Source organism: Capricornis sumatraensis, chromosome X (assembly GCF_032405125.1).
Source record: "Capricornis sumatraensis isolate serow.1 chromosome X, serow.2, whole genome shotgun sequence".
NCBI classification, from domain to species: domain Eukaryota; kingdom Metazoa; phylum Chordata; class Mammalia; order Artiodactyla; family Bovidae; genus Capricornis; species Capricornis sumatraensis.
Genome location: NC_091092.1, coordinates 36413217 through 36474164, shown reverse-complemented (window position 1 = coordinate 36474164; position 60948 = coordinate 36413217). Strand labels below are relative to the sequence as shown.

Below are 60948 nucleotides of genomic sequence, written 5' to 3'. Positions count from 1 at the left end.
ATGTGATTTTTCTTATGGAAATGTTTTTCTTAAGCTATGCTAATGAACTAAGTATTTGCCTTAGAATCTGCCTTTCTTGGCTCAACAAACCAGTATGTTTTACTCATGGAAATGTTCTGTTAAGCTATGTTAATGAAACTATGTATTTGCTTGGAAATCGGCCTTTCTTCAAGATTCATGTCAATTGTTTTATGGCCCAGGATGACTCACCTTGTGTCAATGATATCTCAAAATGAATGTTGTGGGTAAGGGGCCTGGTGTAACTCTCTCAATTTTGAGCATTTCCTTTCTCTAATTTGCAACTTGCTAACCATATATAGCAACTCCTTACTATAAACCAGCAGCAGGGCACTCTTTCTGCCCCCTTCTGATGTCTATGTTAGAAGCTTTCTCTATCTCTTTTATGCTTCAATAGAACTTTATTACACAAAAGTTCTGAACAATCAAGGCTTATCACTGGCCCTGAATTAAATTTAAGTACTATTCAAATATTATTACTTACATAGAATCATCACTAATTCTTCTGAATTGTTCCTTCTTTATCACTTTAGCAAGATAACATTTTAAAATATTGTGATGAGATTGCAATTTAGTTTCTTACTCCTGAATTATTACCATTGAAAGAAAATGAAGATATGTTTGCCAGCTAAATGCAACATTGGCAGACACTATCTTGTAAGTTATAGTGACAGCCTAGTCATGTTTCCTTGGGTGGCTCTAAATTTGGATAGCTTATCATTTTCCATGGTATATCCTGTAACCAGATCAACAATTCTTCAAGAACTTTTATGCACTATGCCTCCTTATATCCCTTTTGATTTGTTACCTTTTCTCCACTCCCATTCCCTTTTTCCAAACAATTTTGTCCTGAATTATACAAATAGCCTTCTATATACTCTCTCTTTCTCCTAAGTAATCCTCCTCTTTCTTCAGTTCAGTTCAGTTGCTCAGTCGTGTCTGACTCTGCAACCCCATGAATCACAGCACGCCAGGCCTCCCTGCCCATCACCAACTCCCGGAGTTCACTCAAACTCATGTCCGTTGAGTTGGTGATGCCATCCAGTCATCTCATCCTCTGTCGTCCCCTTTTCCTCCTGCCCCCAATCCCTCCCAGCATCAGGGTCTTTTCCAATGAGTCAACTTTTCGCGTGAGGTAGCCAAAGTATTGGAGTTTCAGCTTCAACACCAGTCATTCCAATGAACACCCAGAGCTGATCTCCTTCAGAATGGACTGGTTGGATTTCCTTGCAGTCCAAGGGACTCTCAAGAGTCTTCTCCAACACCACACTTCAAAAGCATCAACACTTCGGCGCTCAGCTTTCTTCACAGTCCAACTCTTGCGTCCATACATGACCACTGGAAAAACCATAACTTTGACTAGACAGACCTTTGTTGGCAAAGCAATGTCTCTGCTTTACAATATACTATCTAGATTGGTCATAACTTTCCTTCCAAGGAGTAAGCGTCTTTTAATTTCATGGCTGCAATCACCATCTACAGTGATTTTGGAGCCCCCCAAAATAAAGTCTGACACTGTTTCCACTGTTTCCCCATCTATTTGCCATGAAATGATGGGACCAGATGCCATGATCTTAGTTTTCTAAATGTTGAGCTCTAAGCCAACTTTTTCACTCTCTTTCACTTTCATCAAGAGGCTTTTTAGTTCCTCTTCAGTTTCTGCCATAAGGGTGGTGTCATCTGCATATCTGAGGTTATTGATACTTTTTACCAACTAATAATTATCATATGAATAAAAGTATGCATTCAGGATTTATAGACTGGCATATGTAAACGTGATACACTGGTCAACCATACAGTAAATATTAGAAACACTATAGCCAGCTGAAAAATTCCTGAATTTTGCATAATTGCAAATTAAATTTTCACCCTTGAAATTAGAAAGAATTTATATAAAAAACTGATATAAAGTTTAAGAAATATTGAGGAAATTGTCATTATCAAGCAGACTACTGGGAGTGTAGTAAAGTAATTTTTGGCATATTCATATAAAAATTAAAATTCTATTGGAGTATAGTTATTTACAATGTTATGTAAGTTTCAGTAGTACAGTAAATTAAGTTAGTTACACATTATACATATATCCACTCTATTTTAGATTCTTTTCCCATATAGGTCATTACAGAGTATTGAGTTCCCTGTGCTATATAGAAGGTCCTATTATTAATCTATTTTATATAATATATGTTAATAAGGTATAATATAAAATATATATAATATGTCATAGTAGTTATCTATTTTATATATAGTAGTTTGCATATGGCAGTTCCAATCTCCTTATTTATCCCTTGCCCACTCCTTTCTTCCTTAGTAACCTCAAGTTTTTTTTCTACATGTGTGACTCTCTGTAATTAATTTCATTTGTACTTTTTTTGCTTAGATTCCACATATAAGAGATATCATATGATTTTGTCTTTCTCTTTATGACTTATTTCATTCAGTATGACAGTCTCCAGGTCCATCCATGTCACTGCAAGTGGCATTATTTTATTCCTTTTATGGCTGAGTAATATTCCTTTGAACATATGTACTCCATCTTCTTTATCCATTCCTCTGTAGATATTTAGGTTCTTGGCTATTGTGAATAGTGCCACACTGAACACTGGCGTGCATGTTTATTCAAATTATGGTTTTCTCCAGATATATGCCCAAGAATGGGATTGCTTGAACATATAGCAGTTCTATATTTAGGTTTTTTTTAGTGAAAGTGAAAGTCGCTCAGTTGTGTCTGACTCTTTGTGAACTCATGGACTATAAAGTCCAATGAATTCTCCAGGCCAGAATACTGGAGTGGGTATTCTTTCCCTTCTCCAGGGAATCTTCCCAACCCAGTGATTGAACTCAGGTCTCATGCATTGCAGGCAAATTCTTTACCAGCTGAGACAAAGGGTATATTTACTTTTTTAGGGGTACTCCAAACTGTTCTCACAGTGACTGTGCCAATTTACATTCCCACCAGAAGTGTAGGAGGCTTTCCTTTTCACTCTACCTTCTCCAGCATTTATTGTTTCTAGATTTTTTTGATGAGGGCCTTTCTGACCAGTGTGAGGTGATACTTTGTAATATTTTTGGTCTGCATTTCTCTACTACTTAGTGGTGTTGAACATCTCTTCATGTGTTTTTTTGGCCAGCTGTATGTCTTCCTTGGCAAAATGTCCATTTAGATCTTCCTCACATTTTTAATTATTATTTTTTTAATTGACCATCATGAGCTTTTTGTCAAGATAATCATTTGTCAGTATCTTCATTTGCAAACATTTTTTCTCATTCTGTGGTTTGTGGATCCAGAATTATTTTTACTATTAGATATCTGCCCTTTCTAAAAGTTAGGTAAGTTGCATACTGCATCATTGTTTTAATGAAAATGAATTATAAATATTTTCCTTTTGTAAGGGCTAAATTATGGTGTAGTCATTCTAAATTTTAAAGGGAAAAATTTAGATCTGTTTCTATTAAAGTAGAAGGATCTACATGATATACTGTTCTGTGGTAAAAATGTTGAAGAACAATGGACCTGAAATGACATATTCATGTCAGGAATTATAAACTTAAAAAAGGTTTATTTGGTATATGTTTGTAATATTACAGAGAAAGTCATGAGAGATTGGGGTGGTTGCCACTGGAGGGGGGATTGTTTGTTTTTTTAAATAAATAAACTGAAAATCCAGCATCTTTTCAAGAGGTTCAAAATATAATTGCTTATGTGATTATAGAGCAAGGCATGGTAGTGTGGAGGATACACTCAAACTGGTTTTCACTGAATGAGAGTGATACCGATTGCTTCTTTTATCTGTGATACTAGAGAGCCAGTATAGCATAACTATTAAGAACACAGGGCCTGTACCATAATTGTATGGGTTTGAATCCTAGCTCCACTACTTGAAATATGTATTATCTCTAGCAAGTTTGGTAAATCACTCATTGCTTCAGTTTCTTTGTAAAATATGACAATAATATTACCCACTGAATCAAGTGGTTATGAGGATTATATGAATTAATATGGTTAATGCTTAGAATATTTCCTGTTACAAAGTAACCATTCAATAACTGTTAGCTGCTGCTATATAATTATAGGATTTATATGCATATCACATTTATTTAGACATGATATTTTAAAAGAAGTGTATATACAAGTAAATCTAGTTTTATGTATAAAATATCAGTTTTTATTCTGGAGATAGGGTTGTGGCAGTTTCTTATTATTTTTCACATTTTAAAAAGTGAATATATACAATTTACTCCAATGAAAAGCCAAAGCTTATTTCATATAATATATGCTTGATATTGAAGCAAATCAAGATATATCATTTCCACCTCACCATGATAATATATCTAAGGCCAAATCCTAGATTCCAGCAAATTTTACTTCCAGATGCTTATAGCTGTAACTAAGATGACTATATATATGTATATTATATATACATAAAACCATCCAATCCACAGTACTTTTTTAAAAATTAATTTATTTGTTTTAATTGGAGGCTAATTACTTTACAATATTTTGATAGTTTTTGCCATACGTTGTCATGAATTAGCCACGGGAGTACATGTATCCCCCCATCCTGAACCCCCGTCCTAACTCCCTCCCCAATTCATCCCTCTGGGTTGTCCCAGTGCACCGTCTTGAGTGCCTTGTTTCATGCATCAAACTTGGACTGGTCATCTATTTCACATATGGTAATATACATGTTTCAATGCTATTCTCTCAAATCATTCCACCTTTGCCTTCTCCCACAGAGTCCAAAAGTCTGTTCTTTTTATCTGTGTCTGTTTTGCTGTCTCCCATATAGAGTCATCATTACCGTCTTTCTAAATTCCATATATATATGCATTAATATACTATATTGGTGTTTTTCTTTCTGACTTACTTTACTCTGTATAATAGACTCCAGTTTCATCCACCTCATTAGAAATGACTCAAATGCATTATTTTTAATAGCTGAGTAATATTCCATTGTGTACATGTACCACAACTTACCCATTTGTCTGCCAGTGGACATCTAGGTTGCTTCCATGTCCTGGCTATTGTAAACAGTGCTGAAATGAACATTGGGGTACACATGTCATTTTCAGTTCTGGTTTCCTTGGTGCATATGCCCAGCAGTGGAATTGCAGGGTCATATGGCAGTTCTATTTCCAGTTTTTTAAGGAATTGCAACCCTGTTCTCTATGGTGACTATACTAGTTTGCATTCACACCAACAGTGTAAGAGGGTTCCCTTTTCTCTGCACCCTCTCCAGCATTTATTGTTTGTAGACTTTTTGAGTGGAGAAGGAAATGGCAACCCACTCCAGTATTCTTGCCTGGAGAATCCCAGAGACAGAGGAGCCTCGTGGGCTGCCATCTATGGGATCACACAGAGTCGGACACGATTTGAAGTGACTTAGCAGCAGCAGCAGCAGCAGCAGCAGCAGCAGCAGCAGCAGCAGCAGCAGCAGCAGCAGCAGCAGCAGCAGCAGCAGCAGAGTTTTTGAGAGAAGCCATTCTGACCAGGTGAGATGGCAACCCATTGTGGTTTTGATTTGCATTTCTCTGACAATGAGTGATGTTGAGCATCTTTTCATGTGTTTGTTAGCCATCTGTATGTCTCCTTTGGAGAAATGTCTGTTTCGTTCTTTGGCCCATTTTTTGATTGGGTCATTTATTTTTCTGGTATTAAGCTGCACAGGCTGCTTGTTTATTTTTGAGATTAATTCTTTGTTAGTTGCTTCTTTTGCTATTATTTTCTGCCATTCTGAAAGCTGTCTTTTCACCTTGTTTACAGTTTCCTTCATTGTGCAAAAGATTTTAAGTTTAAACAGGTCCCATTTGTTTATTTTTGCTTTTATGTCCATTACTCTGGGAGGTGGGTAATAGAGGATCTTGCTGTGATTTATGTTGGAGAGTGTTCTGCCTATGTTTTCCTCTAGGAGTTTTATAGTTTCTTGCCTTACATTTAGATCTTTAATCCATTTTGAGTTTATTTTTGTGTATGGCATTAGAAAGTATTCTAGTTTCATTCTTTTACAGGTGGTTGACTAGTTCTTCCAGCACCAGTTGTTAAAGAGATTGTCTTTTCTCCATTGTATATTCTTGCCTCCTTTGTCAAAGATAAGGTATCCATAGGTGCATGGATTTATCTCTGGGCTTTCTATTTTGTTCCATTGATCTATATTTCTGTCTTTGTGCCAGTACCATACAGTCTTGATGACTGTAGGTTTGTAGTATAGTCTTAAGTCAGGCAGGTAGATTCCTCCAGTTCCATCCTTCTTTCTCAAGATTACTTTGGCTAATCAAGGTTTTTTTTTGTGTGTTTCCATACAAATTGTGAAATGATTTGTTCTAGTTCTGTGAAAAATACCATTGCTTGATAGGGATTGCATTGAATCTATAGATTGCTTTGGGTAGTATACTCATTTTCACTATATTGATACTTCCAATCCATGAACGTGGTGCATTTCTCCATCTATTTGTGTCATCTTTGATATCTTTCACCAGTGTTTTATAGTTTTCTATATATGTAGGTCTTTTGTTCCTTTAGGTAAATTTATTCTTAAGTATTTTTTTTTTCATCACAATGGTGAATGGAATTGTTTCCTTAATTTCTCTTTCTGTCTTCTCATTGTTAGTGTATAGGAATAAAAGGGATTTCTGTGTATTAATTTTATATCCTATAACTTTACTATATTCATTGATTAGCTCTAGTAACTTTCTGGTGGTGTCTGTGGGGTTTTCTATGTAGAAGATCATGTAATCTGTAACAGTGAGAGGTTTACTTCTTTTCCAATCTGGATTCCTTTTATTCCTTTTCCTTCTCTGTTTGCTGTGGCTAAAACTTCCAAAACTATGTTGAATAGTAGTGGTGAGAGTGGGCACCCTTGTCTTGTTCCTGACTTTAAGGGAAATGCTTTCAATTTTTTGCCATTGAGGATAATGTTTGCTCTGGGTTTATCATATGTGTTTTTTATTATGTTGACATATGTTCCTTCTATGCCTTCTTTCTGGAGGGTTTTGATCATAAATGGATGTTGGATTTTGTCAAAGGCTTTCTCTGCATCTATTGAGATAATCATAGGGTTTTTATCTTTCAATTTGTTAATGTGGTATCTCACATTGATTGATTTGCAAATATTGAAGAATCTTTGCAGCCCTGGGATAAAGCCTACTTGGTCATGATATATGATCTTTTTAATATATTGTATTCTGTTTGCTAGAATTTTGTTAAGAATTTTTGCATCTCTGTTCATCAGTGATATTGACCTGAAGTTTTCTTTTTCTGTGACATCTTTGTCTAATCCAGGGTACTTTTGAGAGTGGAATAGGGCACTTTGTTATTACACCCATAAAGTAGATCTTAATAGGGACTGTTTTGTTGACCATGTTAGCCCCAACTGAATCTCCCCTGACATTCCTGCACACACCCACTGTAGCCCAGTATACCTATGTTTACCTCAGATTTATATGGTCAGTAAAGACAGCCTGGTTCAGGCTACCATTATTCTTCATTTGCATCAATCCAGTAGTTTTCTAAAAGCCCTCCCTTCTCTGTCCTTATTTCCATTCTGTCATCATGACTACCAAAGTGATCATTTTAAAATATAAGTTAAATCATTTCACTTTTCTGTTCAGTCCCTCCATTGACTGGCTCTATCACTCAGAGCAATATCCAGAGTTCTTCCAATTACTTTTATAAGACCCTAGCTCTGGTTGTCCCCTGCCTCCAAATAGAGATCCCATTGGTTCCCTAAAGTTCTCTCTTACTATCCTGCTGTCCTTTATTTGCCTCCATCAATACTGCCTCTCTTCTGTTCTTCAAACATACCAGACATGCCTAGACCTCAGGGCCTTTGCACTTTCTGTTCCCTCTTCTTGTTGTATTCTTTCTGCCAATATCTATGGGTTTTACTCCCTCACATTTTTTTTACCTTTTTTTTTTTCTTCTCAAAGTCTTCCCCATGAAGCCTACCCAGTCACTTCATATACAATCACACATCACTTGCACTTCTGGTACCCCCCCATCTCTTTTCCATATTTTATTTATTTTCTCTTGTAATTCACTTAGCTTCTATGTAAGCTTCTATAAAGTTAATAATTTTCTCTTGTATCTACTACTGTGTCCATTGTACCTAGAGCAGTGCTGGTCACATATTTGATGCTTAATACATATTTCTTGATTGATAATTAAGACTTCCAAATTCCCCTGCTTCCTTAATTTTGTCAAGCACAGACTCGTGTTGCTTTGCAGAAATTCAGCCATGTTTTTGTGGAGGCATGTCCAGTGCCATAAACTCTATGAGCATATTGCCTATCCATTCTGAAAAAAAGTCGCAATCTGGTAATGACCACAGCTTTATGCCATACCTGTGTGCCAATTTGTAAAGGAAATGGCAAGATTTGAAAGCATCTTCCCACATATGGTTTTAAATAGGTCAGGTAGGAAAATGGAGTCTGTTATCTGTACTGGTGCCGATTTCACAGCCACTCATTCCTCAGAGGAGTAATAACGAATGGCAACAAGAGAAGAAAGATCTTTAGAGTCATTTTTTTAATGATGCTTTGCCAAGAGCAACATTTATCAGGGCATTGCGTGTCCCACATGGAAGTGGGGGATCTTGGTAATATGTGAATTTGTTACCATCACCAAATTAACTCTGCTCAATTCTGTTGTCTTTCCAACTTCACATCCTTGATTACAAATTCATAAAACTGTCCTTCTTTTGAGTATAAATTATTTACTGCTGCAAAAATATACTTGTTCATTTTTATCAAGTACCTGATTTGTTTTTACTTGCTAGTTACTAATTACATATGAAATATAAATGAATTGCAGGCCATATATTCTGTGTGTTCACTACTTCAAGGAAAACTTATAGTAGGTCAGATCAACATTGCAATTGCAGGAAGTAACAGGTCTGGCATCAAACTTTCTTGACATACCTTACTTCTCAAGCTTGATATCTGGGAATATACTATTAACAGTGGCCTACGTATACATCCACAAGATATGGAAAAAGAATATATCATGTGGAAATTGTCTTTTGAGACATTTCAATGCTATGAAAAGTATTTTAGCATTATTTATTCTAGTGCCACTGACTTTTTTTTTTAATCGCGGGACTCATCTTCATGAATTCAGGGATCTTATTCATCATTTTATACCTAGGTGTATCCATTTCCTGAGGCATAACTTGGTGGTATCTTAAAACAGCAGAAAGGTATTCTTTTGATAGTTGTGGAGGCCAGAAATCTGAAATCAAGGTGTGTGTAGGACTGTGCTCTCTCTGGAGACTCTGGGAGAGATTCCTTCCTATTTCTGATGGTTGGCTGGCATTCTTTAGAGTCCTTTGGTTTGTGGTCATTAAAATCCAATCTCTACTTCCCTCTTCACATTGCCTTTAACTTTGTCTCTCTCTCTGTCTCAAACCTTCCCCTGCTTCTCTCTTGAAAACATACATACCATCGCATATATACATGCCAGATAATCCAGCATAAAGTACCTCCTCTCAAAACGCTTACTTTACGTCTTTTGCTATGTAAGGTGATAGTCTATATTTTGCATGTAAGACAATATTTACAGGTTTTGAAGATTAGGAAATAAATATATCTTTGGGGGATGATTTATTTAGCCTACCACACTAAGATTGCTTGACATATATAGTTGATAAATTTAGTGGCTTATATGACTTGAGCAAGTCTCTATCTTTCATCTGAACTCTGATTTTCCCATATTTAGTCTGAGAGGGTTGGGTCATTTAACCAGTTTGAATTGATGTGAGATGGAACAACAGTAGAACATTTAATGAAGAAAAATCTCATGAAATACAGTTTAATCCAGGTGTAGGGTTGAGTTTGATGTTGTTCATCCCATATTTTACTCATTCAGTAAGAGAGAGAAAGAGATGTGTCTGTGTCTTCCTGTTTCTGAGTTGGTTTATTATAACATATCAGTCATTAAAGGCAATGTAATAAGATTTGATAGACTTCATTTGCTAATTGTTTAGAAAACACAGAGATGTTCTTACTGTAAATGCATATGTGAAAGTGGGAGAAATCTCTGTAACCATATGATACTCACAATATGTTTGGTATAGTCCAGAGCCTCAAAATTCTAAACCATAAAGAACCCTATTTGAATTATTTTCCCAAATATTATGAAACCTACCACTGTAGGGGAAGTATAGTGCCATACCAGAAGAACCATCTTTTTGATAACTAAAATTTTTAGTGAAATGCAAATAGCTCACAGTGGCTATGATTTCAGAACATTGGAATTGTTAATATTTTAAAATAAAACTTATATCACCATTTCAAACATTTATGAAATCTAAATGCTATAGAAATTTGATACCTGCTATTATTTATTTAAAAATATGCAAACTTTTACTTCAGAACATCTGAATATGTAGGAAATTTCTATTTGAATTCATATTTCCATTTAACTACTCACAAAAGATTAATAATATTTGTTTGAAAATTTCATATTGGTTTTAAAAATTGCTGCTGGAGCAACTGTACATAAGTGTGTAGCTTACAAAACATTTAATATTTTTTGTATTTATGTATTTATTAAAATTATTTTTTAATTGGAGAAAAGTTGCTTTACAATGTGCTTTCTGCTGTCAAAACATTTAATACAGAATGCTGGGCTGGATAAAGTACAAGCTGGAATCAAGACTGCCGGGAGAAATATCAGTAACCTCTGATATGCAGATGACACCATCCTTATGGCAGAAAGTGAAGAAGAACTAAAGAGCCTCTTGATGAAAGTGAAAGAGGAAAGTGAAAAAGTTGGCTTAAAACTCAACATTCAGAGAACTAAAATCCTGGCATCTAGGCCCATCACTTCATGGCAAATAGATAAGGAAACAGTGGAAACAGTGGCAGACTTTATATTGGGGGGCTCCAAAATCACTACAGATGGTGACTATAGCCATGATATTAAAAGATGCTTACTCCTTGAAAGGAAAGTTATGACCAACCTAGACAGCATATTAAAAAGCAGAGACATTACTTTGCCAACAAATTTCTGTCTAGTCAAGACTATGATTTTTCCAGTGGTCATGTATGGATGTGAGAGTTGGACCATAAAGAAAGCTGAGTGCTGAAGAATTGATGCTTTTGAACTGTGGTGTTGGAGAAGACTTTTGAGAATCCTTGGACTGCAAGGAGATCCAACCAGTCCATCCTAAAGGAAATCAGTCCTGAGTGTTCATTGGAAGAACTGATGTTGAAGCTGAAACTCCAATAATTTGGCCACTTAATGAGAAGAGCTGACTCATTGGAAAAGACCCTGATGCTGAGAAAGATTGAGGGCAGGAGAAGGAGGCAACAGAGCACACGATGGTTGGATGGCATCACCGACTCAATGGACATGAGTTTTGGTAAACTCCGCAAGTTAGTGATGGACAGGGAGGCCTGGTGTACTGCAAGCCATGGGGTCACAAAGAGCCAGACATGGCTGAGCAACTGAACTGAACTGAATTGAACTGAGAGTTTTGAATTTACAGATAATTCACAATAAAATTTTTTTCAAAATCTAAGTAAATACATGATGAGAATAAGTGAGTAGACTATTCACTGAGGAAAGACAGAAAACAGAAGACTCTTTCCAGAGTTTAAACAGTGGATACACATTTACAGTATTCAGTAACCTTTCAAGAAATGGGCATTGTTTATCCTCAGACTTAATAAGTGTTTAAAATATAAAATGCTGAATTTTTTGGATACATTCCTTTTGCTAAAAATGTTCTGTTAGGATAAAATTGTAGACCTTCATCCTCCTCTTCCAAATCATGCGACATTTAGACACAATCTGAAATAAAGTTATGGCAGTAATCTCTAGGCTGTTACATATGAGGATGCTGAAAATGCAAGAGCATGCTTTATAGCCGATAGGTATTAATATTTCCTGTGATGCTCTTATAAGTCTTAAAATATTTCAGTTATAAAATAGGTAGTTAACAAAGCTTTGCATATATTTGTTACCTGGATTTAAAAAAGGGCAATATTTCTTATTGTCTCTTTGCTTTTCTTGGAGTCTCCTTTAAAAGCTATAAGTTCTTTGAAAATTCTTGGAAGGTTGAAGAAGCAAAGTCATTAAACAAAAGTTATCCCCACTATTTTACTCTTTAATATATTTCATTTTCACCACACAGAGATCAAAATACTGTTTCTAGCCAGTTATTTGTTACTAACTCAAATATGTATAAACATATCATGAGTTTATGGGGCCTTCATTAAAAGAGGCTTTAAAAGCAACATTTCAAACTGTTACTTTGTCAGCCTGGAGATCTTTAAGTCTAGCATAGTATAGTAAGATTTGTGATACATGGAAATATACTTTTATTATAAAGTATGCAGGGGATAACTACAGACATATTCTCAAGTACTTCATTTTTAGGAAACAAAGTGACACGTGAAAGCATTGGTCTCTGAGTCATGTCTGTCTCTTTCTGATCCTATAGACTGTTGCCTGCCAGGCTCCTGTGTCCATGAGATTTTCCAGGCAAGAATACTGGAGTGGGTTGCCTTTCCCTTCTCCAGGGGATCTTCCTAACCCAAGGATGGATCCCAGGTTTTCTCCATTGGAGGCAGATTCTTTGCCATCTGAGCCACCAGGGAATAGACACATTCTCAGGTACTTCATTTTTAGGGAACAGATTGTATGGCAATTGAGTAGCTAGAAATTGAATCTTTAAAAATAATTCTCATTTTATATCCCTTGGAAAATACCAGGGTACCACCAGGCTTATGTGCTCTCCAGTTAGAAGACCAGTAACTTAGTAATAATGGTTCACTAGAAGGCTACATCACACAGCAACAAAAGAGTCAAATATTTCAGTCAAAACTTTGAATAAATAATTTGAGATTCAGGGTATACTTTTGGCTGATAAGAGAAAGAGTCATTCAGATTAGTTGTTTGGTATCATATAAATGAATTTGCAAACTGACTCAGCAACTTACTTTTCTACTGGTAGATGAACTGCCTTAATAGTTCAGGGTATTTGTTTATCTACTCATTTGCCCAAAATAAATCCTTAAGACTTAAAGAACTATATTTGCTGCTGTGTGTTTTTTATTGGTTTTCTTCCTTATCTTCCAGGAAGTTTGAGTACATTAATTATCTACAAATCATTTTCTTTTAAAATAGATATTTAGTATAATAAATTTTACCACAACCCATATCCTCATATTTAGAAATTCTTTATTAATGCCTCTGAATTAATGAGATTTGTTGTTTACTTGTTTTGCATTTCCAGCTTTATTGAGGCATAATTGACAAAATAGTGAGGTATTTAAATTGTATATCATGATGATTTGATGTACATATATATTGTGGAAGAACTCCTCTTATCTACTTAATTAACACATACATCACCTCAAGTTTTTGTGTGTATATGAAAACATTTAAATTCTACTCTCTAGCAAATATCAATTATAAAATATAATGTTTTAAATTATAGTCTCAATGTTATACATTAGATACTCAGACTTTATTCATGATATGGCTGAAAGATGATACTTCCTTACCAATGTCTCCCTTTTCCTCTTACCCATGAGACACTGACAACCATGTTTCTATTCATTTCTATGAGTTTTCTTTTTTTTTAAGATTCCACATATACATTATAACTTGCAGTATTTGTCTTTTTGTGTGTCACTTATTTCACTTAGCATAATGTGCTGAAGTGCCATTTCATTTTTTCTTAAACTACAGGGTTTCCTTCTTTCTTGTGGATAAATAAGATCCATTTCTTTGTGTATCATATCTTTTTATCCATTCATCTTTTGATGGTCACTCTGGTTGTTTTCATATCTTTGTTATAGTGAATAATGCTGCAGTATACATGGGATTACAGATATCCCTTTGAGATCCTGTTTTCATTTCTTTTGGATACATACCTGAAAATGAGATTACTTATCATATCAAAATTCTATTTTTAATTTTTTTGAGGAGCTTCCATATTGTTTTCCACAGTGGCAGAACTAATTTAGATTCCCACCAACAGTAGATGAGTATCCTCTTATACACACACACACACACATACATACATATATATATAAAGTCCATCTGGAAAAGTCTGTCTAATCTAACGTGTTCTTTGAAGTCAGTGTTTCCTTGTTGATTTTCATTCTAGGTGACTTGTCCATTGATGTAAATGAAACATTAACGACCCCTATTATTGTGTGTGTGTGTTTTTTTTTTTTTTTTTACTGTCAGGCTCTTTATTATTTTTAATATCTGCTTTCTGTATTTAGGTGCTCCTTTATTAGGTGCATACATATTTAAAATTGTTATATCTTTTAGTTGGATTGATAACTTTATTATTATGTAATAACCTTCTTTGTCTGTTTATTTTTTTTGTCTTTATTTTAAAATCCATTTTGTTGGGCTTCCTTTGTGGCTCAGCTGGTAAAGAATCCACCTGCAATGCAGGAGACCTAGGTTCAATCCCTGGGTTGAGAAGATCTCCTGGAGAAGGGAAGGGCTACCCACTCTAGTATTCTAGCCTGGAGAATTCCATGGTCTGTATAGTCCATGGGGTAACAAAGAGTTGGGGTCACAAAGACACGACTGAGGGACTTTCGCTTGTCCCGCAAAGTATTGCTACCCAAGCTTTATTATTTTTTCCATTTGCAAGAAGTACTTTTCTCCATTCCCTCAGTTTCAGTATTTGTCTTTAGGTCTGAAATGAGTCTCATGTAGATGGCATATAGACGGGTCTTGTTTTTTCATTTATCACTCTATTTTTTGATTGGAGCATTCACTTCATTTGTATTTAAAACAATTATTTATAGGTGTGCATTTGTTTCATTTTGTTCATTGTTTTGATGTGTTTTTGTAATTTTGTTGTTGTTTTGTTCCTTTCTTCTTTAGCTCACTTCCATTGTGTGTTTGAATTTCTTTTTGTATATGGTGATGGTTTAATCACTAAACCCACTCTAATCCCACTAATCCCACTCTTGGGACCCCATAGACTATAGCCCATCAGGCTCCTCTGTCCATGGGATTTTCCAGGCAGGAATACTGGGATGGGTTGCCATTTCCTTCTCCAGGGGATCTTCCCAACCCAGAGATTGAACCCGAGTCTCCTGCATTGCAGGCAGATTGTTTACCAACTGAGCCACCAGGTAAGCCCTTTTGGTATATCTGTGTGATCTATTTGAACCTTTTGGTTTGTGTTTACCATGAGGGTTATATATGGTAACAAGTATAACATGTAAGTGATTATTTTAATTTGATGATCCTGTAAGTTAGAAATCATTCCAACAACCCTGAACTTTTACTCCCCTACCCCATGTTTAATGTTCTTGACATAATATTATACATCTTTTTGTTTTGTGTATTCTTTAAATACTTATTATAGATATGCATGATTTTTTTAAAAAAACTTCATTGGCATTATGATCATTCTAGAAGTTCTCTAGGCTGGTGAGCAGTGGCAGTGGCAGTTCATGGGTCAGGTTTCTGGGGAGCTTGGAGTAGGTACTAGCCTCCTGTTTGGGGTGCTGTGCCCCCGTATGCCTAGCTACTCAGCCTGGTGTGTCATGGGGTTGATGCCAACCAGTTGGTGGGTGGGGCTAGTTTTCAAAGCTGTAGTCTGTAGGAGGACTCAAAAATAGTGATTTATGGCACCAGTGTCATTGTGATAGAACAAGCTCCCATAAAAGGCTGCTGCCAGCATGTATCTCCCCAGGGGAAATCCCAGTAATCTTCTCTCTGGTAGGTTTCTCCAGGATCAGCAAATGGGCCTCAGGATTTTTAGAAGTTTCTATCTCTGCACTGTATCTTGGAGTGTGTAAAATTTTCTGTGCACCCTTTAAGGGTGTAATTTCTGTTTCTGGTAACCTTCCAGGTCTCTCATGAAATCTTATCTGGCCTATAAAGCCAGATGTTCTTATGGCTTATCTTCCCAGTGTAGGAGTCTTGGTCTGGGGAGTCCAATGTGGGGCTTTGACCTCTTACTTACTGGAGGGAATCTCTGCAATTGTGATTTTGGTTTGATTACCGAGGGGTGTGAGTCTTGACTATACTACATTTCTGCCCCTTCTATTTCCATTGTCATGGTTACTTCTTTATACCTTTAGTTGTGGAAAATCTTTTCTGCCAGTTTTCTATTATTGTAAGTAAACTTTATCCAGAGTGAAGATCACAGAACTACTCCCCTATAATTTTTTAAAGCTTTATAGTTGTGTCTTTTTCTCTAGTAGTTATTTCATCCATTTAGTTTTTCTTTTTTCTTTTTTTTAACCTCATGGAGTAGAGATCAGTCTTTGTTCTTCTCCATAGAATAAATTCCTTTTACCAAGCCATTTAGTAAATAATTTTTCTCATTGATTTGTTATACCACATGTGTTCTGTTGTTCTTTCAGTTTCTAAAATAATATTTTTATCACATTGGCTTTATGCTTTCTTAACACCTGTGGGGGTAAAATTCCCAACTTCTCATTATGTATTCTTTTTATAAGTTTTCTTACCTATAGACTTTTCTTATCTCATGTAAATTTTAGATCAGCTTTCTAATATTGCTAGAATTTTATTGGAATTGAATTGTTTATATATTAAAATATGGAGAATCAACATTTCTATATTAGTTTGTCATATGACCTGAGTGAATCTCTCATTTTGTCAAGACTTTCCTTAAAATACTGTCAGTCTTCAGTATCCATTGGGGATTGGTCCCAGGTACCTCCCACATATACTATAATCTGCAGATACTCAAGTCCCTTGATAAAATATGTAGTATAATTGGCCCTTTGTATGTGTAGGTTTTGTGTCTGCAGATTCAACCAGTTGGGGATGGAATTTTCTATCTGTAGTTGTGAAAAGCCAACTGTACATTTATTGAAGAAAATCCACATATAAGTGGACCTAAAAAGTTGAAAAACCCATATTATTTAAAGGCAATAGTAAATGCAGTTGTTTCTTTTTGCATCGGTGAGAGATTGATTTGGTACCTTCCAGAGATACCAAAATCCTCAGATGCTCAAGTCCCATAGTCAGCCTTTCATATCCATGGATTCAACCCACCTGAGATTATATTTTAATGTTGGAAACATTAAATTTCTAGGAATTTATATGGGTGAAGGGATTATAATGAACAAAGATAACACACATTTCCAACTTGGAAACATGGTTAAAGCATGGTGATGTTACTGAGTAGGGAGCTGCTTTGCATGAGCCAAGAAGAGAAGTCAGACATGGCATACTGACTACTTATTTTTCAGGTAGGGTGAGGGCTCTGTGTATACCACCTAGGCAAATGGAATACATCTGAGGTTATAGACTCGTAAGTCCTTAGAAGCTCTAAATCAAAGTTATAAATATGATATTGTATTATTCCTCTTAATTTCTAAGTAGTAATGTTCATACCTTATTTGATTTCTGCCTCTGAGCAAATAATATAGTGGAAATCTTATGTGTATTAGCTATTTCTAAGTTTGAATCTAAGATCTTCCATTTTCTAGCTTTTTTAATTTGGGAAATTATTCAACTTTTCTGAGGTTTTGTTTTCTTATCTATAAAATTATTATAGTAATATGTATTTCATAAAATTATTGTGAAGATTAAATGAGAATTTAGTCATAGCACATGTTTGGCCCTGAACATATGTTTGCAAGGTATCTCTTCTCTCATGTTCTTGTTTCCATAGATGAAATCTAGCTAATAAAATAGTAGGACTATTTCAACTTCTAACTTTAAAGGGCAATAACACTGCGATGCTTGATCTTACTTCCTATAAACTGGTAGACTTCATTTTATAAAATTTTGTGCGTTTAAAAAACTTTAATGTATATTTTCCTAACTAAAACCATTTTCAAATATGTTGAAGATGATGGAATTCTATTATGAATCATATTTAAAGTGAAAGCCACTCTCTCATTCATGTATTCCTTTTCCTCTATTGTGGCATTGTCATTTCATGAGTATGGTTTTCATTAGAAGTAAATCTCTTTATTAAGAAAGTTAAATATAAGCAGCTTAGAAATATATGTATCAAAATATATCATTCTTTACAGAAAATTGAAAAGTAAATGCTATAACACAAAGCACAAATAATATACTGCTATGGAATTTAATTTGGGACTTGTGTAGAAAGAAAGAATACATTTTCTTTACTGCATGTACTTATTGTGACAGATTCCATCACACTACACCAGTGTTTTAAGTCATTCATCCCATGCTGTGCTGTCAGCTGTGATGACTAGAAATGCATATTGCTCCATGACAAGTTTAAAAAAATGAATGACCATTATTTTGAGTAACAGTTGTTATCAAATTGTGAGTGCAGTTAAACCTCAAAATGAGAATTTACTATTTTTAAAGATGCTTATGGGGAGGGATAATGTCAAGTGTAAGAGGGCTTTATTTAGTGGAATTTTTGTTTCTCTTTTGTAAAAGTAATAAATCTAGGAAGTTTTGGAAAGTTGGGAGCTGGAAATATGCATAAAGGAATAAGAAAGAACACCAGTAGTTAAATTTGTGTTAGTATTTTCCATGTTCTTACAGGTTTTCCTCATTTTTTTAATATAATTAAGATAATCTTCTATATGCACTTCTGCATCCTGCTATAGGAGGGAGGGGGGTTCAGGATGGGGAACACGTGTATACCTGTGGTGGATTCATGTTAATGTATGACAAAACCAATACAATATTGTAAAGTAATTAACCTTCAATTAAAATAAATAAAAAATAAAGTTCTCAAAATTGAATGCATTCACATTGCTATTTTAAATCATTATTTTTAGTAGTGTCAGGGATTCCATTATATATATATATATATATATGTGTGTGTGTGTGTATATATATACACATATATGTGTGTGTGTGTGTGTGTATCCTAGTTTATTTAACAAATTAAGGATCTTAAGGCATTAGAATTGTTTACAGTGCTTGCACTGTTGCCAGTTAGCCATTATAGTCCTGTGGAGTATACCTCATGTTCTTCTGGAAACTATGCCTACTCTAGCAACCTTGTTACCAAAGGTTCTGTCATATTCTGCATGGCGTTACCCTCTGGGCCAGAGTTGAAAGGTCATAGTGCTAGTACCTAACCTCAAGCTTGGGAAATCACTTTCTTCCTTAGAGGTGTTGAATTTACAATGCCAGAGAACACTCTCCCTCTTAATAGCTAAAAGTGTAAGTTAAAAGCTTTGGAAACTATGGGCATTTGCAAATAGGATCATATGCAAGAGCTGATCTGTAGAGAAAGACAGTGAAACAGATATTCAGAGAAAATAGAGTTGAGGGACAGTATTTGAATTCTTGGTTCAGTTGCTCCTGAGGCAAAGTTGTTCCCCTGTCCTTTCCACAGCTTGGTTGATCCCTCTTTGGATCAATGAACTAATAGACTACTTGTTTTTAAAGCTAGTTTTAGTTGAGTTTCTGAAATTTAGAACAAACGAAGATGACTTTTAACACTGCATTTGACATCTTTGAGGATAGAATGTGGTCTCCATTTGAGATGAATTCCTTAAGATACATTATCAAAATAGAATTACTATATTAATTGTTTGTATATTTTAAATATCACTCAGTCTTGTCCAACTCTTTGCAACCCCGTGGACTGTAGCCCACCAGGCTTCTCCATCCATGGGATTCTCCAGGCAAGAATACTGGAGTGGGTTACCATTTCCTTCTCCAGGGGATCTTCCTGACTCAGGGATTGAACCTGGGTCTCCTGCATTGGAGGCAGACGCTTTAACCTCTGAGCCACCAGGGAAGCCCAAATATCTGAATAAGGGGATCTAAATATAACCAGGTTTAACGAGGGTTTCTCTGGTGCCTCAGACAGTAAAGAATCTACCTGCAATGCAGGACACCCAAGTTCAATTCCTGGGTTGGGAAGATCTCGTGGAGAAGGAAATGACAACCTACTCCAATATTCCTGCCTGGAGAATCCCATGAACAGAGGAACCTGGGGTGCTACAGTCCATGGGATTGCAAAAAGTCTGACACAACTGAGCAACTAAACACTCATGTGTGCATGCGTGCACATGCACACATACACACACACAGAGGTTTAAAGAAATCAGAGAAAATAGTCATAATGAGCCATCAAGTTTTAGCTTATTCCTAAAGTTAATTAATTGTGAGAAAGAGGCCAAAGAGTTATAGTCACATAAAGAAGCAAGTGAATCTCACCATAAAAGAAGTTTTTGTGAAACATTATGAAGTTTTCTGTGGAGAAAAGGACACATATGAAAGAAATGCATAGAAATAATAGATATTCAACATTTAATATGAGTTCTACTAATTTTAAGTGATGCTAGACAACATTAATTTAGGGATAAAATAGATTCTGTAACATGTTTTTAGAATGCCATGCAAATAATGCAAGTATCTTAAGTGGCCAAGTCTAACATTACTCAAAGCATTTTTCATGGCTGAACCACATGTGACTATAAATCAAAAGTCAACATGAAGAACTTTAAATTTGTTTTAGTGTTGTATCAATGGCAATTTTTCACCAAAATCTGTTGATTCCATTCATGTGTGGATTATAAGAAAGAAACCAAAAAACCCACAGAATAAATGAACAAATGACACCAAATAGAAAGCAATGTAGATACACAGAAATGATTAGTGGTTTCCAGAAGGGATGTGGCAGAGGGTGGGAGTGATGAGAGTGAAATGGATAAACAGGGTCAAATGCATGGTGATGGATGGAAACTAAATTTTTGGTGGTTTTCCTGATACAGTGTAGATAGACATTGAAGTGTAATGTATATTAGAAACATGTTATAAACCAATGTTACATCAATTTTAAAATGTATTTAATAAAGTCAAGCATCCTGCCAATCTTCTTGTGTAACAGTTTGGAAGAATTTTTAGTTTTGTGATTGGATTCTGTGTCATAGGATATCTTCTTTGAAACGTTTTAGACCAAAACTGATGTTATTCAGATTTATCACCCATTTCTTTTACCAAATTATAGTTTTCTATGACTCTGCATTTTTTCTCAACAATGAAATTCATTTTTAAAGAGTAAGGTTTCATTATAATTGTGTTACACACATGTATTTAGATGAATGTATAAAGAAACGCTAAAATGTCTAAAAATATCAAGGACACATTACAAATGTATTTTTGAGCAGTAACTATGATGTTGTAATAACTAAATTACCTTTGATATGACTAGCCTGAAGTGAATGTCACTTCTTTACATACATATGGGGAAAATACACAATTTACTTTGGGGCATATTTCTTTTAGCAAAGAAACATTTCTTTTATATCCTAAACTTCATCCCTGTCTGAAGCTGACTTTGTGACTGATGCCAAATTGTAACTTGATAGCAAAAGCTTCTGTGATACGTAGCACAGTACCTTGCTCATAGAATGCCCTTTGCTACTATTCATTGTATATATGCGAAGTATAATAACATTTCTGTCCTGTCATTCAGCCTTCAGACTGTATACTGCATTCAGATCTCAAGAACGTAGTACTCCCTAGATCTTTTCAGGAATGAAAAGCTTTTTATTTAATTAAGCAATGTCACATTCCATATGTAAATTAACATATTTCTACCTTTGCAATAGTCTTATTATGAGAATTTATTTTGGTTGCATGCATAAAATGACTGAATTCCTTTACCAACTAGAATTTAAAAATACCTAAGGAAGTAGATTAATCACTTTTGTACCAGACTCTATTATTGCTCTCCCTGCAGAATTCTTTTTTCCTGCAGACATCTTTCAGGAATAGAGAAAACTACTGTGGGAAAGAAATGTACAATATACATGCAAATATTTACTTAATCTCTTCTTATCTTGGATTGTCTGGCTGCAACACTTGCCTTAACCACATGTTTTTGCTAAAGCCCTTTAGCAGTGGACCATGGATTGAAGGAAAGTAAGGTTCTCAGCCTCCCTTCCATCTATTCTGATGTCCTTCTCCAACTCAGAAATGTACCAAGATCCTAGGAAGTTTCTGCCTTGGTTTTCCAGACTATTTGGAGGGACTTAAGGGACACTCATGTGGTTGGAAGGTAGACCAAAGGGCTTGTCTCATAGCTACCTTTACACAGAATGTGTACAGTTTTTACCTGCTCTGTGTACTTATTTGTGATTGCTTGAGAATGCAATGATGAAGATTCTGAAGTACTTTTACCACTTATCTGCTACCACTTCCTGGTTTTACTACTGTCCAAAATCATCACAAGTTTAACCCCCATTAAAAAAAAACCAAACATGTTTAGCTCCTTGTTATAACTAATAAAAATCTATGGGACATTGAGAAACATTTCTGTTAGGTCCAGGGTACTTATGCTATTTGGCATAGATCTCTATCAGACTGAGTGCCAAGTCACCTTGAATGAGTTGGGAGGGAAAGAGAAGAATCTCTGCCATGAAGGGTGAGAGAACTACAGTAAGAGAACTTTGCTTAACATGATTTCAGTAGGAGAGATACATTTTATGATTTTTACTTTTGAAGAGTGGTATATATTCAAGATGGAATTAAAATGAAGCAATGAAAAGAAATGTTAAGGTATGATAGGACACTTTTAAATGAAAATTTTGGAATACATATTTTGGAGTATGTCCAGATTTTTTTTTCTCAGCTGGAATTAGTTTATAAAATTAATACATATCCTCCCAAGTATTGCAGGATTGGAGAATAATCGAATTTGACTTGATAAAAATGGAAAATGTCTGATACCTCTGAAAACCTGTACTTTCCAAAGTGAGTGAGAAGACACATAAATCAATAGCCGAGATATTCCCTATCTGAAAAATTTTATGTGTAATTGATATCTTGTGACTCTGGAACAGTCTGTTTCCTGGTGCTCATTAGTGAAACCAGAAAGAAAGAATTAAGGCCCATGAATATGGGATCCAGAGAGGCTGACTTAGAATAGTAGGAAGCAGAGGAGGAGGGGCCGTTTGACAATTCTCTGACTGAGGCCGCCTTAGGTTGCTCCATCATTGCTAACTTCTGCCCTCCTCCCCTGCCTAACAGTACTAAGTGATAGTTCAGTAGGATGAACTCAGGTTATGTCCCAGCCAAGACTCTGGCTTACTATGACCTCTTCTTCTTCCTATATTTGCATCTCTGAGTTTACATTTTGACCCTAATACCCACCCTCACTTTTTGTATGGAAGGAACTGCCTTTCCATTTACTGCATGCTGGGATTGGGAGAGGAGATTTTAATAGACACAATACCCACACTTCCCACCCACCATGGGTTTTTAGGTGATATAAAAGAGATTTTTTTTTTCCTAGAGAAGAAAAATTAATGTTCAGTTCAGTTCAGTTCAGTTGGTCAGTCGTGTCTGACTCTTTGAGACCCAAAGAATTGCAGCACGCCAGGCCTCCCTGTCCATCACCAACTCAAGAGTTCATTCAGACTCACGTCCATCGAGTCAGTGATACCATCCAGCCATCTGAGCCTCTGTCGTCCCCTTCTCCTCCTGCCCCCAATCCCTCCCAGCATCAGAGTCTTTTGCAATGAGTCAACTCTTCACATGAGGTGGCCAAAGAACTGGAGTTTCAGCTTTAGCATCAGTCTTTCCAATGAACACCCAGGACTGATCTCCTTCAGAATGGACTGGTTGGATCTTGTTGCAGTCCAAGGGACTCTCAAGAGTCTTCTCCAACACCACAGTTCAAAAGCATCAATTCTTCAGCACTCAGCTTTCTTCACAGTCCAACTCTCACATCCATACATGACCACTGGAAAAACCATAGCCTTGACTAGACGTACCTTAGTCGGCAAAGTAATGTCTCTGCTTTTCAATATGCTATCTAGGTTGGTCATAACTTTCCTTCCAAGGAGTAAGAGTCTTTTAATTTCATGGCTGCAGTCACCATCTGCAGTGATTTTGGAGCCCCCCAAAATAAAGTGTGACACTGTTTCCACTGTTTCCCCATCTATTTCCCATGAAGTGATGGGACCAGATGCCGTGATCTTAGTTTTCTGAATTTAAGATTGGCTCTTTAAATTCAATAATCTAAATGTCAGCTGCAGTTTCTTGAAAGTATCTCAGGCAAGAGATTTCTGTGTGTTTTGTAGAGAATTTGTGAGTGTTCAACCACAAAATTTACCAAAGTTGCTCTATCAGTTTTACATCGGCTAAGGAGAAGGCAATGGCACCCCACTCCAGTACTCTTGCCTGGAAAATCCCATGAACAGAGGAGCCAGGTAGGCTGTAGTACATGGAGTCAGGAATAGTCGGACACGACTGAGCGACTTCACTTTCACTTTTCACTTTCTTGCATTGGAGAAGGAAATGGCAACCCACTCCAGTGTTCTTGCCTGGAGAATCCCAGGGACGGCGGAGCCTGGTGGGCTGCCGTCTATAGGGTTGCACAGAGTCAGACATGACTGAAGCGACTTAGCAGCAGTAGCAGCAGCAGCAAGAATTCCTGAAAGTGAGTCTTAAGTATCTTCCCAATCTGCGTACATTATTTTCTCTTATTTTTCTCCATCTGTCTAGTCTTGTGTAGAAATTTTACAGTTAAAATTGAGGGCATCAGGGTGAAAATCACGTGTATATTCCATGAGGAACAACTGAAAATGTTTCCATAAATCACTGTAGCAGGGCTGAAACCAGTGGATGGCATTTCTACTTTTTTCCCTCCAGGGTTTCTCCGTGCTCCTGGGGTTGTCCATTCCACTTTGATTGAATGGCCCACCTCTCCTGTTCTTTGCCATCACCAGAAGGCTATGCCACATTGCCCAGCACAACATTCACTTCAGTTCCTTGGGTGCTGCCGCTTCTGAGCAGCTGGGAAGGCATCTTGCTTTTGTCAGCTCTTTCCTTGAAACTTGTCAAGTAGAACTGAGCTGCCTATTAGAGCAGTGGTGACGTCATTCTGTATTCTTGCAAGGGCCTGAGTTGGGCTTTGAGAAGTGCGAGACAGCTGAGCATTATTTGAATGCTCTGCCAAAGAAGTACAAGACCAGACAGAACTCTCCTTCAATAGACGCTAGATCAAAAACTTCCATTCCAGTGACAACTGTAGCATGAAAGTTGCTTTCATGACTCTTGTACATTTCCTCCTCTTTTCACTGTGTTGAGCTGGAGAATCTGTGTGTCTCCTTGATGTCAGGTAGTCTGGGGATTTTCAAATAGTTTTTTTTTTTTTTTAATCTGTTGTATGGTAAGCAATACAATTTAAAACTGTGCACACATATATACATGTATATGTAACAAAAATTTCACTAAATGTTCAATGTGAGTCTCTCTGCTGTTTTCTGTTATATCCTATTCCATTAAAAATCTGCTTGTGACCCACACACTGGATTTTAAAACCTACTATTGGGTTGCTATCCAGAAATGAAAAACATTGATCTAGTCCAATAACAGTTTTGACCATAAATTCTTTTTTGTGTGTGCATTTATCATTTACTCGTTTTCTTAATTAAACTATCGATTTTTGATCTCTGTGAAGAAAACTAGGCCCTACATTGATAACAGTTTAAAATCCAACGACAAAGAAAGGTCATTTCCTGTGTTTCCTATATTTTCTACATGTAGAAGAGGGAGTATGATAAAGTGAAAATAGCACTTGTGTCATGTCCCTTCCCTAGGTTTCAATTCCTCAATTGTATTATGAAGAGACAGGATTATAGAAGATTTATAAAATCTGTTTCTAGTAGAGTCTGTTATTTTATGTTGCTTCTTTCAGGGAATTGTTATGGTGACGTTAAGAGATAATATAACTTTTAAGTCTAAGTAAAATTTTGTGAGTCTCATTTTTTTTTATAACAGGTAGTGATTTTTTTCTATGTCGTTTACATGTTGTGCCAGATAGGTGAAGGACTACAAAAATATAGTGAGCAAATATGCTGGCAAAAATAACAGTCTCTAAGCTCATAGCTGCTGCTGCTAAGTTGCTTCAGTCGTGTCTGACTCTGTGCGACCCCATAGACGGCAGCCCACCAGGCTCCGCCGTCCGTGGGATTCTCCAGGCAAGGACACTGGAGTGGGTTGCCATTTCCTTCTCCAGTGCATAAAAGTAAAAAGTGAAAGTGAAGTCACTCAGTCGTGTCCAACTCCTAGCAACCCCATGGACTATAGCCTACCAGGCTCCTCCGTCCATGGGATTTGCCAGGCAAGAATACTGGAGTGGGTTGCCATTGCCTTCTCCGAAGCTCATAGCACTGCTTTACAAATCAAAGCTTCAAGGACTCCTCAATTTAGATCATAGCTCCCTGGTGGCTCAGATGGTAAAGCATCTGCCTACAATGTGGGAGACCCGGGTTCAATCCCTGGGTTGGGAAGATCCCTTGGAGAAGGAAATGGCAACCCACTCCAGTATTCTTGCCTGAAAAATCCCATGATAGGAGAAGCCTGGTAGGCTACAGTCCATGGGGTCGCAAAACTGAGCAATTTCACTTTCACTTTTAAGGCACTAATTTAGTGTCTCTGAGTATCACTTTTCTTACCAGTTTTTAAAATACTGGAGATAGACTCACATAATCACAGTGTCAGATGTAGAAAAGAACTTGTAGATGATTTAATTCGGAGGGCACAAGTAGTGTGGTCCACAGTATTCCAGACTTGGCGAAGAAATGCAGAGTAAATGTTGATATGGAATTAAGTGAGTCTGCAGAACGCAGAATTCAGAAATCTTCCCTAAGTGGAGAGAAACTTGTTTTCGTAGAAACCTAGTTTTAATGAAATCATTCATAAGTTGATTTCGGAGATGGAAAGTAAAATTCTTTTTGGATTTTTGACTGTTTGAAAGAATACTTTGTAATGATACATTATTTTTTCCCTTTGGACTAAATCCAAGTTAGGTACTTAACTTCAACAGATTTAAAAGTATGATCTCTTTGTGGCTGAGCAGTCTCATAGCTTTCACAAGCAAAGCTGAACACTTTAAGATGTCTGTAAGCAGTATTCAAGTGAACCTTGTCACACTTGTGAAATGATAAGAAAATTGGTCTCTTATAACCATAGGAGGACCACTCCATATTAAAGCAACAGATATGTTTGTAAAGTCTATTGTGGGCTGATACGAGGCACAGATATTTTTGACACAGCCTTTTGACTTCCTGTGACTTTTTTGGAAATGACTAAAGCTTTGTAATCAAGGTGAGAGTTGATATACTGTTCAGAATTAGCAAACATGCTGATTTAGTTAGGAGTAAGGGTTTTTCAGCCAAATTTCTGCACTTTTCCATTAAGATTTAAAACTAAACTTATTATTTATGATGAGAAAGAGTGCTTAATTTGTTGGGTGGATTTTAACTTCTTGATTCCTCAGTCTAAAGGAAACAAGTTTATTGTGTCAGCAGGAAGAAAGTCTCCCATGTGAGAAATAAAACTTTATGTCTCTTTTAAACTGCATGATTTAACTTATTGACTAAGTTACCTGAATTAACCAGTTGTTTTAACATAATATACACATGACTTTATGATTTAAAATGTGTATGCAATTGATGACATCAGGATCTCTGAGCTCTGTTTCCCTGTATTACAAATCTGTGGCCCTAAAGGCATTTGCTTCTAATTTCTTGGAGAGATTTGGTAGTACAATATAGGGGCCAGCAAGCTATGGCCAGTTGTTTGTTTTTGTAAACAGAAAAGTACACCCATGTAGGAATGTATTGTCTATGAATGCTTTTGTTCTACAGTGGCAGAACTTAGGAGTTACAATGGAGACTGTATGTCTCCAGCGCCTAAATTAGTATTTACTATCTCGCCCTTTGTAGAAAAAGTTTGAATGCCTTTGGTATAATAAACTTTTAAACAGCATGAAGCAAAAAGTCAATCCTTTTTTATTTTTTTTTAATGGCTGGTAATCCCTCTATCTGGGTTCTCTGGGTTCTTTATCTTGTTATCTTATTCCCTCCCTCTGTGGACTTTGTCCAGTGTGTCATTCTCTCTTCTGAGTTTTCAACCTTCTGCTCTTTGTTGAGTTTCTAAGAGTCTATAATATATACTGTAGTCTCTCCTAACTTAAAAAACAACCAACACCCCTCCCTAACTGTTGCTCTATTTTGCTCTTCTTTTTCTGAGATGCTCCTCCTTTTCATTTACTACCAACTTATATTCTTCAACATGCCACATCCTGGTTTCTGTTCTTCCTCTTCAATGAAGCTGGAAAAGGTCACCAATCCAATGGACAGTCACAGTCAGATAGTTACTCAAGTCATTGTCTTGTGTAACCTCTTTGCAACATTTTATGTTACTTCTCACTGAATCCTTGAAAATTTCCCTTCTTTGTTTTTCTATGACATTACTCTATCCATAGTTTATTTAATAGTTTCATTCCTCAGTCACTTTTATGAGATTTTCTTTTTTGCTTGCTCTCTCCATAGTGATATTACTATGTGTTCTTTTCTCTCCATAGAATGTGTGTGTAAAAGGAGAAAAGCAGAGGCTAGTCTAATTCAGTCATATAAATAGAAGAAATACCTCTGTGCCTAGATCCAAAATACATATCTGCAAACCAAACATTTTTCCTAAAGTCAGGACTATATATGTCTAGTTGACAACTTTTCCCAGATGTCCTATAAACATACCAAAACATGACCTCACTGTTAAATCTATTTCTTGCTTTATCAAATGGCTTCACCATCCAGCATGACATACCTCAGAAATCTCAGAGTTTTTGCCTTTAAATCATTTTGTATTTTACTCGCTAAACTCATTGATTATCAGGTCTTATAGATTATACCTACCTCTCTTTAATATCTCATATCTTTTCTCACCTGTCAGTCTTATCTAGAATTCTTATCTAAGAACTCTTCAATAGGACATACCTGGTCTTTTAAGATTGCTTATGGTAAAAAAAAAAAATGAAATTTATATATTTATAGAGTGCTGACAGCTGAAGGAGGGAAGATAGTCACAGAGGCATCCTGTCTGTGAAACAAATGGATGTTAACTTGTACCATAAGCATAGCTAATATACATTTGTTACTTTGAAACAAAATGTATCTCACTGTTGAAAAGGGAAATTTGGGGAAAATTATATGGAATGATGCTAAAGCTGAAACTCCAGTACTTTGGCCACCTCATGCAAAAAATTGACTCATTGGAAAAGACTCTGATGCTGGGAGGGATTGGGGGCAGGAGGAGAAGGGGATGACAGAGGATGAGATGGCTGGATGGCATCACTGACTCGATGGACGTGAGTCTGAGTGAACTCCGGGAGTTGGTGATGGACAAGGAGGCCTGGCATGCTGCGGTTCATGGGGTTGCAAAGAGTCGGACACGACTGAACAACTGAACTGAACTGAACTGAACTGATACCTGATATTGGGCTTCCCAGGTGGCTTGGTGGTAAAGACTATACCTGCCAATGCAAGAGATGCCATTTGATTCCTGGGTGAGAAGATCCCCTGGAGAAGGAAACAGCAACCCACTCCAGTATTCTTGCCTGGGAAATCCCATGGACAGAGGAGCCTGGTGGGCTACAGTCCATGGAGGTCAGCCATGCTGCAGTGACTAAACAGCAAGTAGAAAAATGGAAAATTGATAGTACTTCTCTCCTTGTGTTCCTCTACTTTTCTCATTTTCTACCACCCTACCCAAAGCAAGGACTATCTTTAGTATTGTGGTCATTAGTCTCCTGTTTGTTAAAATTATTTTGCATATTTCTGTGTCTCAATAAAATGTTTAGTTTAGTTGTTTTGAATATTAAGGAAAATATAGCATGTTGTGTGTAATCTACTTGAAATTACCTTTTTCATCCCAAATTCTTTTCTAAAGGGATTGCAGCTTTACATTTCTACTAGCAACATATAAGAAATCCTGTTGACCCATACTGGATGTTATAAGAAACCATAGTTTTGTAAATTGAATGCATATAAAATGGCTTCTTATTGTGACTCTGGTTTGTATTTTCATCACTGTCAATAGGATTATTCATCTTTTCATATATTTACTGATATATACATTTCTTCCTCTATGGGATTCCTCTTTATATATTTAGTGTTTCAAAAATAATCTTTGGTTGTCTTTTGTTGTTTGTAGTAATCATATATTTTCCTGATGGTCCCATTTGGCTATATAATTCATAAATATTGTAAATATTTTCTCCCAGTTTCAGGCTTATCTTTTTTCCTTCTTTGAGTTGTTGTTTGCTGACTCAAAATTCTTAGTATAGTAAATTTTATCAATCATTTCTCTGAGATTTAGCACTTTTTATAATTTGTATAATATACCAACTCAATGAGCATATATTTGAGCAAAGTCCAGGAGATAGTGAAGGGGACAGGGAAGCCTGAAATCTTGCAGTTCATGGAGTCACAAAGAGTTGGACATGACTTAGCAACTGAACAACAACAACAACAAAATCCTTCACTGTCCTGATTATAGAAATATTTTCATCTGTATTTTTTACTAATATTTTATAATTTTTATTCTGAAATTTATGTTTAACTCAAATTGATTTCTTATTTAAGGATAACTATTTTTTCATACCTCCCTTATTCAGACTGCATTTTTTCCCTCCTGATCTGCTATGTCATATTCTTAATACATCAAAATATGTATAATCTTCACTTCTGAGCTCTCTTTTATATTCTACTGATTAGTTTGTCTATACTTATGCCAGGTCCACTCTGCTTTATTGTTATATCTTCCCAATGTTTCCTGTGATCCAGCAAAACACATTTCTGTACAATATTTTGCTCCAGAATAAGAAGTTGATTATGCTTTGAACTATACTTTGCCACAGAAGTTTTTCTAATCAGCCTATCAAGCTCATCAACAACCCACTTGGTATTATAATTAAAATTTAAGTTAATATTTAAACTAATTTGGGATCATTGTTATCTTTATTATGATAAGTTTTCTGTCTCATTTTAATTGGGTCTTCTTTAATGTCATTCAGTAAAACTTTATGATTTCTTATTCACACATTTTACATATTTTTTGTTAGATTTAAGGGCTTCCCTGGTGGCTCAGAAGTTAAAGTGTCTTCCTGGAATGCAGGAGACCTGGGTTCGATTCCTGGGTCAGGAAGATCCCCTGGAGAAGGAAATGGCAACCCACTCCAGTACTCTTGCCTGAAGAATCCCATGGAGGGAGGGGCCTGGTGGGCTCCAGTCCATGGGGTCACAAAGAGTCGGACGCAACTGAGTGACTTAAAGTACTTCACAGTATTGTGACTAATATATCTTAAACTCTGCTTTGCTAACTATTTGTCTGTAGTATACAGAAATGCATTTGACTTTGGGAGGTCTGTCTTATATCCAGGCTCTTATTAAATTTCAGTTATTTTATTTTTTATTGAAGTATAGTTGGTTTACAATACTTGGTATAATAATCTCTAGGTCCATCCATGTTGCAGCAAATGGCATTATTTCATTGATTTCTATGGCTGAGTAGTATTCCACTGTGTATATACGCCACATCTTCTTTATATATGTCTATGGACATTTAGATTGTTCCCACATCTTGATTATTGTAAGTAACACTGTTCGGGACTGGGGTGCATGTTCTCTTTGAATTAGTGTTTTACACTTACAAAGTTCAGTATACTTACCACTGTAGTATTAGTTAACGTCTCCATCATGCCACATAGTTAGTTTTCTTTATTGTGTTTAGAAGTTTTAAGATCTATTTTCTCAGCAACTGTTGAGTATATAATATAGTAATTTAAATTATAATAAAACTGCTGTGCAATATGCTTATAGAACTTATTCATTTTCTAACTGTAAGTTTCTACCCTTTGATAGCATCTCTCTACCCTACAACTCCAGTTATTCTCTTTTCTACTTTATAAGCTTGGCTAATTTCACATATAAGTTATATCATACAGTATCTGTCTTTCTTCTTCTGACTTATCTCACTTATCATAATGCCCTAAAGGGCCCTACATTTGACACAAATGTCAGAGTTTCCTTCTTTCTCAAGGCTGACTATTCCATTACATATACATGCTACATCTTCTTTATCCATCCATTCACTGATGGACACTTAAGTTGTTTCCATATCATGCTTGGTGTGAATAATGTTGCAGTAGATATGGGAGATATAGTTTTGATAACGTGTTATTTCATTTGGATAAATACTAAGAAGTAGGATTGCTGGATCAGAGGTTAGTTCTTAATTTTTTGAAGAATCCCCATACTACTTTCCAGAGTGGCTGCACCAATTTACATTTCCACCAGCAGTGCATAAGGGTTCCCTTTTCTCTACATTGTTTCCAACAGTTCAGTTCAGTCACTCAGTCGTGTCCGACTCTTTGAGACCCATGAATCACAGCACGCCAGGCCTCCCTGTCCATCACCATCTCCAGGAGTTCACTCAGACTCACGTCCATCGAGTCCGTGATGCCATCCAGCCATCTCATTCTCGGTCATCCCCTTCTCCTCCTGCCCCTAGTCCCTCCCAGCATCAGAGTCTTTTCCAGTGAGTCAACTCTTCGCATGAGGTGGCCAAAGTACTGGAGCTTCAGCTTTAGCATCATTCCTTCCAAAGAAATCCCAGGGTTGATCTCCTTCAGAATGGACTGGTGGGATCTCCTTGCAGTCCAAGGGACTCTCAAGAGTCTTCTCCAACACCACAGTTCAAAAGCATCAATTCTTCGGCGCTCAGCCTTCTTCCCAGTCCAACTCTCACATCCATACATGACCATAGGAAAAACCATAGCCTTGACTAGACGGACCTTAGTCGGCAAAGTAATGTCTCTGCTTTTGAATATACTTTCTAGGTTGCTGATAACTTTTCTTCCAAGGAGTAAGTGTCTTTTAATTTCATGGCTGCAGTCACCATCTGCAGTGATTTTGGAGCCCCCCAAAATAAAGTCTGACACTGTTTCCACTGTTTCCCCATCTATTTCCATGAAGTGATGGGACCAGATGCCATGATCTTCGTTTTCTGAATGTTGAGCTTTAAGCCAACTTTTTCGCTCTCCTCTTTCACTTTCATCAAGAGGCTTTTTAATTCTTCTTTACTTTCTGCCATGAGGGTGGTGTCATCTGCATATCTGAGGTTATTGATATTTCTCCCTGCAATCTTGATTCCAGCTTGTGTTTCTTCCAGTCCAGCGTTTCTCATGATGTACTCTGCATAGAAGTTAAATAAGCAGGGTGACAATATACAGCCTTGACACACTCCTTTTCCTATTTGGAACCAGTCTGTTGTTCCATGTCCAGTTCTAACTGTTGCTTCCTGACCTGCATACAGATTTCTCAAGAGGCAGGTCAGGTGGTCTGGTATTCCCATCTCTTGAAGAATTTTCCACAGTTTATTGTGATCCACACAGTCAAAGGTTTGGCATAGTCAATAAAGCAGAAATAGATTTTTTTCTGGAACTCTCTTGCTTTTTCCATGATCCATCGGATGTTGGCAATTTGATCTCTGGTTCCTCTGCCTTTTCTAAAACCAGCTTGAACATCAGGAAGTTCACGGTTCATGTATTGCTGAAGCCTGGCTTGGAGAATTTTGAGCATTACTTTACTAGCATGTGAGATGAGTGCAATTGTGTGGTAGTTTGAGCATTCTTTGGCATTGCCTTTCTTTGGAATTGGAATGAAAACTGACCTTTTCCAGTCCTGTGGCCACTGCTGAGTTTTTCAAATTTGTTGGCATATTGAGTGCAGCACTTTCACAGCATCATCCTTCAGGATTTGAAACAGCTCAACTGGAATTCCATCACCTCCACTAGTTTTGTTCATAGTGATGCTTTCTAAGGCCCACTTGACTTCACATTCCAAGATGTCTGGTTCTAGATTAGTGATCACATCATCATGATGATCTGGGTCGTGAAGATCTTTTTTGTACAGTTCTTCAACACTTTTTATCTTTTTTCCTTTAGACAATTTTCATTCAAACAGATAGGATGAAATATTTAATTGTAGTGTTACTTTGTGTTTCTCTGATGTTTCACATTGTTTAACATGTTTTTATGTACCTGTTGACTGTTTCTACATTTTCTTTGGAAAAATGTCTACTCAGTTCCTCTATGTACTTTTTCACTGGATTATTTGTGAGGATTTTTTGTTATTGAGTTGTAAGAGTTCTTTATATATTTTGGATATTAACCTACCAGACATATGGTTTGCAAGTATTTCCTTCCATTCTGATTGCCTTTTCATTTTGTTGATGGGTTGCTTCTTTTGATACACAGAAGCCTTTTATTTTGATGTATTGTCACTTGCTGGTTTATGTTTTTATTGACTGAACTTTTGTGTAATATTCAAAGAATTGTTGTCAGGGCCAGTATCAAGGAGCTTTTCCTCCAAGAGTTTTATAGTTTCAAGTCTTGTGTTTAAGTCTTTAATCTATTTTATGTTAATTTTTGTGAGTTCTGTAAGATAGGGGTCTAATTTCATTTTTCTACATTTAGTTATACAATTTTCCTTATATCATTTATTGAAGTTAGTGTAATGTTTCCATTGATTATTCTTGGCTACCTTGTTAAATTGTTTTAGTCACTAAGCTGATTCTGACTCTTTGTAACCCTGTGGACTGTAGCCTGACAGGCTCCTCTGTCCTTGGGATTTCCCAGGCAAGGATGCTGGAGTGGGTTGCCATTTCCTTTTCCAGGGGATCTTCCTGACCGAGGGATCAAACCTGCATCTCGAGTTTGTAAAATATAGTTTTAGACTATATATGTGTTGGTTTATTTATGTGCTCTAAAGTCTGTTTCATTGATCTTTGTGTCTATTTTTATGTAAGTACACTGCTTTTTGATTGCTATAGCTTTGTAGTATAGTTTGAAATCAGTATATGATTTCACCTTTGTTCTTTCACAGGATTGCTTTGGTTATTCTGGGTCTTTTGTGATTCCATACAGATTTTAGTATTCTTGTTTATATTTCTGTGAAAATTGTCATTGGAATTTTTATACAGTTTGCATTGAATCTGTATATGGCTTTGGGTAATAGGACATTTTAACAATGTTAATTCTTTGGCCCATGAGCACAGAGTGTTTTTACATTTGTTTGTTGCTTTTTCAATTTTTTCTAATTTTCAGTATATTAATCTTTCCCTTCCTTATTTAAATTTATTAAGTACTTTATTTTGTTTATTTGATGCTGTGAATGGGTTAGTTTTCTCTGTTTTCTTTTTCAGTTATTTCATTATTAGTGTAGAGAAATGTACTTGATTTCTGTGTGTTGATTTTGTATCCTACAAATTTATTGAATTCAGTTAATTCCAATAGATGGTTGAGTTTTTAGATTTTCATATATATAATCAGGTATAGTGTGCATGGGCTGGGTGTCACAGTCTGTCTGAGGGTCAACTGGCAGAGTCTTTGCTAAATATGGCATGTCAATTTTAGACTTTATCCTTTATTTTTTAAATCTATCAAACCTCAGAGAAGAGTGTTAGAATCTTCTGCAATGACTGTGTATTTTCCAATTTCTTTTTAAAATTTAATCTTCACATTGTAAGTTACACATGTGTTATTAGTAAAGTATAAGTTTATAATGTTTACAACACATCTTGAATTCCTTCTCTTTTATTATAAATTTATCATCTTTACCTTTATATTGCCTTTTCCCCAGAAATCTATTATATTAGCATCTCTGCATCTACTTTTCTTTTGCTAAGTACTATCCTGATATTCTGGAGCTTCCCAGGTGGTGCAGTGGTAAGAATTTGTCTGCCAATGCAGAATGCACAGGAGATATGAGTTTGATTCCCTGCGTTGGAAAGATCCCCTGGAGGAGGAAATGGCAACCCACTTCAGTGTTCTTGCCTGGGAAATCTGATGGACAGAGGAGCCTGATGGGTTTACAAAAGAGTCAGACACGATTAAGCAACTGAGCACACACATACTGTTATTTTATTTTCCAATTACCTTCAATCATTTGAAATCCCTGTATCTTTGCCTAGTAGATATATTTTTGTTATGGAAAAGACTACTCTCAGTTTTATTTTTATTTGTTAGTGGACAGGCATCTTTCTTTTTTTTTTTTTGAATTTTAAAATATTTTCTTTGTGTTTTATGTTCTGAAGTTCTATGATGTGTGGGGGATAGGTTTAGATTTTACCTAAATTGCAGTTAGAATTATGTTGATTAACATATCTGAGAGTTTCACTAATTTTCAGTGATTCTCAAAAGATATGACTTTTATTATTTCCTTTCCCTCATTTTCTCCCTTTTCTTTTTTTATGTTGCCACTTGGATTGTCTCAGTTTTCCCTATCTCTCTTACATTCCCCTGACCCTTCCTCTCTAAGTTGCCTTTTGGTTCATTTCTTTCAATTACTCTCTAGTTCATGACTTTTCTTTTTAGCAGTGTATTATCTGATCTCTAATTGTATTTTTCCTTCTTAGGAACATTACTTTTTAATTTCAAACTTGTCTGGTATTTGAAAAATAAAGAGTTTGTAATTTTTGCTTTCATTTCTTCCTTTTATATATTTACTTTTAGGTAAATTTATCAGAAAAATTTTCATGTATACACAAACACAGTGTCCAACAAATCCCAGGTAACATCACATACTTTTAAGAACTAACATTTCATTGTACTTATTTTATGGCTCAGCTGGTAAAGAATCTGCCTGCACTGCAAGAGACCTGGGTTCAATCCCTGGGTTGGGAAGATCCCCTGGAGAAGGGAAAGGCTACCCACTGCAGTATTCTGGCCTGGAGAATTCCATGGACTATATAGTCCATGGGGTCGCAAAGAGTTGGACATGAGTGAGCGACTTTCATGTGCCATTTTTTGCTAAAGTATTTTTATGCAAATCTCCCAGTTATAATTTATCTCCCCCCACCAACCCAAGTACTTCAGTATATATTTTCAAACAAAACAAGAAAGGGCTTTTTTTTTCTTTTACATAGCCAAAATGACAACATAGTTAAGAATTCCTTAATACTATCTAAAGTCATGTTCATTTTCAAATTTTCTTAATTGTTTACCATTTTGTTTTACAGTTAACTTGCTTTCATCAGGATCTGTGCAGGGTCTATTCACTGAAAACTGTTTTTGCTGTCTTATGTCCCTTTAGATCTCCTTCAAAAGACCAAATCAGATCCTCTTCCCATTGTTAGCTATTTATTTGTTGATGAAACTAGAGTATCCCATAGAATGGTCCATATTTGAAATTTAGTTCAATGCCTTATATGTTTAGCACATAAAGTGGCACATATTATCTAAGTGTCTCATTTGTACTGGTGTACTAGCATTTATTTGTGAATTTAAGTGATGACAGTCTGCTCCTTTTCCTAATGACAATTATTGCCCAAATGTCATTTTTTATTGGAGGTTGCAAAATGTTGATTTTTTTCAACTTTAAAATTTTCATAGCATTTAATGCCTTGGATTTCACTCAATAGAAGATTTAAAAAAATCAACTTTTCTCTTCCTAGTCCTCTCTCCTTTTATACATTGGAAAATATATTTCCCTTTAATATATAAATTCTTTCAATATCTTATTCAGAATTTTATTTTCTTTTAAATACTGTGAGTTTTTTAAGTTTTTTATATTGTTTGAAATTGAACTTTTTTTTTAAAGTTTTATAGCTTTTATCATTAGATATTTATATTTTGGGGCTTCCCTGGTGGCTCAGATGGTAAAGAATCTGCCTGCAATGTGGGAGACCTGGGTTTAATCCCTGAGTTGGGAAGATCCCCTGGAGAAGGGAATGACAACCCATTCCAGTATTCTTGCCTGGAGAATTCCATGGACAGAGGATCTCGGCGAGCTAAAATCCATGGAGTCGCAAAGATTTAGACACAACTGAGCAACTAATACACATTTATATTTTAATACCTGATATTTGCTCAGGCCTTCATTACCATTTTTTAGGGTTTGAAAAAATGAATTACATTTATTTATTGTCAGTTTGATCCTAAATCCATACTTTTTAGCTCTGTGACATTCATTATGTTCCATCTTTGTGAAAGAAATTGAAATTTTAAAAGTAATAAACCTCCCTGTATGTGACTATATTAATAGTCTCCATAGTTCATGTTTTTCAAAGAAGTTTTATTATTTTCTTAAGATAGTTCATGTATATGTTATTATGCTTCAAAAGCAGGAAAATACCTACAATATCAAAACCTGGTCTTTTCCCTTTTATTACCTTAGAAAAAGTCCTCATGCTGTGGACAGTATAGCTGATACTTACAGTTGACATGCACTAATATATTTTTATTGTGGTAAAATACACTAACTTTAATATGAAGTTTAGCATAAAGTTTACAGTTTCAACCATCTTAAAATATGCAGTTCAGTGGCATTAAATATGGTCACAATAATGTGCAACTATCATCTGTCCCTAGTCTCAGAACTTTTTCATAAACCCAGAAGGAAACTACAGACTTATTAAGCAATCTTTCTCTATAATGCAGTATTTTTTATGCCATTGAACATGAAATTGTTTTTCAGACTTTCCTTTTCAGATTGTTTATTACTAGTGTATATTTCTACTACTGATTTTGTATATTAATCTTGAACCCTGCAACTTGTGCTGCATTCATTTATTAGCCCTAGTAGTTTATGTGTGCATGTGTCTGTTCCTTGTATATAAGATCAGGTCACCTACAAATGTTGATAGGCTTATTCCATTCCACTTTGGATGACTTATTTCCTTTTCTTGCCTTTTTATTTTCTGTCTAGGACTTCCTGTACAGTATTAAATAGAAATGACAAAAGTGTGCATCCTTGTCTTTTTCCTGTACTTAGTGGGAAAATTTTCTGCCTTTTATCTTTTATTGTTATGTAAACTTTGGATTTTTTCCATAGATGCCCTTTGTTCTATTCCTAGTTTGTTGAGTGTTTTTGTCATGAGTGTATTTTTTTATGTATCAATTGAGACATGTTTTCTCCCTTATTCTCTTAATGTTATTATGTTCCATTAATTGATTTCACCCATTTAGACACCTCTGCATTTCTGAGATAAATTCCACTTGATCATAATAATCATTTAACTGTGTTTCTGGATTTGGTTTGGTGGTATTTTGGTGAGGACTTCTAAGGGATAGAGGTGTTTTCTTGTGATGTCTTTGTCCAGCCATGGTGTCTGGGTTATCCTGGCCTCATATAGAATGATTTAGGAAATGCTTCTTTTTATTTTATTTTTTTTTCAAGATTTTGAGGAGGATTGGTATTTTTTAAATTTTTGTTAGAATTCATCAGTTGGGGATATATGTGGCTAGGCTTTTCTTTGTTTAGAGACTTTTATGGTTCAGTCTCTTTAACTACTTATAGGTGTATTTGTATTTCTTCTTAATTTAGCTTTGGTAGTTTGTGTTTTTCTAACAATTTGTTTCTTTCATCTAGACATGTTAGCATGCAATTTTTCATAACATTCTCTCAAAATCATTCTTATTTCTGAAAGGTTGGTAGTAGTGGACAAACTTTCATTAATTATTTTAATTGTTTAAAGGTTTTATTTGCTTTGTCAGTCTACCTAAAAATTTTTCAATGTGGTCGGTCTACTCAAAGAGCCAACTTTTTTTTCCCCTGTGTTTTGTATTCTCTATTTCTTTTCCATTGAGGTATAGTTGATTTACAATAATGTACTAGTTTAGATGTGAAACAGTGATTCTATATTTTTATAGGTTATATGTATTCTGTATTTCAGTTTTATCCTCTCTAGTCTATTAATTCCTTTCTTCTGATAACTTTGTCTTTGTCTTTAGTGTACTTTTATCTTTCTATTTTTATATGAGGCTCTATGTTAGGTGTGTATAAGTTATAATTGTTATATCTCTCTGAAGGATTAACCCTTTTATCAATCTATAATAGCATCCTTTGTCTATTATAATAGTATAGTTTAGGTACCTCAGCCCTCTTTTTGTTTCTATTAGGTGATATCTTGTTCTAGCCTTTTGCTTTCAAACTATTTGCTTCTTTACATCTAAAATGAGTCTCTTGTCAACAGCATAGAGATAGATCACATTTTTTTTCATTCTTCCAATGTCTACCTTTTGATGAGATAATTGCATTAGTAACTACTGCAATAGAAAAGACTCTACTGTTTTGCTAGTCTTATTTTCTGTTTTTATACCTATTGTAAAAATTCTTTTACTACATCCTTCTTTTGTGTTTAACTGAAGCCCACACATAGCCCACAAGTCAAAAAAAAAAAAAAAAAAAACTCAATTTTTAGAACAAGCTCTCTATCACAGAACTAAGAATTCACACTGGGAACATTAGCTATTACCTTAAGACAGTTACAATATTGGGAGGGGTAAGGGATAGGCATAAGGAGAAAAGATAAGGGATAAGCATAATTGATTAGAATAAAGGACTAGGGATAAGACATAACAGATAAGGGATAATAATTGGGAGGAATAAAGGATAAGTTAAAACAATATGAAACTCAGGGGGTGGTCCTAAGATGGTAGAGGAATAGGACAGGGAAACCACTTTCTTCCCCACAAATTCATCAAAAGATCATTTGATTGCTGAGCAACTTCCACAAAACAACCTCTGAATGCTAGCAGAGAACACCAGGCACCCAGAAAGACAGCCCGTTCTCTTCGAAAGGAGGTAGGACAAAATAGACAAAAAGAGAGACAAAAGAGTTAGGGATGGAGACCCATCCTGGGGAGGGAGTCATGAAGGAGGAGAAGTTTCCAAATAGTAGGAAATCCTTTTACTGGGGGGTCTGTGGGGAGTTTTGGAATCTCAGAGTGCAACATAACTGGGAGGGAAAAAACCCCACAGAATACAGGCCTAACTGCAACTCCCAACAGAGAAATAGCCCAGATGCTCATGTCCACCACCACCGAGCTGGGCTGAACAGGGAGGCGCGGGTTACATGCTTAGGGTAAGGATGGGGCCTGAATGCCCTGAGGACAATCTGAGGGAGCTAACTGTGAGATAGCAGCCCAAAATGTAGGATAGCCAGAGAGAGGGAGAGATAACTTTCCCAGGAGAAGATCTACCCTAAGGCACAGCCAAGCCTGCTCACAGAACAAAGGATTGAGCAAATACCAGAGGAGAGCTAGCCAGCTATGGACCAGCCCATCCCGCCACCAGAGGCCCATCCCCAGGCTGGAGGCGACAGCTAGAGCCAGAAGGCAAGGGGAAATCTCGGCCCCAGAGATGGCATCCTCCACCAAATTGTGAACAGTCTCCCAGTTGCTAACCAAATCTTCCTGGGATCCCAGACGGTTGACATCTGCCAGGAGGGTCACAGCCAGAGATTAGCTCCCGAGAGGAGACACAGGGCATACCTGAAATGGTGCTTTCACTGCACACCCAGGAAACTGAGCAGCTGGGACCAGGGAGGTGATTAAGATGCACAGACTACCTAAGACCGTGTGTTCATCAAGCATCTGGTCGCCTGAGCTGCTCGGAACTGGGAAGGGCACAAAACGCATGCCCAACTGACTCTGTGCCTTTGTGGAGTACTGGATAACCTGAACCTGAGCAGCTTAGACCTAGGAAATGCACGAAACCCAGCGTCTGCTTTGGACAGTTCCCCTGCAGAGCAACCTGGAGCCTGAGCAGTGTAGACTGGGAAAGCACACGTGCCATGAGCTAGGGAAACCCGGTGTGGTCCATACACTGCAAGCACTCCCCACACATGCCAGTGATATTTTTTTGCAGTGTTTCTCCCTCCCAGCAGCACAATTGAACAAGTAAGCCTAAATAAGTAACCACCTTTGCGCCGTTGTGTCAGGGTGAAAATTAGACACTGAAGAGGCTTGCAAACAGAAGAAGCCAAAATAAACAAAGAGGGAACAGATTTGGAAGTGACAGGTGCAACAGATTAAAACTCTGTAGTTAGCATTGACTAAGCATTGGAAGGGGCCTATAGACCATGAAAAGAAGTATAAGCTGGAACAAGAACTATCTGAAACTGAACTGACCCCACACAGCCCTCAACAACTCTAGAGAAATTCCTAGATATATTTTACTGTTATCATTTTTTAATTTTTTCCATTTATTTTAAGTTCTTTATTACTCCTTTAATTTTCATTTTATAACCTACTATCACCTTGCCAAAAAAGACCCTATTTTTAAAGGAAATTTCATATATATTTTTAAAATAATTTTTGTGATTTTGTTTTGTATTTTTAATATTGTATCTTTGAGAGTCTAACCTCTACTCTAGATTTTTAATCTTTGCTTTTTGGTATTATCAATTTTGTACCTTTAACAATCTAATTTTCAGTACCCATTTTTACTTAGGGATGTGATTACTGGCTTGATTGCTCTCTCCCATTTTGACTCTTCTTTTTCACCCCCAGGTCACCTCTATCTCCTCCCTCCACCTTCTCTTCTGTACTTAATTTTGTGAATCTCTTTGGGTGTTCTGGGCTGTGGAGAACACTTAGGGAACTGATTGCTGTGTAGATTGCTCTCTCCCCTTTTGATTCCCTCTCTTCTCCTCCTGGTCACCTCTGTCTCCCTCCTCCCACTTCTCTTTTCCAAGTAACTCAGTGAACCTCTCTGGATGTCCCTTATGTGGAGAATCTTTTCAAAACTGACCTAGATGTTTTATCATCAGTACTGTATGGATGGAGAAGTCTTAAGGCTACTGTAAGAATAAGACTGAAAGCCAGAGGCAGGAGGCTTAAATCCAAAACTTGAGAACACCAGAAAACTCCTGACTCCAGGGAACATTAATTAATAAGTGCTCATCCAAAAGGCTCCATACCTACTCTGAAACCAAGCTCCACCCAAGAGCCAACAAGTTTCAGAGCAATACATACCATGTAAGTTCTCTAGCAGCACAGGAAAATAAACCTGAGCATTAATACACAGGTGGCCAAAAGTCACACCAAACCCACAGACATCTCAAAACTCACTACTGAACACTTCATTGCACTCCAGAGAGAAGAGATCCAGCTCCACCCACCAGAACACTGATGCAAGCTTCCCTAACCAGGAAACCTTGACAAGCTACTCATCCCCCCACCCCCCCCACACACACAGGGAGGAACCTCCACAATAAAGAGGAACCACAAACTTCTAGCACACAGAAAGGTCACCTCAAACACAACAATCTAAACAAAATGAAAAGGCAGAAAAATATTCAGCAGGTAAAGGAACATGATAAATGCTCACCAAACCAAAGAAAAGAGGAGGGGATAGAGAGCCTACCTGAAAAAGAATTCAGAAAAATGAAAGTAAAGATGATCCAAAATCTTGAAAACAAAATGGAATTACAGATAAATAGACTAGAGTCAAGGATAGAGAATTTGCAAGAAATGTTTAACAAGGACCTAGAAGAAATAAAAAAGATTCAATCAATAATGAATAATGCAATAACAGATCAAAAGCACTCCGGAGGGAACCAACAGGAGAATAACTGAGGCAGAAGATGTAAGTGAGTTGGAAGATAGAATCGTGGAAATAAATGAAGCAGAGAGGAAAAAAGAAAAAAAGAAGTAAAAGAAATGAGGGCAACCTCAGAGACCTCTGGGACAATGTTAAATGCCCCAACATTCAAATCATAGGAGTCCCAGAAGACGAAGACAAAAAGAAGGCCATGAGAAAACACTTCAGGAGATAATAGTTGAAAACTTCCCTAAAATGGGGAAGGAAATAATCACCCAAGTCCAAGAAACCCAGAGAGTCCCAAACAGGATAAACTCAAAGCAAAACACCCCAAGACACATTTTAATCAAATTAATGAAGATCAAACACAAAGAGAAAATATTAAAAGTATCAAGGGAAAAGCAACACATAACACACAAGGGGATCCCCATAAGGATCTTTCAATAGAAACTCTTCAGGCCAGATGGGACTGGCAGGACATACTTAAAGTGATGAAAGAGAAAAACCTAGAACCCAGATTACTGGACCCAGCAAGGATCTCACTCAAATATGAAGGAGAAATAAAAAGCTTTACAGACAAGCAAAAGCTGAGAGAATTCAGCACCACCAAACCAGCTCTTCGACAAATGCTATAGGATCTTCTCTAGACAGGAAACACAGAAAAGGTTTATAAGCTCGAACACAAAATACCAAAGTAAATGGCAACAGGGTGATATCTATCAATAATTACCTTAAATGTAAATGGGTTAAATGCCCCAACCAAAAGACAAAGACTGGCTGAATGGATACAAAAACAAGACCCCTTTATATGCTGTCTACAAGAGGCCTACCTCAAAACAAGGGACACATACAGACTGAAAGTGAAGGGCTTGAAAATGATATTTCATGCAAATGGAAACCAAAAGAAAACGGGAGTAGCAATACTCATATCAGATAAAATAGACTTTGTAATAAAGCCCATGAAAAGAGACCAAAAAGGAGACTACATAATGATCAAAGGATCAATCCAAGAAGAAGCTATAACGATGAATATATGTGCACCCAACATAGGAACACCACAATATGTAAGGTAAATGCTAACAAGTATGAAAGGGGAAATTAACAGTAACACCATAATGTGGGAGACTTTAATACCCCACTAACACCTATGGATAGATCAACTAAAGAGAAAATTAGCAAGGAATCACAAAATTTAAATGCTAAAATGGACAAATTAGATCTAACTGATATCTATAGGACATTTCACCCTAAAACAATAAATTTCACCTATTTCTCAAGTGTACACAGAACCAGGATAGATCACATCCTGGGCCATAAATCTAGCTTTGGTAAATTCAAAAAAATTGAAAACATTTCAAGCCTCTTTTCTGATCACAAAGCGATAAGGTTAGATGTCAAATACAGGAAAAAAACTATTAAAAATACAAACGTATGGAGACTAAACAACACGCTTCTGAATAACCAACAAATCACAGAACAAATAAAAAAAGAAATCAAAATATGCATAGAAATGAATGACAATGAAAACACAACAACCCAAAACCTATGGGATTCAATAAAAGCAGTGAGAAGGGGAAGGTTCATAGCAATACAAGCTTACCTCAAGAAACAAGAGAAAAGTCAAATAAATAAACCTAATTTTACACCTAAAGCAACTAGGGAAAGAAGAAATGAAGAACCCCAGGATTAGTAGAAGGAAAGAAATCATAAAAGTTAGGGCAGAAATAAGTGAGAGAGAAACAAAGGAGACTATAGCAAAAATCAACAAAACTAAAAGCTGGCTCTTTGAGAAGATAAATAAAATAGATAAACCATTAGTGAGACTCATCATGAAAAAAAAGGGAGAAGAATCAAATCAATAAAATTAGAAATGAAAATGGAGAAATCACAACAGACAACACAGAAATCCAAAGGATCAAAAAGACTACTATCAGCAACTATATGCCAATAAAATGGAAAACATGGAAGAAATAGACAACTTCTTAAAAAAGTATAACCTTCCAAAACTGAACCAGGAAGAAATAGAAAATCTTAACAGACCCATCACAAGCACAGAAATTGAAACTGCAATCAGAAATCTTCCAACAAACAACAACCCAAGACCAGATGGCTTCACAGCTATCTACCAAAAATTTACAGGACAGCTAACATCAATCCTACTCAAACTCTTCCAGAAGACTGAAGAAGAAGGTAAACTTCCAAACTCATTCTATGAGGCCACCATAACCCTAATACCAAAACCAGACAAAGATGCCACAAAAAAAGAAAACTACAGGCTAATATCACTGATGAACATAGATGAAAAATCCTGAACAAATTATATCAAGCAGAATCCAACAACACATTAAAAAAGATCATACATCATGACCAAGTGGGCTTTATCCAGGGATGCAGGATTCTTTAATATCCACAAATCAATCAATGTAATACACCACATCAACAAATTGAAAGATAAAAACCATATGATTATCTCATTAGATGCAGAGAAAGCCTTTGAAAAAATTCAACATCCAATTATGATCAAAACCCTCCAGAAAGCAGGAATAGAAAGAACATACCTGAGCATAATAAAAACCATATATGACAAAACCACAGCAAACATTATCCTTAGTGGTGAAAAGTTGAAAGCATTTCCCCTAAAGTCAGGAACAAGACAAAGGTGCCCACTCCCACCACTACTATTCAATATAGTTTTGGAAGTTTTAGCCACAGCAATCAGAGAAGAAAAAGGAATAAAAGAAATCCATATTGGAAAAGAAGTAAAACGCTCACTGTTTGCAGATGACATGATCTTCTACATAGAAAACCCTAAAGACACCACCAGAAAATTACCAGAGCTAATCAATGAATATAGTAAAGTTGCAGGGTATAAAACACAGAAATCCCTTGCATTCCAATGCACTAACAATGAGAAGACAGAAAGAGAAATTAAGGAAACAATTCCATTCACCATTGCATCTACCTACAGAAACAAAAGACCTATATAGAGAAAATTATAAAACACTCATGAAAGAAATCAAAGAGGACACTAATAGATGGAGAAATATACCATGTTCATGGATTGGAAGAATCAATGTAGTGAAAATGAGTATACTACCCAAAGCAATCTATAGATTCAATGCAATCCCGATCAAGCTACCAACGGTATTTTTCAGAGAACTAGAACAAATTATTTCACAATTTGTATGGAAATACAAAAAACCTCGAATTGCCAAAGCAATCTTGAGACAGAAGAATGGATCTGGAAGAATCAACCTGTGACACTTCAGACTATAAAACAAACCTATAGCCATCAAGACAGTATTGTACTGGCACAAAGACAGAAATATAGATCAGTGGAACAAAATAGAATGCCCAGATATAGATCCATGCACCTATGGACATCTTGTCTTTGACAAGAGGCAAGAATATACAATGGAGAAAAGATGATCTCTTTAACAAGTGATGCTGGGAAAACTGGCCAACCACTTGTAAAAGGATGAAACTAGAACAATTTCTAACACCATACACAAAAATAAACTCAAAATGGATTAAATATCTAAATGTAGGACCAGAAAACATAAAACTCCTAGAGAAAAACATAGGCAAAAAACTCTCTGACATAATTCACAGCAGGATCCTCTATGACCCACCTCCCAGAGTAATGGAAATAAAAGCAAAGATAAACAAATGGGACCTAATTTAAAACTTTTGCACAATGAAGGAAACTAAGCAAGGTGAAAAGACAGCCTTCAGAATGGGAGAAAATAATAGTAAATGAAGCACCTGACAAACAATTAGTCTCAAAAAATATACAAGCAGCTCATGCAGCTCAATTCCAGAAAAATAAACGACCCAATCAAAAAATGGGCCAAAGAACTAAACAGACATTTCTCAAAAAAAGACATACAGATGGCTAACAAACACATGAAAAGATGATCAACATCACTCATTATCAGAGAAATCTATATCAAAACCAGAATGAGTTGCCATCTCTGGCCATTCAGAATGACTGCTATTAAAAAGTATACAAACAATAAATGCTAGAGAGGGTGTGGAGAAAGGGGAACCCTCTTACACTGTTGGTGGGAATGCAAACTAGAACAGCCACTATGGAGAACAGTGTGGAGATTCCTTAAAACTGGAAATAGAACTGCCATACGACCTAGCAATCCCACTGTTGTGCATACACACTGAGGAAACCATAAATGAAAGAGACATGTGTACCCCAATGTTCTTCGCAGTGGTATATATACACAATGGAATATTACTCAGCTATTAAAAAGAATGCCTTTGAATCAGTTCTAATAAGGTGGATAAAAATGGAGCCTATTATACAGAGTGAAGTAAGTCACAAAGAAAAACACCAATACAGTATCAGTTCAGTTCAGTTCAGTTGCTCAGTCATGTCTGACTCTTTGCAATCCCATGAATCGCCACATGCTAGGCCTCCCTGTCCATCACCAACTCCCGGAGTTCACTCAGACTCACGTCCATCAAGTCAGTGATGCCATCCAGCCATCTCGTCCTCTGTTGTCCCCTTATCCTCCTGCCCCCAATCCCTCCCAGCATCACAGTCTTTTCCAATGAGTCAACTCTTCACATGAGGTGGCCAAAGTACTAGAGTTTCAGCTTTAGCATCATTCCTTCCAAAGAAACCCCAGGGTTGATCTCCTTCAGAATGGACTGGTTGAATCTCCTGGCAGTCCAAGGGACTCTCAAGAGTCTTCTCAAACACCACAGTTCAAAAGCATCAATTCTTCGGCACTCAGCCTTCTTCACAGTCCAACTCTCACATCCATACATGCCTACTGGAAATCCATAGCCTTGACTAGACAGACCTTAGTCAGCAAAGTAATGTCTCTGCTTTTGAATATACTATCTAGGTTGGTCATAATTTCTCTTCCAAGGAGTGTCTTTTAATTTCATGGCTGCAGTCACCATCTGCAGTGATTTTGGAGTCCCCCAAAATAAAGTCTGACACTGTTTCCACTGTTTCCCCATCTATTTCCATGAAGTGATGGGACCAGATGCCATGATTTTCGTTTTCTGAATGTTGAGCTTTAAGCCAACTTTTTCACTCTCCTCTTTCACTTTCATTAAGAGGCTTTTTAGTTCCTCTTCACTTCCTGCCGTAAGGGAGGTATCATCTGCATATCTGAGGCTATTGATATTCTCCCGGCAATCTTAATTCCAGCTTGTTTCTTCCAGGCCAGAGTTTCTCACGATGTACTCTGCATAGAAGTTAAATAAGCAGGGTGACAATATACAGCCTTGACACACTCCTTTTCCTATTTGGAACCAGTCTGTTGTTCCATGTCCAGTTCTAACTGTTGCTTCCTGACCTGCATACAGATTTCTCAAGAGGCAGGTCAGGTGGTCTGGTATTCCCATCTCTTTCAGAATTTTCCATAGTTTATTGTGATCCACACAGTCAAAGGCTTTGGCATAATCAATAAAGCAGAAATAGATGTTTTTCTGGAACTCTCTTGCTTTTTCCATGATCCATCGGATGTTGGCAATTTGATCTCTGGTTCCTCTGCCTTTTCTAAAACCAGCTTGAACGTCAGGAAGTTCATGGTTCACGTATTGCTGAAGCCTGGCTTGGAGAATTTTGAGCATTACTTTACTAGCATGTGAGATGAGTGCAATTGTGCAGTAGTTTGAGCATTCTTTGGCATTGTCTTTCTTTGGGATTGGAATGAAAACTGACCTTTTCCAGTCCTGTGGCCACTGCTGAGTTTTCAAATTTGTTGGCATATTGAGTGCAGCACTTTCACAGCATCATCTTTCAGGATTTGAAACAGCTCAACTGGAATTCCATCACCTCCACTAGCTTTGCTAATAATGCATATATATGGAATTTAAAAAGATGGTAACGATGACCCTATATATGAGACAGCAAAAGAAACACAGATGTAAAAACAAACTTTTGGACTTCGTTGGAGCAGGCGAGGGTGGGCTGGTTTGAGAGAATAACATTGAAATGTATATTAGCATATGTGAAATAGAACATCAGTCCCAGTTTGATGCCTAAGACAGGGTGCTCAGGGCCAGAGCACTGTGATAACCCTGAGGAATGGGATGGGGAGGGAGATGGGAGGGGAGGTTCAGGATGGGGAACACATGTATACCCATGGCTGATTCATGTCAATTAATGGCAAAATCCACTACAATATTATAATTAGCCTCCAATTAAAATAAATTAATTAATTTTAAAAATATGAAATTATTCTACTGTTTTTCAGTTGCTTTTTATTTTACTTTCCTTATTTGAATTTGATTTATAATATTTTATTTGTTTCAGGTATATTGCACAGTGAATTTTTTTTATGACTGTTCCATCTCTATGGAAAATCTATTTGTATTTTGATAGGAATTTCATTGAATTTACAGATTGCTTTTAGTAGTATGGCCATTTTGACAATATTAATTCCTACAATCCAAGAGCCTAGGTTATCTTTCCATTTCTTTAAATCAACTTCAATTTCCTTTATGAGTGTTTTATAGTTTTCAGTATATAGATCTTTCCACTGTTTCTCCATCTGTTTGACATGAAGTAATGCTACCAGATGCCATGATCTTTGTTTTCTGAATGTTGAGCTTTAAGCCAACTTTTTTCTCTCCTCTTTCACTTTCATCAAGAGTCTCTTTAGTTCTTCTTCACTTTCTGCCATAAGGGTGGTGTCATCTGCATATCTGAGGTTATTAATATTTCTCCTGTCAATCTTGATTCCAGCTTGTGATTCATCCAGCCCAGCATTTCTCATGATGTACTCTGCATATAAGTTAAATAAGCAGGGTGACAATATACAGCCTTGACACACTCCTTTTCCTATTTGGAACCAGTATGTTGTTCCATGTCCAGTTGTAACTGTTGCTTACTGACCTGCTACAGATAACTTCATGTGAAATAGATGGAGAAACAGTGGAAACAGTGGCAATCCTTATTTTTGAGGGCTCCAAAATCACTGCAGATGGTGACTGCATCCATGAAATTAAAAGATGCTTACTCTTTGGGAGAAAAGTTATGACCAACCTAGACAGCTTATTAAAAAGCAAAGATATTACTTTGCCAATAAAGGTCCATCTAGTCAAGGCTATGGTTTTTCCAGTAGTCGTGTATGGATGTGAGATTTCGACAATAAAGAAAGCTGAGTGCCAAAGAATTGATGGTTTTGAAGTATGGTGTTGGAGAAAACTCTTGAGAGTCCCTTGGACTGCAAGGAGATCCAACCAATCCATCCTTAAAGTGATCAGTCCTCATGTTGATGCTGAAACTCGAATACTTTGGCCACCTGATGCAAAAAGCTGACTCATTTGAAAAGACCCTGATGCTGAGAAAGACTGAAGTCTGGAGGAGAAGGGGATGACAGAGAATGAGATGGTTGGAGGGCATCACTGACTCATTGGACATGAGTTTCGGTAAACTCTGGAAGTTGGTTTATGGTTAGGGAGGCCTGGCATGCTGCAGTCCATGGGGTCACAAAGAGTCAGACATGACTGAATGACTGAACTGAAGTGAATTGATAACAGATCTTTCATCTGCTTGGTTAGGTCTATTCCTAGGCATTTTTTGAACACAATTTTGAATGATTTTTTAAATATAAATCTCTTTATGATTTTTCTTTATTAGTATAAAGAAATGCAACAGATTTCTATGTTTTAATCTTGTATCTAACTATCTTGCTGAGCTCATTTGTGGAAAGTTTAAGATTCTCTATATAGGTTATCATGTCATCTGCAAATAGTGACAATTTTACCTTTTCCCTTCAAATTTAAATACCTCCTCTTTTTCTTGTCTGATTGGTATGGCTACAACTTCCAATACTTCATTGAAGAGAAGTGGTGAGAGGGGCACTCTTGTCTTGTTTCAAAATATAGGGAGAAGGCTTTCAGCTTTTCACAGATACTTGGTTGCCTTTTTCTTGATTAGTCATTCACATTGTTGCTATAAACATTTTACTATTTTTTAGAGTTTGAACAAAGTTCATTCTGACAATTTTGCCAGATTTTTTTTCAGTATATCTTGGAAGTGATCAGTCCTTGGAATTCACTAGTCTGAAGTTTCAGTCTCCTTATTTCTTGTTGACTCTTTTTGTAAATGAAGTTTTATTGGAACACTGTACCACTTGTTTGTTGATATACTGACTATGGCTACTTTTGCTCTACAATTACAGAGTTGAATTGTTGCAACACAGACTGTTTGGTCTCATAACCTAAAATATTGTCATTTTCCCAATGAATTAAAATTCCAGTTTAATCAGTCAGATATACACTTATTTTCTTAAGCTGTCTATTACTACTTGTGTTCAAAAGCTCTGTTATTATAAGGGTATGTACTCTTAATTATTTCACTGTTAGTTAATGTTGATCAATATGTGTTATTTCATTATCTTTTTTTCAATTTTAATATATTGCTCATTGCTATAGATGGAAATTAGAATTGTTTTATCAAGATTCTCAAAATCCACACAGTCCCTTAGGAAATTTGAATATTATGTGATATGTTATCTTTGAAATATCAGGCTTTTCTTTCCTAGAAAATAATGTGTGTCAATTTATCCAACTTGTTTTCATTTCTCCCAGTAAACTCTTCTCATATTTAAATTGAACTTGTATATTTATTCTCATTAATTCTTATACTTTTATGTTTAATTATTATTTTGTATATGTTAATTCATTTCATGTTAAATAATAGTTGAGTTATACAGGCAATATTTTTGATACCATATTTCATAAGAATGCTCTTAGTGCTCTGAAAGATGAAACAGGATTTATCTCTTGTGGCAAATGTTATATGCTGATATGTCTACATAGATTAGTGATTTAGAAAGATTTTTAGGTGCATTGTAACTCAACTGTACAGAGGACTTTTATAGCTAAATTCAATAATTTCATGGATATATATACTAGGAAATGGAAATACATGTCTTAATTTCACATACCTGCTCTTCTATTTCACCATTAAGCATGATCAATAACTGCTAACATCACTTACATATTATCAACAAGTTAAAGAAATTTCCTTCAAGTTTTCACTTTACCTAGTGTGTTTTTGGTCTGAAATTGGTGTTGAAGTTTATCAAATAAATGGCCTATAGCAACTCTCAAAAACCATATTTTTTTTTATTAAACTAAAACAATATACAGAATAGTTTAAAAATTCCAAATTATAACTGACCTGTCATCTCCTGTGATAAGCTCAGGTTAGTCATAATAAATTATTTTTTAATTAATGTATGACTGGATTTGTTAGATATTTGAATTTTCATGTTACATTTATTAGTGAAATTTATGAATGTTTTTATTCTTTTTGTGACAAGATATAGCAGATGTAACAGCTTGATAAAAAATAATTCCAATATTTCTTTTTATTCTATACTCTTAAACATTTTGAATAAAATAAGAGTGTCTTTTACCTTGAGGTTTGAAAGAACCTGGACAACAGCATTGAAATATAGTGTCACTCTTGGGGTTATTTCTTTCAGAAACTTCAAAACTGTTTCATGGTTGTTGCTATATTTTCACACTTTTTGCTTAGTATAACTTGGTCATATATACTTCCTGATAAAATAGTCCATTATATCATTTTTCGGAGAAGGCAATGGCACCCCATTCCAGTACTCTTGCCTGGAAAATCCCATGGGCGGAGGAGCCTGGTAGGCTGCAGTCCATGGGGTCGGTAAGAGTCAGACACGACTGAGCAAATTCACTTTCACTTTTCACTTTCATGCATTGGAGAAGGAAATGGCAACCCACTCCAGGGTTCTTGCCTGGAGAATCCCACGGACGGGGAAGCCTGGTGGGCTGCTGTCTATGGGGTCGCACAGAGTTGGACACGACTGAAGTGACTTAGCAGCATATCATTTTTAATTTTTTATTCGAATGGAGTACAAAATTTGTATTCTTCTCTTCTAATTTTATTAAATATCATTTATTAGGATAATATATAGGCAGTAAGTTTTGAAAGTCATATTTATTAAGGTAATTTACTGGATAATCACAGTATCTTGATGGAAATGTCCCATTCCTAAGCCTTGTTCCTCAGATAGAACAACTTTAAACCTTAAGGTGTTTCTTCTAGTGTTACCTCTGGTTTTCAAAGGAATATGCTCATGTCATTATTTATTTAGTGATTTAGAAATTACTCATTTATTTCCAGTTATGGCATAGGAACATTTAAACTCTATTATGCAAGTCAACTTTTTTTTCCTTCCATCTTTCAAGTATAATTATAATTTTAATAAAATTGTGATGTTTACATTATTATAACTGTTATTATCATTAACTTCTGAGCCATCTATAATGTTTGTTTTTTATACTTCTGAATTGTCATATATTTAATAATTATCTTATTTTCTAAGTGAATTCTTATTAGTTATTTCAGTACAGAAGTAAAATGCTCATCAATATTAATTTTTAAACAGTCCAATACATTGTTTAGTCTAGCATTTCTGTTTTTTCCCTGGAGATCTTTTTGATTCTTTAATCCCTCCATTCTTTTCCATTCCATACTTTCTGGACACACTGTAGATTTGAGTACTTTTATTCATCTCCTGTGTTATACTACATGTTTTCTAAATCTCATGACTGTCCAGTTTACTTACACATTTTGTTGGAGTAAATTTACCAGTAGCCTTCTGTGAAATGACATGTACAGAATGTAAATTTTTAAGTCATGTTAAGCTTGAAAACCTTTTACTGTTCAGAAATATTATTTAGAGGAATGATATTTCAGAATTTAAAAGACATTGCTTCATTTTATTCTAGCAAATAATGTTACACTTGAGAACTTTGATGATATTCTATTTCCCAGTCCTTTTAGGATAATCTCTTTTATTTCTAGTGTTCTCAAATTTTACAACTATGTGCTTTGATATATTCTTTCCCCCAGTCATTTTGTTGATAGTTCATTGCTTCTTTTCTTTAGGAGATCCATATCCATTAATTCTGTGAAATTTTCCATTTTATTCCTTTGATAATTTTGTCTTTTCTATTTCTTTAGTTTTAAATATAAGATTTAGTAATTCTTGAATTAATCCTTCAATTAAAATCTCCTCTGTCCCATTGTCTTATTTTTCTTGTTGCTGTCAATATTATTTAAATTTCTAGGAAATTTCCTTTGTTTTTAACTTCTAATATTTATTCTTTTAAAAACTGTGAGCTTGTTTTTAAATTCCAAGGACTCATTTTATTTTTTCCTGTTTCTTCCTCTTTTTGTAGCATTCTGTTCTTATTTCAAAGACAAAGTATGTTCTCTGAAGCTATTAATTATTGACATTTTTGAAGTTGTATCTGTTTCTTGAAATTTCTCTTTTTATCTTGCTTCATTTTCTGTTGTTTATTTAGGGGGCTATTTTATGTTGGAGAGTTTCCTGAATATTTCATTATCTTTCACTGTTGGATTACATTTAGGAAAGAAACATAAAAGAACTTCTTAGAAACTCTGTGTGTATCAGTTCTGTTCAGTTCAGTTGCTCAGTTGTGTCTGACTATTTGTGACCCCATGGACTGCAGCACGCCAGGCCTCCCTGTCCATCACCAACTCTCGAAGTTCACTCAGACTCACGTCCATCGAGTCAGTGATGCCATCCAGGCATCTCATCCTCGGTCGTCCCCTTCTCCTCCTGTCCCCAATCCCTCCCAGCATCAGAGTCTTTTCCAATGAGTCAACTCTTCGCATGAGGTGGCCAAAGTACTGGAGTTTCAGCTTTAGCATCATTCCTTCCAAAGAAATCCCAGGGCTGATCTCCTTCAGAATGGACTGGTTGGATCTCCTTGCAGTCCAAGGAACTCTCAAGAGTCTTCTCCAACACCACAGTTCAAACGCATCAATTCTTCAGTGCTCAGCCTTCTTCACAGTCCACCTCTCACATCCATACATGACTATTGGAAAAACCATAGCCTTGACTAGATGGACCTTTGTTGGCAAAGTAATGTCTCTGCTTTTAAATATGCTGTCTAGGTTGGTCATAACTTTCCTTCCAAGGAGTAAGCGTCTTTTAATTTCATGGCTGCGATCACCATCTGCAATGATTTTGGAGCCCCCAAAAATAAAGTCTGACACTGTTTCTACTATTTCCTCATCTATATCCCATGAAATTATGGGACTGGATGCCATGATCTTAGTTTTCTGAATGTTGAGCTTTAAGGCAACTTTTTCACTCTCCTCTTTCACTTTCATCAAGAAGCTCTTTAGTTCCTCTTCACTTTCTGCCATAAGGGTGGTGTCATCTGCATATCTGAGGTTATTGGTATTTCTCCCAGCAATCTTGATTCCAGCTTGTGCTTCTCCCAGCCCAGCGTTTCTCATGATGTACTCTGCATATAAGTTAAATAAGCAGGGTGACAATATAGAGCCTTGACGTACTCCTTTTCCTATTTAGAACCAGTCTGTTGTTCCATGTCCAGTTCTAACTGTTGCTTCCTGAGCTGCATATAGGTTTCTCTTGTGTATAAACAGGGCTTTCAAATAACAAACTTCAAATTACAGTGATAGTGCAGTAATCTAACTCTTTCATTAGGAAAACTCACAAATGTCTTTTCTCTAAAGTCCTGTGTTTCTGCAGTTAAATTATCTAATTATCTGCCTCATTTAAGACTGGCTGCTCAAATTCTGAAAGCAGGATGGCTGAGCCCAGAATTTCCAAGGTTCAGTATATTTATATTTAATTGTTACATATAGAGCTTGGCACTCCACCGCATCCTCTCTTATGCTCATAGAAACAAGTGCCTTTTTCATTTGTCGTTTATTTTAAATTTGTAGTTTAATATCATTCAGTGTAAAGTTTTAAAATCTTAGACCACTAGTATATTGTACTGTTCATTGTTGTTTCGTGTAATGCCATTTTAAAAGACAAACATAAAAACATTTAAATCATATATGAAATCACAGAAATTATACAGTTTGTTTTAGTTCATACATGCATGTGCATTTCATTCTTTCCACAACTGTGAAAATGCTACACAGAACTGAACTGTTTTTATTTTGCTTATTGATATTTGCTTTTTCTGTAGATACTCTCTGTCTGTGGCTTACTGTTGAGTGAAAAAAATAGAAAATAAATTTTGATTTCCTTTACTTTTTTGAAAAAAATATTTTCAATGTAAGTAGTTGGCTAATTATGGAAATAATATAAGAAAGGATATGGTAGGATTCTTTAGTTATTCACATTTCTTAAAATGTCATTGTCTTTCTTTTCTGCATTTGGAGTAAGTTCTGGTTCAAACAGAAAGCATGGTCTTTGGGAACTGTTAGCTTCCTTGCTCAGTTAACAGATATAACACATCTACCTTGTACTCACTTGGGATCTTGCTGAAGTGCAACACATTATGAGTCTACTAAAATTCTTTGCTCATGGATCCCCCACAAATGCTAAATACACATTATGTGCTAATGAAAAATAGGTAGCTTGCATATTGCACCAGTCTCATTTGCTCATGTATATGCTCCATTGTCCCATGGAGTTTCATTTATAATACCCACATTGAAAGGTATAATTATTAAGAATTTCAAGACAGCAACAGCAGAGCTTTAAACCAAAGTGCTGCTATTTTGGGCCCAAGGCCATACTTATACATGGAACCAGATCTGTTTGTATTGGTCTTTTCAAGTAAATGATTTAGAAAATTGATTTTGGTTTCTAATTCATTAATTTCTTTTAAGAAATATTTATTTATCTGCAGCATGTGAGATCTTCCATCTTTGCTTTCAGCATGGAGGATCTTTTAGTTGTAGCTTGTGGATTCAGTTGTGGCAGCATGTGGGATCTAGTTCCCTGACCAGGGGTCAAACCCGATTCCCCTGCATTGGGAGTGCAGACTTATCCACTATACCACTAGGGAAATCCCATCTAATTCAGTAATTTCTACTTTTCTTTCTGTCATTTCCTTCCTCCTATTTCCCCTACATTTTTGTTGTTTTCTTTCGTACTTTTCCATTTGAATATCCAGTTTAGTTATTTTCATTCTTGCTTATTTAATAAAAATATACTTGAGGCTATGAATCTCACTTGCGTGTGATTGTAACCATGGGCTTCCCAGGTGGCACTTGTGGTAAAGAACCTGCCTGCAATGCCGGAAATGGAAGAGACGTGGGTTTGATCCCTGTGTTGGGAAGAGCCCCTGGAGGAGGGCATGGCAACCCAGTACAAATATTCTTGCCTGGAGAATCCCATGGACAGAAGAGCCTGGTGGGCTACAGTCCATGTGGTCACAAAATATGCTTGGTTTGCACACTTATATAGGACTCATGACCCCTTTATTCCTTTCAATTTCTCCTTTTTGGAATAGGTGTGTCTGTCCTAAGCCTGCCCCACCACTGCATTTTAGAAACAGTTTCTAGTTTTACATGTCACATGTGGAGAGTAATTTTGTCTGAAGTTCAGCCATATCCAGAATATTACCCATACCTGACTAGATGATTTAGAAGATGAGATTTAAGACCTATTGAGTTGACAGCCATAAAAGACAATGAAAGAATGCCATTTGCAGCAACATGGATGGACCTAGAGATTATCATACTAAGTGAAATAAGTCAGAAAAAGAAAGACAGATACTATATGATATCACTAATATGTGTAATCTAAAATATGACACAAATGAACCTATCTATGAAACAGAAACAGACTCACAGACATAGAGGTTAGACTTGTGGTTGCCAAGGGGAAGGGAGGTAGGGGAAGAAAAGATTGGGAGTTTGGGATTAGATGCAACCTATTGCAACCTATTATATATAGATGCAAAGTATTACATATAGGATGCAAATATATATACATATACACATACATATACATAAACATATTACATATGTAGATGCAAACTATTATACAGTAGGAAGGAATTTATTGTTTATTCAACCTATATACTTTGCTACACAGCAGAAATTAATACAACATTATAAATGAACTATAGTTTAATAAAAATTTTTTAAAAGGAATAAGACCTATTGAGTTGATATTTGGATGAAATTTTGGCCTTAGAGTTACTGCTAAAATGAGTTAAGGCATTATTTGTGTTGGGATGAAGTGAATGTATATATTTTGCACATGGGAAAAATGAGAATTGTGAGGAGGAGATAGAAGGCACAGTGTAGTGAGTTAAATTGTGTCCTTCCCCAAAATATGTTAAAGTTTTATCTTTTAGGATATAGTCTGCTGCTGCTGCTGCTGCTGCGTTGCTTCAGTCGTGTCCAACTCTGTGCGATCCCATAGACGGCAGCCCACTAGGCTCTGCTGTCCCTGGGATTCTCCAGGCAAGAACACTGGAGTGGGTTGCCATTTTCTTCTCCAATGCATGAAAGTGAAAAGTGAAAGTGAAGTCACTCAGTCGTGTCTTACTAATTGCTTCAGTTATGTACTTACTAGCAGCTTCAGTTATGTACTTGTTCCCAATCTCATAGAGCCTTGCTCACTACAGGGAGCCTCCTGCCCTTTTTTCCTCTGTTCCTAGCTGCCACAGGTATCTGGACTATGCTGATTCTTTCAGTACTCTTGGGGTCTGAAACCAGAACCTTGGTGAGCACATTAAAAGTCCAGAGATGTTAGAGTCATACTTCTCTGCTCCTTTGCTCTCAAATGAGAAGTCTCAGTTCTGCTCTTTCTCCAAGTTTTGCAGAGTTATCTTGGGCTGCAGGAAGGTGTCTACCCCTTCTTTGCTCCTAGTAGCCCCAGAGGTTCAGAATGTTTTATTGTTTGATATTTATCTGGCTGGGAGTTAACCTGTGTTTACTGTTTATAATTTTCTTTATCTGTAAGTATCAGAGGGTGAAATTTGCTCCTTGTTTTTGTCTCCCATGTTGTATAGGAGTCCTCCTGACTTGGTAAGGTGTTGGGGAAGACAAGACATTTTGTAGTTCTTAAGTCTTGGTCTTTTAGGAAGCCTGTGTTCCTGAGTTGTGACTTTTGCAAGTGCTTCTCAGGATTTTTGCCCCCATTAGGTGAGACAAGAAGGTTTCAAAAGCCTACAATTGGATAGTTTCCTTTTTCTATGTTGGTTAGGTTCCAATAAAACTCATTGATGTGGATCTAGCAAAATGATTTCCTTTGAGGGTGGGCCTTGGTAGGAAGAACAAATGCTCTAGGCATATTCCAGAATGGTTACTTTTTGCTTCCTCCTACTGGAAGAATGAAGAGATTTTTTATCTTCTCATTTTCACTGTGAGAGCTTAGTGGGGCTCCTGGAGGTTTCAGTTCAGTTCAGTCACTCAGTTGTGTCCGACTCTTTGCGACCCCATGAAACGCAGCATGCCAGGCCTCCCTGTCCATCACCAACGCCCAGAGTTCTCTCAGATTCACGTCCATCGAGTCAGTGATGCCAAGTAGCCATCTCATCCTCTGTCGTCCCCTTCTTCTCCTGCCCCCAATCCCTCCCAGCATCAAAGTCTTTTCCAATGAGTCAACTCTTTGCATGAGGTGGCCAAAGTGCTGGAGTGTCAGCTTTAGCATCATTCCTTCCAAAGAAATCCCAGGGCTGATCTCCTTTAGAATGGACTGGTTGGATCTCCTTGCAGTCCAAGGGACTCTCAAGAGTCTTCTCCAACACCACAGTTCAAACGCATCAATTCTTCGGTGCTCAGCCTTCTTCACAGTCCAACTCTCACATCCATATATGACCATGGAAAAACCATAGCCTTGACTAGATGGACCTTTGTTGGCAAAGTAATGTCTCTGCTTTTGAACATGCTATCTAGGTTGGTCATAACTTTTCTTCCAAGGAGTAAGCGTCTTTTAATTTCATGGCTGCAGTCACCATCTGCAGTGATTTTGGAGCCCCCCAAAATAAAGTCTGACACTGTTTCCACTGTTTCCCCATCTATTTCCCATGAAGTGATGGGACCGGATGCCATGATCTTCGTTTTCTGAATGTTGAGCTTAAAAGGTTGTTGTTGAATAATGACGCTGGGATTTTTGGCCCCCGGAGGAGAAGAATTTAATCCGGGGCTAGAGACGAGTCTTGATCGCTCAGAGCTTTTGTGTAATAAAGTTTTATTAAAGTATAAAGGAGATAGAGAAAGCTTTTGACATAGGCATCAGAAGGGGGCAGAAAGAGTACCCGCCTGTTAGTCTTTGGCTGGATGTTATATAGTTACCAGCAGTCTGTTAATGAAAGAAAGGAATGTCTCAAAAAGTTAGAATGGCACCAGGCCCCTCACCCATAAGATGTATTTTGGGATAATCTTGGCACCAAATGGTTTATCTTGGGCCATAAAAGGATTAACTTGCATCTTGAAGAAGGCAGAGCACCATACAAATAGTGTCATTTACACAGATTAGAGGAACAATATGGGAGTATACCATACTGGTTTATCAAGGAGGTTCTGAGCCCAAAAGGCGGAACCGACTTGAAGACAGAGTTTGGGGTAAATGCATAGTACATTAGCATAGCTTAAGATAAACATTTTCATAAGAAAAAGGCAATGGTTAACTTTAAGTGAAACCAGGTGTCATTATGGCAACACAGAATTTTAAGAGAAACCTACTTTTAAATTGGTATAGAGAAGGAAAAAAATATCGCTAGTTTGTTTTTTCCTGCCGCTTAAGAGAGATAAAAATATCTGACACTTGCAGGCTATTTCTTCTCCATTTGGAGACTCCTGGCTTTTCTGCCTGTTACCCTCTCAAGCTTTAAGCCAACTTTTTTCACTCTCCTCTTTCACTTTCATCAAGAGGCTTTTTAGTTCCTCTTCACTTTCTGCCATAAGTGTGGTGTCATCTGCATATCTGAGGTTATTGATATTTCTCCCGGCAATCTTGATTCCAGCTTGTGCTTCCTCTAGCCCAGCGTTTCTCATGATGTACTCTGCATAGAAGTTAAATAAGCAGGGTGACAATATACAGCCTTGACGTACTCCTTTTC

General features: G+C 36.4%; 1 non-coding gene across 1 annotated transcript; it reads right to left on the bottom strand.

The window, feature by feature from the left end:
- Positions 1-19648: 19648 nt before the first annotated feature.
- TRNAW-CCA (transfer RNA tryptophan (anticodon CCA)) lies at positions 19649-19721 on the bottom strand. Its single transcript has one exon. It is a non-coding gene; the product is annotated as a tRNA-Trp (tRNA).
- Between the last annotated feature and the right edge of the window lie 41227 nt (positions 19722-60948).